This window comes from Aethalodelphis obliquidens, unplaced genomic scaffold (genome assembly GCF_003676395.1).
Source record: "Aethalodelphis obliquidens isolate GAN/ISIS:26980383/991018 unplaced genomic scaffold, ASM367639v1 scaffold14, whole genome shotgun sequence".
Classification (NCBI taxonomy): Eukaryota; Metazoa; Chordata; class Mammalia; order Artiodactyla; family Delphinidae; genus Aethalodelphis; species Aethalodelphis obliquidens.
This window is the reverse complement of record NW_020837958.1, coordinates 5139567-5210990: the sequence shown is the minus strand read 5'-3', so window position 1 is coordinate 5210990 and position 71424 is coordinate 5139567. Positions and strand designations below refer to the sequence as shown.

Genomic DNA, 71424 nt, shown 5'->3' with positions numbered 1-71424 from the left:
GCTGACAGCACGGTCCCTGCTGAGCGCTGCTTGGGACCCCTGGGGCCCATCCAAGGCCTCCGGCATCCTGTGGAAGGAAGTAGAATAATGAACAGCGAGTGGAACAAACAGGAAAGGGGTGGAAGGCTCATCACTCAGCCCCCTCCGCTCCAGTCACACTCCACAGGAATCAGCCATTCCCCTGGCAACCCCCTTTCCAGCCGAAACCAAATAAAATCAAAACACCTCCTGGTCTTGGGGGCTGATGGGCCCAGTGACTTCACCTCTCTTAGTCTCATCTGTGAAATAGGGACGATAATTCCTAACTCCCAGGGTTATAGTGGGAATCAAATGATGTAAGGTACATAATGGGCTACTTCCCATGCCGCCTATTCCTATGACTGTCCTTGGCCTCGGTGGAATTCCTCATCCCCTTGCGGTGGGCCTCCTTGGACCGGAACGGGCAGCTTGGAGCCTCCGGCCCAGGAACTGCTGGTTGGTCCAAGAGGCTGCTGCTGGAAGGAATCTGTGTCCAGGCCCCTGCCTGGTGGGGCGGAGCCTCCCAGCTTCTGGGGAAGGTGCAGGGGGTAGGAGGGGCCGCTAGAGGGCAGCGAGCTATGAGCACCCCCTCACCCCAGCTGCCCCCTCTGAAGTCACTTCCCCAGCACCTGCCTTCTGGGCTGGGGGAATGTCAGGCCCAGAGCCAAGCTCCCTGCTCCCTCACTAACGTTACCTCGGATGCTTCAAGCAGCGCCCTCTGGGAACAGGAGTGGGCTTCCTGCAGGATGCTGGGGGTGTAGGGGCATCGGCAGGAAAAGCTGCAAGTTCAGAGGGGCTGGCGCGAGGGAAGGATGCAAGGTGGGAGCTGGAGAGGCCCCAGCAGCCTCCGGGGGTCGGGGAGAGCGGGGGCGGGAAATTGCTGACGGCAGCTGACAGGAGTGGAGCGGTCTGGCCTCTGCCCTGCATCACACACCTGGGTGAGCCCACTCTGGGGCTTCCAGGGGGACAGTGACCCTCTTGGTGATGGTCCCTGGGGGACTCAGGGTCTTGGGGGGCCCAGAGGTGTCCCTGTCCTGGGGTCTGCTAGGATGAGAGGACAGGGGCAGGCTCACCAGGGAGCCGCAGAGAGGAGGTCAGGAGGGCGAGGGTGAGAAGGATGCTGTGAACAGGACCCTGGCCGGCGGTGGAGCTGGGAGTAAGAGCTGGGCCGACTCTGCAGGGCAAGGCATGACTTGACAGGGGGCAGGCGGGGAGGCAAGGCGTGCGGGCCAGGCGCATCTCCCTGGCACCTGCTTCCTTCCCAGTCATCATCACCATCATCATCACCGTCACAGTAGCCGCCATGTACTTAGTGTCAACCTTTACCCTTCCCACCTCAGCACAGTAGACACACGCTATGGTCGTGGAAACTGAGACGTGGAAAATCTAAGTCGCTTGCTGCAGGCCTGCCCCACTACATGAACCCAGGAGGAGTCCTTCACATTGTAGTCTAAATAAATGGCTCCCCCTGGAGGTGGCAGTGGACAACCAGTACCACGGCACGTGACCACCTCGTGTCCACGGTCACACAGTAAGCAGAGGAGCTGGGATTGGACCCCAGGCCTGTGGCTCTGTGTTCATGGCTCTTTCTACTAGGCCTCAAGGCCAATGGGAATAAAGACCCCTGGTTCAGAAAAGGAGTAGAGGAGGTAAGCCTTCTGTGAGGAGGCTCAATGCAATTAAACCCAACTTTTCATCCATCCATCTGTGCAATAGCTATGGGGCACCCACTCTGTGCCAGGCTCTGTGGAAGGAATCGGGGTTCGCCATCATCCCTGACATGCTGGAGCTTACAGTCTAGGGTGGGGCACAGGCCGTAAATACAAACATAAACTGGAAAATGTGCCCCCTATCGGGGACATATGACCAAGACACTGTCTCTGCCTGCCAGTCAATGCACAGAGGATGGAAGAAGCCTGTCCCCAGACTGCCCATCTGACCCGACGTCCTCATTGCCTGGAGCACTGCAGGGCTGCCACTCTACCAGGAGGCTGGCCGACCCGAGAGGACGCACAGGAACCGATCAAAATGTGAATGCAAATGAGAACCAGGTACCCCTACCCCCAAGGGGAACTGACATGCAACGTGGGCAGAAGGAGCTATCTGTAGCTTACGATGGTCTAAAACACCTTGTCAGAGATAAGTTTAATGAGTTTCTTTAGCAGACAGCTGGGGCTGCCCTGTGGGGAGGGCAGAGGACACATGCATGTCCAGCTGTGCTGTGTATATTTCCTTCCCCTGAGGACTGAGGGGACAGGGACTCCGTAGAGTTTCCATGCAGGAGGCAGGTCATCAGGTTCCCGTGACTCCATGAATGAATGGGATGCACGTGGCTGGCCCTGTGCAGAGCCTGGGCTCCATCTCCTAAGGGTGCAGGCGTTTGAAGGTGGCAACCTGGCTCTGACCGGGGTTGGGGCATGGAGCAGTGGAGCCACCTGAGAAAGCACCAGACTTTGCTGCTGGTGTCGCAGGGCAGAGCAGGCAGCTGAGGTGGGGTCACTGCACTGTGAATCAAGAGACCTGGTTTCTGTCCCAGAGGTCCCCTCATAGGCTGCACTGTGGTCAGTTGTTTCCAGAAATGGTCACACTCTCCCCCTTCCTGTGTCAATGCCCTTTGCACCATGACTGTGCAGCTAGCTGCCCCCTGCCCCGACCCCGAATCTTGACTAGCCTTGAGAATTGCTATGGTGAACGGGATGTTGGGGAAGGGGCAGAAGGTCAGATCTGAGCCCAACCTCAAGAAGTTTTGTGCACTGCCACTCTCTCTCTCTCAAAACCCTGCCACTGCCCAGTGAAGAAGCCCAGGTTGGCCTGCTGGAGGATGAGAAGCATCCTCTCAGTCACCTCATAACCCCAGCTGATAGCCAGCATCCCCTTGGAAGCAGAGATGCCCAGCTCACCTCCGGCAGCCACAGACGCAAGAGGAGAGCCAAAGGGTCACCCAGCTGAGCCCAACTAAACTGTTAACGTGCTAAACGGAATCGTGAGCTAACTAAATGGGGGTCGTTTTAAGCCCCTAAATTTGGGGGTAGTTATTACATGGCAATAGCTAACTGATACCGTGATGAGCTTAGGTAATAATAATGACGGCTATCATTTGTTGAGCCTACTGTACACCAGGCCCAGTACCAAGCTCTCGACATAGATCACCTCATTTAATCCTCCTAGCAGCTCTGAGCATTGGTATTCAGATCTTTGCTTTACAGTCAAGAAAACTGAGACTCGGGGAAGACATGGGCCTCGTCCAAGCCTGCCTGAATGGCTGGTGGCAGAAGCAAGATTGGAATCTAAAGTTTGTTTTCATGGACTCAGTTCTGAATCTCCTTCCTAGACGAACCTCAGTGTCACAGCAAGCCAGCAGCCCTTGAGATCATAATGTATTCTGCACACAGGAGCTGATGTCATTAAGAATGTTCTCAGCCTTCCATTCCCCCAGAATTATGCCGTGTCTCGCCCTGCTCCTCTGTCACCCCAGCCAATACCTCTAATTCCCAAGTGTTTTAGAAAGACAAAGGCACAGATGTTGGGGTCATTTATTTCTTTTTTATTCAACCTCCTATTTAATCAGAAAATATTTGAGGGTCTATCATGTGCCTATTTCCATCGCATTCTTTCTCTCGTGACATTTCCTGAAGCCCTATTGTGTGGCAGACCCTCACTTAGCATATGTAATCCTTACAGCAACACTGGGGTAGTTAAGATCATCCCCACTTTACAGATGGGAAAACTGAGGTTCCAGAGAAGTGAAGTGGCCACCCTGAGGCCGCCTAACTAATAAGTGGCTGGGACATGATTTTATTCCAGATTCGGCTGAGTTCAGGATGGTCCTCTTCTTACTCTATCACCATAGCTATGGCTTTTTTTTAAAAGACTTTTTTTGAAATTTACCCTGGGCTCTGAGTATGGCAGATAGGGGACTGGGAGGCTGAGACGAGAAAGAAAGCATAGTGGGGTGCTGGAAAATGTTCCCTAACTCCAAGAGCTGTCAGGCACCCTGCCACAGTGCTCAGGCCCAGGTAACCCTGTGAGCGGCATCAGGCCGGGAAGGAGGGAGCATGTGCTCATGGGGTGGAGAGACAACCACAGCCTCCGTCTTGCTCCCCTGTGTCCACAGCTGACAAGTCCCAGCCATCCTTCATCCCCCGCCCACCAGCCCCTCCCCTCTGCTTAGCTGCTGGACTGCAGCCATCTTCCAGCGCCAGGCACCGGGCACAGTGCCCTGTTCCTCCTGACTGAACTGTTTACAAACGGGGAATTCAGGGACGGTCCAGGCTGTCTCCTCCTCCCAGGGGGATTACACTCCCAGGCTGGGGGCTTAGCCGTAGGCCTTCAAAGTTTGCCAGAGCCCTGTTCTCACCAAGGCTGTCTCCCGCAGGCTGGCAGCAGGCCTCACCTAGCTGCCCTGGCCGATCAGTCTAGCTGCAAGGAGCCTTCGCGTGCCCAGGAGCAGCAGCAGGTGTGTCTGCAGGGCAGGAAGGGCACAGAGAGACTAGGCTAGGAGGCCTGAGGGTCTTCTTGGCGACAGCAGGGTTTCACACCCCTCAACTGCACGTGGCTCTCTTCCCCTGGCTCAACTTGGGTGCCGGGAAGATCCCTGCACTAGGGGCCCCCACTGGCTGGGAAACCTTCGACAAGTCACTCTGTCTCTCTGGTCCTCCATCTCTTCATCTTTAAACTGGACAGAGAGCACTCAGAGCCACAAACGCACGGAAGCTAAAACCAACGTTTAGCAAGTGCTCAGAACTTCACGCACAGCATCTTAGTTATTTTTCCAAACAACCCTAAGACGGAAAAATTCTTAGCATCCTCCCCATTTACGGGTGAGAAAACTGAGGAGGCTTGGAGAGGTTAGGTAGCTTGCCCAGAGTCACACAGCTGGCAAATGGGTGGCCACAGGGCATTTGAACTGAGCCACCCCAATTTCCAGCTCAGGGGCTCGGCCTCATGGCCGCTGGCCCCCCTTCTGGGGGAGGTACCACTTGCAAATGCGTGGATACCCTGCCAGATTCTTCAGCTGCTGGGCAGGTGGCCCTCCCACACTTACGCACCTGGTGCTCTGGACTGTTGCTGACCCTGTGCTCCCTGAGCACCCTGAATTCCTCTGTTGTGCGAACGCGCTCAGAAACGAGTCCGCTTCGCCTGAAACAATCTCCCTCTGGTCTCCTGTCGAGCCCTGCTCCGCCTTCAGGTCAGCCTTCAGGGAGCTTCCCTGACCACACCCCCTAACGACATTGGTGGCCTTGCTCTGCTCGCCCACGGCCCTCTCCTCCCAAGACAAGATAGCACGGCCTCCTGGCTGCCCGCACATGGGCCACGGGTTCAAATCCAGACCCTGCCCTCCCAAGCTGTGTGACCCTCAGTGAGTGGGTTAACCTTCTGTTTCTTCCTCTGAAAAACGGGCATAATAATAGTCCCACCTCAAAGGGTTGCTGGAAGGACGGAGTGAGTTAGCACATGTGCAGGCATAGAACTGCTGCCCAACCAGCAGCAGACTCTCAGTGCCAGATACGGGCACTGTTTCCCCATTGGAGCTCTGGTGACAGTGAATTGTAATTGCTGGTTAAAGTTTGTACCTTCTGTTGAACTCTAAGTTCTCAGAGGGCAGGGTCTTCTGGCTTGTTCTTTGCCATGCCCCCAGCTTGGAACACAATGCCTGGCACAGACAGACCTTTGATGCATATCTGTTGAATGAATGAATATAATGTCATTTCCATGCCAGAATGAAATAGGGTGATGCAGAAAAGAACTCAGGCAACGATCCTTTGAGCAGTGCCCCATACTTGCCTGATTTAACGATCACCTGAATCTCTTCTTAGCGATGGAAATTTCCAGGCCCCACGGTTGGGGCAGAAGGTACAGAGCTAGGGAGAGGAGAGACAGGAGGGAGGAGAGGTGAGTGAGGACCAAGTGATTGAGGGTTTGGGAGGGTGTCAGAGGAGGGAGCCAGGATCCTATTTGTACCTTGAAGAATAACTCTGGCTGCTGTGTGGAAAGCAGGTTGGAAGGGCTTGAGTAGGGGCAGGGAGACCAGTAGTCCGAATAAGAGGTGTCGGCAGCCTGGACCATTTGGAGCACGGGAGATGGAGGAGGGTGACCAGCCATCCTGGTCTGCCTGGGACTGAGGGATTCTCCGGGATTTGGGATTGTCAATGCTAAAACCTGGAAAGTCCCAGGCAAACGGCATGCGTTGGTCACTCCAGGATGGGTGAGTCCCCAGAACGAGGGGGCCGACTGGGGTTAGAGAGGAAGGGTCAGAGAAGGTTCCCAGGTTCCAGCTTGGGCAACTGAATATGATGAAGGGACATTTACAAGCTTGGGAACCTGGAGGAGGGGCATGACTGGGAACAGATAAGGGGCCATGATGAATAGGAACTTGGGCAGAAAACAGATTTTCGACATGCCATGTTGAGGGTGTAAATGGGTCAGGTGGCTGGAGAGGAGGAGAGAGATTTTGTCAAAAGGACTTCTTTAGAGGGAGATCTGGGGGTGCTTGAATTTCCGGCCCCTGTGAAGGGGGGAGAGGTGGGACTACTCACCCCTCCTTCCAGCTTGGTGAGAGGCTTCCCAGGGGACCATAAGAAGATGGTCACGTGTGTCTCCAGTAGGTTGGCACATAGTGGCCCAGACGTAGTTGGCTCCCACCAGGGAAATCTAAAAGGGCCAGAAGAGGGCTGCTACCTGCTAGGGATGAGCAGAATGGCCCAGGACCCCAGAGCTTGTACAGGACCCATGTGTGTTTTCTGTGGTCCACACATGGGCCTGGTCTGCCGAGGTGTTTTACAAGACACAGAACATCATCACCATCTTCATCATCATCACCATTATGCGGTCTAGTAAATTCGAGAAACAATAAACAGAGAGTCTGTGTGGCCCTGGAGAGCCTGAGGTTGACTGGGGAGCAGCCACATGGAGAAGGCACATGCCCACATCTTGAGAGTTGGAAACAGGTCCTGAGGACCCCCAGAGTCAGTCCTACCCTCTGCAGGGCCCCATGAGCAGAATCCAGCTCAGAAAGGGACCAGAGAAATAACACCTCTCCTTCCCTCGACTTCTGCCTCTTCCTCTCTAGACTCTGGCAGCCTCTGAAACTCAAAAACAAGGTGAGGGAAGAGGGTGGAAGAGCAAGGGCCCATGCAGGGGTGAAGGAGGGTCTAACAACCTTCTCCAGCTCGCAGGCAGTGGGGGACAGCAAGGGCAGGAGTATTCAATCTAAACCAAGTTCAAAGGTGTGACTCTTACCTGGGACCAGATGCTCTGAATGGTTAGCTTGACTTCATGTTTGCAACTTAAAGTGACCTAAGGATTTTTGTCCCCTAAAGGAAGACAGAAAACTAGAGGAACTGCCTGAGTTTTCATCCAGGAATGGGGGAAGAACTTTCTCCCGTGAAGAGATCGTAAACAGACATCAGGAGACAAGGGTAAAACTGCTTTCCATGTCCGCCCCATGAGTCCAGCTTGTCCCAAGTGCTCACTGGTTTCTGTCCTCATGGGTATGAATTTGTCTCCCCTCCCGGAATTGCAAGCTGCGTGTGGGCAGGCCTTTGTCGGATTCACCTCCGTTCCTCTGGCACCTGGCCACCCTTGGATGTTAATTTCCTCCCTGCCTTCCACCTGACCCTGAGTGCCAAGAAAGGATGGCATCTGGCACCTGTGAGAGGCTAGCCCAAGGCTTCAGAAAAGTAGACAGAGATTCAGCCCATCCCTGCCGCCATCTTCAAGTGTCAGTCACGTAACTCAGACAGTCCATCACACAGTGAAGAGAATGGATGGTTAGGCCGTCAGATAGTAGAGCATCGATCAGGGACGTCCGGCTGTCAGCCTTGCCAGACAGACAGACCACCGCTCCACACTCAACCCGATGTGGACACTCCCCTTCCGGAGTTCCCTCCCAGGACTCTGGGAATTCTCCTTTCCCGGAGACCCCCTGCCCAGGAGGCCTGGTCCTGGGTGCTCACGGCAGGGCACCCATTCCTGATCACCAGCTTGGCAGCTTCCCGGCCGCTGGCCCCAGTACTGGCCCTCCTCACCCCTCCCTCCCAAGGTGGGAGCTTCAGGTCTGCCAAAGCATTACTGAGAGGGCGGCGACGTCACCCTCCAGAGTCCCACCCCACCCCGGCCAGCTTACCCTTCACCCTTGGCTGCCCCTGAGAATCTAACACATCCTGGGTGGGGGAGGGAGCTGTCCCCTGGGTCCTCAGCCCTGGGCTCAGCGTGCTCAGGCTGCCTTGCCTCCCCTCCGAGCTGGAGGCTTCTCTGTCTTTTTTTTTTTTTTTTTTTTTTTGCGGTATGCGGGCCTCTCACTGTTGTGGCCTCTCCCGTTGCGGAGCACAGGCTCCGGACGCGCAGGCTCAGCGGCCATGGCTCACGGGCCCAGCTGCTCCGCGGCATGTGGGATCTTCCCGGACCGAGGCACGAACCCGTGTTCCCTGCATCGGCAGGCGGACTCCCAACCACTGCGCCACCAGGGAAGCCCGGCTTCTCTGTCTTGCTGGAGCAGTCACGGTCCTGTAGGCAGAGCCATCAGATACAAATACACACTCAGGCTTCTCCACTCACCAGCTGGGCGGCCCTGGACAAGTAACTTTATCTCCTTAAGCCTCATCTCTAAAACGAGGATAGTAATCAGACTTGCCTCACAGGAAGATTGTGAGGCTTAAATGAGGTCATGTCCATCAGGGTCCCGCCCGGGGGAAGGTGAACTTTGGGCCATCTTGGTTGCCCGTGGGATGTTTATTCCTAAGTCCTCAAGGTCCATTTCAAAGTTAAATGTCTGGTCCTTTGCTGTCATGGCCATCTGGGGGACAAGGACCTCCCACCCATGCTTTCAACACCCACCTCCCCAGTGTGAGGCACGGCCACGTGTGCAAATTCCCGGCACCGGACCCGCTCTGGTTGCAGGAGCTCCAGTTCCTCAATGGGAGCCAAGGCTACAATACCAGCACGGGCCGTTCATCCTTCCCATCAAGGGGATTGTGACTCCCAAGCAAATACCTGGATGGGGGTTTTATTCAGGAATGACGTTGAGACACAGTGAGGCTCTTAATCCCCACCCGCGGCCACCTGGGACCCAGAATTCGAACGCAGAGGGCGGCTGGCTTGGCAGGGAGAGGGGAGAACCTCCCTGTCCCTCCCGCTGGGAGATCGCTCTCCCGCATCGCATCCTCTGGCTGCCCCTGGAGTTCTCCAGGGAAGAGATCCCCCAGGCTGCCCCAGCAGGTGCCACCCAGCCAGCACCTCTCAGCTGTGTCCCCCGGGATGCCAGTCCTGCAAGGTGCTTCATCAGATACACACCCACACACACCACTGCCACCAGTAAATTAATGGTAGTGAGGGTATGTGGTTGAGTAAATGCGGCAAGCAAAGCAAAAAGCCTTCCCCACCTCCCCCCATCTACCCAACCCCACCTTAGCTTTTCATGGTGAACACTTTAAGCTTCTGTTATAAAAATAACACATGGTTACAGTAAAAAGCTCACACGATGGAGACAAATATAAACTGAAGATAAAGTTCCTCCGCTCACTCAGGATTCAGCTCATGTCCCCTCTTTGGACACCTTCCCTGGCCGCCCTAATTAGAGAGTCCCCCAGCCCATGTTATGCTCTGCTGTCCTCACCCAGCTTCGTTTTCCTTCATAGCACAAAACACCACCTGACACTGTGCTGTGGATCGTTTAGCATATAGGTTTGTCACCTGTACTTCACTAGACTGGCAGCTTCATGAGGGCAAGGATTTCTGCCTGCTTTGCTCTTCTTCACTGTGTCCCCAGTGACAAGTACAGAGCCAGGCATAGAGTAGATGCTCAGTTAATATTTTTGAGTGAATAAATGAATGAACAAATGACCTCTGGTATTAAAAAACAGCACAACATTGTAAATCACCTATACTTCAGTAAAAAAAAATGGCTTTACCTTTTTTCCTTCTCCTTTGGTATTTGTCAAACTCCTCTGACATCCGTAACACTAATCTTGTAGAAGGGGTGACTTTCAGAGTATACTTTGGGAACTAGTGCACACTCAAATCACACGTCTAGCTCCCCTTTCCCCATGCTAACATCTGGAGTCTTGGCTTTCCTAGTGGGAAGGTGACACACAGGCACTCGTGATTATGTATGTTACCAGCTGGCATTCTGATTTATACAGCATCCTTTAGGAGGTGGTAGGTGTGAATCAGCGTCCATGAACCTGATCAACTCTGGATCATTGAGAAGTTTGGATTGAGGGTTTAATTGTGGCTATTACTAAAGAACATGTCACCTAATGGCAGCCAGTATAGGTGACCCTCAGGATGACTCAAATAATTTCCATTTGAGCTTTTCCATCTGGAAGCTGCCACTGGTTTCGTCCTCCCTTGCACTTAGAGGCAGCTGGAGCACAGTGGCTGAGTGCATGAATCTGGAGCCAGAGTCCCTGGGCTAAAACCTCCGCTTCCGCACTGCTAGCTGTGCAATGGTCGACACATTAATTAACTTCCCTACACCTCAGTTTTCTTTTCTGTAAAAGGGAATAATAATAGTACCTATATACAGGGTTGTTAAGAATATTAAGTGAGTTTATACATGTAAAATGCTTGGGCTCTTCAAGTCATATGAAGAATGAGCTACTCTGACATTCCCTCCTAAATACACCAACTAAAACAAGCCAGATAAAATATTATAAAACAAAAACTAGCAGAGGCCCAAAATGATTTTCGATTCAGGAAATCTGGGATGTAAATCAATATCAATGCCAGCTTTCACCTGCTGGACACTAGTGAAATAAATCAAGAAGAACAAAGTAAATGGGAAGAGATCTCCTGTTCATGGATTGGGAGATTTAGTATTGAGATGGCAATACACTACAAATTAATTTACAAATTCAAGGCAACCTCTTTCAAAATCCCAGCTGGCTGTTTCCAAAAAAAAAAAAATGATGAGCTGATTCTAAAATTCATATGGAAATTCAAGAGATCAAGAATAGCTAAAACTTGAAAAAGAACAAAGTGGAGGACTCAGATTTCCTGAATTTAAAACCTATTACAAAGCTGTAGTAATCAAGACAGTGTGGTACTGGCATAACGATAGACCTATAGATCAATGGAACAGAACTCAGAATCCAGGAATAAGCTAGTACATTTATGGCAAAGGGTGCCAAGACAATTCAATGGGGAAAGAATAGTCTTTTCAACAAATGGTACAAGGACAACTGGATATCCCCGTACAAAAGAATGAAGTTGGACCCTTCTTTACATCACACATGAAAACTAACTTAGAATAGATCATAGGACTTCCCTGGTGTTGCAGTGGTTGAGAGTCTGCCTGCTGGTGCAGGGGACACAGGTTCATGCCCTGGTCTGGGAAGATCCCACATGCCGCGGAGCGGCTGGGCCTGTGAGCCATGGCCGCTGAGCCTGTGCATCCGGAGCCTGTGCTCCGCAACGGGAGAGGCCGCAACAGTGAGAGGCCCACGTACCGCAAAAAAAAAAAAAGAATAAAAAAGAATAGATCATAAACCAAAATGTAAGAGCTAAAACTATAAAACTCTTAGAAGAAAGCATAGGTGTAAATCTTAGATCCTTCTTGGATACAATACCAAAAGCACAAGCAACAAAAGACAAAATAGATAAATTAGACTTAATCAAAATTTAAAACTTTCATGTTTCAAAGGACACCAACAAGAAAATGAAAAGACAAACAGAGAATGGGAGAATACATTTGCAAATCATCTATCTGGTAAAGAACTAACCAGAATACATAAAGAACTTTTACAACTCAATAGACCGAGGTGAAACATAGGCACAAGACTTAAATAGACATTTCTCCAAAGAGTACATACGAATGGCCAATAAGTGCATGAAAACAGAAGTACATGCTTAATATAACGTCATCACAGAGCTGCAATTCAAAGCTACAATGAGATACTACTTTACACCCAGAAGGAAAGAAAATGTCACGTATTGGTGAGGACTGGGGGAAATTAGAACCCTCATACATTGCTGATGGGAATGTCAAATGGTGCAGTCACTTGGGAAACCAGTTTGGCAATTCCTCAAAATATTAAACATGGAGTTACCGTATGAGCCAGCAATTCCACTCCTAGATATATACCCAAGAGAAATGAAAACATACATCCACACAAAAAAATTATTCACAAATGTTCATAGCAGTATTGTTGGAAACAACTCAATAAAAAAGTGGAAACAACCCATATGTCCTTTGGCTGATGAATAGATAAATAAAATGTGGTATATTCATACAATGGAACATTATTTGGCAATAAAAAGGAATGAAGTACTAATACATGCTACAACGTGATAAATTTGAAAGGATTATGCTAAGTGAAAGAAGCCAATCACAAAAAAAACCATGTACTGTATGATTCCATTTATATGAAATGTCAGAATAGGCAAATCTACAGAAATAGAAAATAGTTTAGTTGTTTCCTAGGGCTGGGAGATTTGGGGGGAAATGTGGAATGACTACAAATGGTTAAGGTTACGGAGTTTCCTACTGGGGTGATGAAAATGCTCAAAAGTTGACTGTGGTGGTGTTTACACAACTCTGTGAATATGTTACAAAATCATTGAATTGTACAATTTAAATGAGTGAATTATATGGTATATGAATTTTAACTCAATAAAGCAGTTTTTTAAAAATGTACTCTAGGCAGAAAAGAAAATATCTCAGAGTTGGAAGGACTGAGATGCAAGAAAGAATGGTGAGCAAAGCTGATTGTAAATGTGTGGTTAAATTCTAAACCAATGACTGTATCATACAAAGCAAATAATGTCTAATTGAAGAGAGTCTAATATAACGAGGTAGAACTTAGCTTTGTTATGCTACGTAAGAATGTGAAAATATTAAAGGTAACAAAGACTTGATAAAGAAAATAAAACTGCTGAACTAGTGGGGAGGGAATGGAACTCAATATGCATGGAAATCTGGACCTCGTATTATTACTGGGCATATAAGCAGATCACAGAGCAGCTGGCTCTACGGTCAGAGTGCCATAGAGAAGATAAAGCTCACCTCAGAATAGATTGATCAGGGCTTCCCTGATGGCGCAGTGGTTAAGAATCTGCCTCCCAGTGCAGGGGACACGGGTTCATGCCCTGGTCTGGGAAGATCCCACATGCCACGGAGCAACTAAGCCCGTGCACCACAACTACTGAGCCTGCGCACCTAGAGCCCCTGCTCCACAACAAGAGAAGCCACTGCAATGAGAAGCCCGCGCACCGCAACAAAGAGTAGCCCCCACTCGCTGCAATCAGAGAAAGCCCGCGCTCAGCAATGAAGACCCAACGCAGCCAAATAAATAAAGAAATAAAATAAAGAAATAGGAAAACAAATTAAACAAAAAAAAAAAAACAAAAATAAAACAGATTGACTTTTCTGGGGGCTGGATCTGGAGGCATTGGTGGATAACATTATTTTTTGTCCCTCCTGTTTGTTTTTCTCCTGTTAATGTGTTCTTCAGTAAGGGCCAAACCCATTTAATTCAAAGTGAAGCATAAAAGAAAAGAAACAGGAAAAGCTGTACAAATAAACGCACAAAATAACATGGTGGGAATAAACCCATTAAACAGTAATCACAATCAATACAAATGGACTAAATGTTCTCATTAAAAGACCAAATTTTAGACTCAATTAAAAGTTAAATTCCAGCTCTAAGTTAGTTATTTTTTAATCTTTGAGCCTATGTTTGCTTGTATGCTTCTGCCTTTCTTCTTTTAAATAGTAGCTTTATTAAGGTATAATTCATATACCACACAATTCACTGATTTAAAGTTTGCAATTCAGTGGTTTTTAGTATGTTCACAGGGTTGTGCAACGATCAATTTTAAAACATTTTCATCACCCCTGAAAGATACCCCCTGCCCATTAGCAGTCACTCCCCATTTCTCTCAAAATCCCCAGCCCTAAGTAGCCACTACGTTCAACTTTCTGTCTCTATAGATTTCCCTGTTCTGGACATTTCACATAAATGGAATCACACACTACGTGCTGCTTTGTGACTGGCTTCTTTCACTTAGCATAATCTTTCTAAGGTTCACCCAGGTTGCAGCATGTCTCAGTACTTCCTTCCTTTTTACTGCCAAATAATATCCCATTGTCTGATAGACATTTTACCCAGCCATTCATCAGCCAAAGGACATTTGGGTTGTTTCTACTTTTCGGCTATTATGAATGAAGATGCTATGAACATTCATGTATAAGTTTTTGTGTAGACATCTGTTTTCTAGGACTGGAATTGCCGGGTCATATGGTAAAACTCTATGTTTGACCTTTTGAGGAACTGACAGATTTTTCCAACATGGCTGCACCACATTAGCAAAGTGTCAGGGTTCCAATTTCTCCACACCCTCTCCAACACTTATTATTATCTGACATTTTTATTGATTTATTTATTTTTATTTATTTTTGGCTGTGTTGGGTCTTCGTTTCTGTGCAAGGACTTTCTCTAGTTGTGGCAAGCGGGGGCCACTCTTTGTCGCGGTGCGCGGGCCTCTCACTATCGCGGCCTCTCTTGTTGCGGAGCACAGGCTCCAGACGCGCAGGCTCAGTAGTTGTGGCTCACGGGCCTCGTTGCTCCGCGGCACGTGGGATCCTCCCAGACCAGGGCTCGAAGCCGTGTCCCCTGTATTGGCAGGCAGATTCTCAACCACTGCGCCACCAGGGAAGCCCATTATCTGACTTTTTAATGGTAGCCATTAAATTGGTAAAGCATCACAACCAAGAGTGGTTTTATTACAAAAATGTAAGGTTGGCTTAACATTCAAAAGTCATAAATATAAATCATCCTATTAAGGGACCAAAAAAAAAGAAAAGCCATTTGATCATCCGAATGGAAGAAATAAGAGCATTTGTCAAATCCAATATCCATTCCTTATAAAAACTCTCAGCAATAGAATAAAATAGAAGGGAACCTCCTCAACATAAAAAAGGGCAACTAAAAAAAAAAAAAAAACAGGGCAACTATAAAACCCTACAACTAACATCATACTTAATGACGAAAGACTGAGTGTTTTTCCCCCAAGATCAGGAAGAAGGCAAGAATGTCCCCTGTCACCACTTCAATTCAACATTGTACGGCAGGTTCTGGCCAGTGCATGTGGCAAGAAAAAGAAATAAAAGAGATTCTGATTTGAAAGGAAGAAGTAAAACTGCCTTTATTTTCAAGTGACATGATGATCTATGCGACTAATCCCCTGGAATAGCAAAAATACTTCAATAACTAATAAGTGAATTGATAAACGTGATGGGATATAAGGTCAATATACAAAAATTAATTGTATTTCAATATACTGGTCACAATAGGAAAATGAAGCAAAAAATATCACTTATAATCTATCAAAAATATGAAAAACTTAAGGATAAATCTGAGAAAAGATGTGAAAAACCTGTATGCTGAAAACTACCAAACATTGCTGAGAGAGGTTAAAGAAGGCTAAAATAAATGGAGAGACATACTGTGTTCATGGATTGGAAGGCTCAGTGTTGTTAATATGTCAATTCTCCTCAGATCAATCTACAGATTCAGACACTGACAAACTCATTCTAAAATTCATTTGGCCATGTGAAGGACCTAGAATCAGCTAAAACAATTTTGAAAAAGAAGAACAGCGTTGGAAGACTTATACTACCTCATTTCAGGACTTAGTATAAAGCTACAGTAATCAAAACAGTGTGGTACTAGCATCAAAAATAGACAAACAGTTTGATGGAACTAATAGTCTGTAACTAGACTCGTGTATACGATTAAATGATTTTGGAGGTACAAAGGCAATTCAGTGGAGAAAGGATAGTTTTTGAGAGTTTAGCTAGACTACTCCATGTATTGCAGCCATGACATCTGTTTTGTCTGGCCAAGTGGCCTGCAGCACCCTTAAAATAATACCAGCCTCCTCAAGCAAGCGCATGACCAAGATAGAAGCTTGAAGAGTCAGAAGCAAGTATAAGTTCTGATATGACCAAAAGTCCTTGTTGATCAAGTCAACCCCACCTCCCAGGGCCTTCCCCTTTTACACCCCTTAGATGAGACCCCATAGAGTTTACCAAAAACTTGCTCTTTTGGTTTGAATTCACCAATCTGGCTTTAGGATTGGGATTGGCTTGGGAACCCCAAAGCACACCACCCATGGATCCTAATAAAGGGTTGTTGCCCTAGGTCCTATTGCTCTCACTGTCTGCACTCGGCCTTGACCTCCCCTGTGGCCCCTTGAGGTGTGCCATGTGCTTCCTCTGGACCTGTGAGTAATAAATTTCTCTATTTTGATGTCTTTTGTGGTCTCGTGTTGAACTGAGACTCACCATCCCACGCCCTGTGCTCTACTTAACAAGTGTTAATTTAACAAAGTCATAACAGTAGTCTTGTCAAGACATGGTGCTGAACAATTGGACATCTGTACTTTAAAAATTAACTTTGATCCATACCTCACACAATATATAAAAATGAACTCAAGATGAATAATAGGCCTAAATGTAAAATCTAAAGTTATAAAACTTCTGAAAGAAGATGTAAGAGAAGATCTTTGTGACCTTGAGCCATTAAAGAAAAAGTGGAGAAACTAGACTTCCTCAAAAATAAGAACTTTCGCTCTTCAAATGACTTTGTTAACAGAATGAAAAAACAAGTCCAGGATACATCATGAACTTTTAAAAGTCAACAAATAAAAACCAGAAATGGGCAAAAAATTTGAACAGATACTTTGCCAAGGAAGATATACAATACAAATGTCAAACAAGCACATGAAAATGTGCCCCACGTCATTAGCCAAACAGGGAAATGCAAATTAAAACCACAATGAGATATCAATATACACTATTATAATGTCTAACATGAAAAAGACTGACCATACCAAGTGTCAGTGTGGATAGGTTAAGAACTCACACACTGCTGATGGGACTGTAAAACGGTGCAACCACTTTGGAAACCAGTTTGGCAGTTTGTTGAAAAGTTAAACATATACCAACCATACAGCCCAGCCATTCCAGCTCCATCACGTGTTTCATTCAGAGATTTGTACACTAATGTTCATGGCAGCTTTATTTCTAGTCACCAAAATTAGAAACAGCCCACATGTCCATTGAAAGGGAAAAGGATAAACAAATTGTGGTATATCCATACAGTGGAATATTCCTGAGTAATAAAAATGAACTATTGATATACATAGCAATTTAGGGAGACCTCAGAATAATTCTACTGAGTGAAGAAGCCAAACAAAATAGAGTATGATTCTATTTTATAAAATTCTAGGAAATGAAAACAAATGTATAGTGACATAAAGCAGACCAGTAGTTACCTGGACGGAAGGTCGGGGAGGCGGCAGGAAGGAGTTACCAAGGGGCATGAGGAAATTTGGGGGCGATAAGAGCTGTGTTCCCTATCTTGAAAGTAGTGATGGTTTCACAAGCGTATACCTCTGTCAAAACTCATCAGATTTTATGCTTTGTATATGTAAAGTTAATTCATGTGAGTTATAGCTCAATTTAACTGCCAAAATTATCAGAAGATATGATGAACTTTCTTCAAATACATTTTTAAAATTATGTGACACGAATGAATTCTTAGAAAAATAAAACTTTAAAAATTGGGACCAGAAGAAATACAAGGTACGAGAGTGTCTCTAAAATTGTGCATATGCCACTCCCGCGCCCGCCATCTAAACAGCTCTAGGACCACAGAAGAAATGGAATCTGAAGCTCCAGACTTTCCAAATGGAAAACACCAGGCTCACGCAGCTTTATGGGCAAGTTCTACCGAACAGTCAAGTTTCAGATAATTCTAATCTTACACAAAATATTCCAGAGGTCATAAAAATGACGGTAATCCCCAGCTCATTTTTATAAGACAAGTTAAACCTTGATACCAGAGCCAGACACAACACGATGGAAAAGGAAACTACTTCACTTGTGAACATAGAGATAAAGCTCTGGACGAAATGTTAGCAAACTGAATATTCTAATGAATAGAAATGACAACACATCCTGACATGCTCAATTTACCCCAGGAATGCAAAGTTGGTTTGACTTTGGAAAATAGATTAATGTAATTTACCACATCAGACAAGTCAAAGGACAGATGCTTTATAATAATCTCAACAGATGCAGAAAAAGTTCAATAAATTTCAATATCTCCTCATGACAAAAACTCTTAGAAACCTAGAAAGAGAAGAAATGTTTCTTTAGCCCAATAAGTAGTATCTACAGAAACCCTAGTGCAAACATCATAAAGTGTGAGGAGCGATTGAAAACATTCCCTTTAAAATCAGACGTAAGACAAAGTTGCCTACGAATGCTACTTCTGGTCAGTATTGTATTGGAAGTTCCGGGCAGCATGGTAAGACAGATAATCAGATAAAGTTAAGTGTTTTAAGATGAAAGGATATAAATATTGGAAAGAAAAAATAATAATAACTACTTGCAAATGATGTGATTGTTTTCATGGACAACCCAAAAGAATTCATGGATATAGTATTAGGCTCAACAAGAGACCTTAGCAAGGCTGCCAGATACAAAATCAGCACAGAGAAGAATCCATCCTGCTTGTATGTCCCAATACTACTGGGAAATGTAAGTAATACAAAGCAGTAGTGTTTGTGAGAGTTGCCACATCTGTAAATGTGGACGGTAGTGCCTGCCTCGCCATGTTTGTGTGGGGATTACCGAGATAAGCAAGAAGTACTAGCAAGGGCAAAGTTACTAGCTTAGTAAATGTCAGTTCCTCTTGCTCGCGTCCAAGGCACTGGATTAAGCACCCTTTGGGCGCCACATGGCAGGACTCAGCTCACGCTTGGCCTCAAGAGCTGCAGGAAGGCAGACGTGACCTTTACCCAAATATCTATCACATACGGCAGAAAATGACCAGTGTCATGAAAGGTAAGGCACCGTGAGGTCAGAGGGTGGAGAGAGATGCTTTCTACCTGGAAGCACTTTATCAGGGGCCTTGAAAGTAGACAGAATTTAGATACTCAGAGAAGAGACAGAAGGAGAGGACAGTGCGGCCAATGGCTAGAGGTGGGAACACGGGGAGAGAGACACACAGGGGTTGGTGTTGGCTGTAGCAAAGGGTGGCTGGAGAGGAATTCCATGCACTGGAATGGATACGTTGCTAATGGTGGGACCTGTGTGTCACGTGGCTGTCACACGGGTGAAGGGGCACAAGGCAAGGAGACTTGGGTGCAGGCAAACCAGGGAGTGGTCACTCACATCCTCCCCCGCTCTTTCCTGTGCCCACCGCTGAGCTCAGCAGGGTCCTTTGTTCTATTCTCTGGGGCGGCCGCCCAGCCCTGGTGGATCCCCCAGAGCTCACGGCCTTCTGGCCTCCGAGGTTTAGAGAGAAGCCTCATATCTGTGGGAGGAAATCTCTGCAAGGTGTTTACTGCAGGGACCCAGGGTGGCCGTGAGCCAGGTCTGAGTGCTGACCGAGGACTCTGGAAGGAAGAGGGAAGGGGGCCTGGATGTTTGAACAGCTGGGGTGGATCAGGCTGCCACTCCCTGACCCCCCTCCCCTCCCTGGCTTTCCGGGCTCAGGCCCCTTCCTACCTGGGGTCTGACTGCAACTGTCCGCTAATGGAGCTCTGTAGCTAGAGGGTGCTCTCTGCCCCCAAAGAGACAGACTTGGCAGAAAGGGTTTTGTATTTTCCCCAGATTGGGTCTGTAGGTAGGGGGCTCACAAAAATACAGGTAGAATTGTTCGTGAGGTTCCACGGTGGACTGGGCTGGAGGCCCAACCAAAAGCAAACACACAGATATGTAAATTCATCAGGAGTTCCAGCTAACTTGGGTTAGTGTGAAGGATACCTTCTCAGCGAGGATATGGGCGATATCAAGCCTCCTATCTCCCCAGTTCCTCAGAGAGACAGGTCTGAAAGGGTTGTGATGGGGCCTGCAGCTGGTAAGGAGCCTCCAGGGAGAACTTCCCCGGCCCCGAACTCCTATCACACCTCCCCAAAACCCAGCATGAATCCCTCGCATGGCTACAAAGACAGCCGTTTACCAGCCAGGTCTCCTGAGTCTGACATCCACTTCCCGGCACTTCTCATCTTGCACATCCTTCACGGAGTGTATCGCCAGGACTGACGATACGCTCATGGACGGTCACTTTGCAGCCACCTGTCAGCGACCATGGGCCCTGAGTTCTCTCCCATGTGACAAAGCCTGGGAGGGGCTGACCCGTGAAGTTCTGTTCAGCCCATGGGCATTGAATCCCCTGCGGTGAACAGTCACTTTGGGTGAGAGCTCTCACAAGACCTGAGATGGGACTCTTTCCTGGACTCTCCAGGAAATCTCAGAGGTGGTCCAGCAGATCCACTCAGGCCTCCTGGGCAAAGAGCGGTCCTCCTAGGTGGCCCAGAACAAGCAGCAGGGTCCCTTAGAAAGCAGTGACACAGAGCACCTTGCACCCACCCCCAGCTGGGTTGGCAGACTTGGAAGGAATACAAGCTTAAGCTCAGATCCCAAGCATAGTGTTCCTCAGCTGCAATCTCTTGGAGTCTTAGTGTTTCCATCTGTAAAATGGGGGTAGTGACTCCCACCACGACGTTCTGCTGAGTGATCAGTTCCCTTCTGCCCCCGCCCTAGCCCCTACCCACCCAAGCGCAGCCTCGGGGAAGAAGCAGTTTTGAGATTGCCCGTGCTTGGCCCTAGCCTGGGAGCTGGCTTTTACTGCCTCCCAGCGAATGGCATCCCTGCCACTATTTTTCCGGTGCTTTCCAGCTTGGTAACAGTGGGGAGCAGAGGGGGTGGCTGGGCCCCAGGTGGGTGAGTGGGGTGGATTCTGCTGACTTAGCCTTTCTCCTCCCTCCTGGATCAAAGAGGGAGGAGGCTCCAGAGGTAGGAAAACGGCCTCATTTCCAGCCAGCCTTGCTTCCTCTCTCCTCACTGACAAGATCCCAGGGACAGAAAACGGCCCGGAGGCTGTGAAATCGGAGAGTGGGAGCGTGGGGCGGCACCCCGACCCTCAGATCAAGTTTCTGGGCCCCCAAGAAGAAACTTAAAAGCTGGGCTCTTAATTCTTTTCCTCTGTGGCTGCCTCCCGCCCCCTCACCCTGTCCCCCTTCCCTCCTCTCTCCCCATTCAGTCCTCAGACAGGCAGGGGGTGGGGGCGGGGGCGAGGGCAGGGCGGGGGCGGCACGCTCTCTGGTGCCCACTCTGCACAGGCCCAGGCTCCCGGGCACACGGAGTTGGTTAAGTTGGGTGTTCCTGACTCCCTCCTGCCCTCCCACGGAAGGCGGCACTGAAGCGGGTGTCACTCTGATCAGGTAACTTGGGACCCAAAGCCTGGGAGGGACTCCTCCTTGGGGGCCTGTATGAGGAGTTCCCAGGGCAGGGGCTCCCGTGAAGCTGGGGTCTTTCTGGGGGACCTTTAAGGCCTGGGAGTTGGTCACCTTCCTCTCTCCGGAAGTCCTCCATTTCTCCTCCTTCCATGCTGACCCAGCACTGCCCTCCTGGCCAGTGCCCTGCTGCCCAGACTTTGTCCCGTGACTGCGGAGCTGTGTCTGCGGGTGCCAAGCGCTGTCACCCATGCATCAACATGAGAGTGACAGCGAGGGGAACCGCACCTCGGGCTAGGCCTCAGCTTGGCCACTGGCCGGGTGTACAATTTGGGACAAAGTAGTTAGCCTCTCTGGACCTCAGTTGTCTTCTCTGTGAAATGGCCCTGAAAATACTCAGCTTGTGAAATGAGAGCTAAGGTATGCAGTGAGCCTCACAGAATCGCACAGAGGCCGTGGCCTTATTGTCGCTGTCTCGGCCCTCATCCTGGGTGTGACGGTCCCGGTTGCGGGGGGCGGGGGTGTGCGTGGGAGGGGGCTGAGGGGTGCCGCATCGCCATCCCCAAGGGCAAGCACCCTAGGCTGGCTGCGGTGTGGTCCAGGCTGCCACTTACTTGGCCCAACTTCTGGCCGAGGGACCTCGCAGTGTGCTTGGCCAAGACTCCTGCCCTGACAGGCCATGTGAGCTAAAGAGGAGACCTCAGCTGTGGCAGAAGCCCACCCATCCTCCCACCCCCTCCATGCCCAGCCTGGTGCCCATGTACAGGGCAGGAGCCAGAGGAACGAGGGGACTAGTGTGATTGCCTGCTACAGACCAGGCAAGTGCCATGTCACGTCCTGCCAATAAGCCTGTGATGTAAATATTATCTATTTTATAGATAAAAACCAAGAGTTCAATGATGCCTCCTTGGTGTCGCAGACTGCCTCGCCACACTGGTGGCAAAGCTGGGCTCACAGCGGAGCTGGCACAGGACGCCCTGCCAGCACACAGGGGCCTCTCTTCCAAATGGTTCTTGCAGGCCCAGCTCCCGCAAGTGAGACATTGGGGAGAATGGCGCAGGCCTGGTGCCCCAGCTCCAAAGTTCCTCTTGTCCAAAAGGGCCCCACCTGTCACCTACACCCAGGCTCCTTCTTGGTCCACTCCAAAGCCAGGGAGGGGGAGTGGGCCATCTTGATGGCCGTGAGTCCTGGGGGTCCCACTGCTTGAATTCCTCCCCTGGCCATATGAGCTGGGAAGTCTTGGGGGAAATCATCTCATCTTCTCGAGCCTCACTTTCCCATCTGAAAAATGGGGATAAGCATGGTGCGCCCCACCCCGAGACGGTGGTTTGGATTAAATGAGATGGTGCATGTCAAGTTTCAGCCCCCAGAGCATGTTACATGTTCGCTCTGATTATCTGATTCCCAGATTCTCCTCCTCCCTTCCCAGGTGCTCCTGTGGCCTGGGCAGGGCTGATCTAGGGCAGAGAAGACCAGAGAAGGAGGCACAGGTGCAGCCTCATTGGACCTGGTCTCCCCAAGTTCACAGCCAGGGCGCCGCTCCCCGAGCCTCCCCAGAGGCTGACCGCCTCTCAGCCTCTTTCGCGTTCTGAAGTAGAGATCAGGTCAGGAGGGGCTGAGCAAAAGCTTGAAGCTCTTTGGAAATGACAGACAGAGCTGATGCCCTGTTGGTTCTTACCTTTCTGACTGGACGCTGTCCACGCTCTGCTGGCTGGCAAGTATTTTTCATATCACCCCTGGTTGTAAATGTGGTTCAGCCACATGCATTGCTTTCCCACTGTGCGTGTTCTGGTTCCAGGTTATGTTGGGAGTGGGTGCGGGGGGAACGACCGAGGTGACTCAGATAGCAGACCCCTCACCCCACTTAAGGAGCTCAGATGAAGAAGACAGACATACCACGCCCTCCCTCAACACATCTTCAGACAAGGCAGAGCATGTGATATTTGTAAAGGGGGAGTAAATACAGTTTTGTGGGAACTAAAGAAATGATTCACTCTTGCTGAAACTGGTGGAGGTGGGAGCAATCTTGGAAGACCTCCTGAGGAAGCATCCTTGGAGGTGAGTATTGGGGAGTAGGTAGGATTTCTTCTGGTGGAGAAGAAGACTGAACTATTCCAGGCTGGGGGAAGAAACAGGAGCAAACAAATCAGCCTCAGATTTCCCTGGTGGCTCAGTGGTTAAGAATCCACCTGCCAATGCAGGGGACACGGGTTCAAGTCCTGCTCAGGGAAGATCCCACATGCTGTGGAGCAACTAAGCCCGTGCGCCACAACTACTGAGCCTGCGCTCTAGAGCCCACGAGCTGTGACTACTGAGTCTGCGCGTGCCACAACTACTGAAGCCTGCGCGCTAGAGCCCATGCTCCGCAGCAAGAGAAGCCACCGCAATGAGAAGCCCACGCACTGCAACGAAGAGTAGCCCCCACTCGTGGGAACTAGAGAAAGCCCGCGTGCAGCAACGAAGACCCAAAGCAGCTGAAAATAAATAAATAAATTTGTTTAAAAAAAAAAAGAAATCAGCCTTGAAGTGGGGGCTGTGTTTGGTGGAATGTAGGATTTGCTGGAGGAGGGATTTCCAATTAAACCCGAAAAGGCACCGCATGTTTGATCCCCAAAGTGGAGCTAGTGGTAGGGCAGAGATGCACTCAGATTTCCTTCCCATGCTGGGGCCTCTGGACCCAGTTCCTCAGTCGTAAAATGGGGGAAAAAACACATCTTCCTCATAGGACTGCTAGGAACTAAAAAGAGACAGGGTGTGTAAGGCTCCTGGCCCACTGTAGGTACTCATGAAAGCTGAGTCCTTCCAGTATTTCTCTTCCGCCCACCTGCTTTGCAAGCACAGACTCAGTCCCCATCGCAGACTTAGCAGAATCAGAGTTAGTTGTGGACTTGATTCTCAGGGTAGCATAAGCTCCGGAAGGCAGGGGTGCCATTAGATCCAGTCAACAAACATTTACTGAGAGATTGCTGAATCCTAACCACGAGACCACCAGGGAACAAACATTTCTTGAAATATTATGGTGTGCAGCATGCCGGCCCCCTGAGGGAATACAGTGGTAGTGCCTGGTCCATGGAGACCTCTCAGTAAGTGGAGAGAGATGAAGAGATAGACAGATGGAAGGAGAGGTGGAGGGGGGATGGAGAGGAAGGAGAGGAGTGGAGAGAGGGCTGTTGGCTAGATAAAGGATAAAAGGGTGGAGGGATGGGTGGAGGGAGGAGGGAGAACTAGAAGGAGGGAAGGATAAAGGGATGAGTGGAGGACTGGAGAGATGAATGGTTGAAGGGATGGAAGGGTGGAAAGTGGATGGAAGAGTGGAGGGATGGAGAGGTGGATGGATGGATGGACGACTAGATGGATGACTGGATGGGTGGGTAGGTGGATGCATGGATGGTTGGATGGGTGATGGGATGGAGGGAGAGAGGGAAAGATGACTAATTGGCTGGAAGAAGGGATAAGGGGGAGAGTTTGAGTGTAGGAATGAGGGAGGGATAAAGAGAAGGATGGAGAAAGAGAGAAATTGATAGATGAAGAGATGGAAAGGTAGAGGGGGCTGAGGAAGGGATAGAGAGGTAGAGAGAGAGACGAAAGGAGGAAAGACAGAAGAAGGGAGGGAGGGATGAATGGAGAGATGGATGGATGGATGGATGACAGGGTGGAGAATGGATGGAGAAATGGAGGGATAGCATCCTCTAAGGAGCTCACCTTTACCTGTCCCTGCAGATCCTGGCACTGCGTAGGCACCTGTTTGATTTCAGGGTATGTATATTTGTTTAGTTGAAACCAACGTGGGTGGCCATGCTTTGGAAAGACTGCAGGCCCTGCAAATGCTGAAACATCCCATTTTGTCTCCTCCTTGGTCGGAAGTGGGAGGTCCTTTGAGGAAGACAGACAAAGAGAAGAGAGGCAGGGAAGTCTGCTAGGGGAAGGAGGAAGAGAGGGCAGCTCAGCTGTTCAGTTCCCACCCTGGTGGCATATGGGGAACATGTGGCCCCCTCCCTCCTGGCACTGGAGACGCGTCACGCCAGGAGAGCTGGCGGCCAAGGGCACGGAGCGTTCCCAGAGGGAACTGCAGGCAGTTAAGCCTTGAAGCTACAGCCTGGAGTGGGCTCTGGAGCGGGCCCCGGGGACCGTGGGAGGCTGGGAGAGGTGGGCTCTGTGCTGCCTGTCCCCCGGGGCTCTGGGAACAGTCGCCCCACCGGGCCTCCAGCAGGGAGAAGACTCCCCACCCATGCAGGACCTTGGAGCCCAAGTCACTCCCAGGAACCAGTGCTGTGGAAAGAGCCCTGGACTCGGGGGCCACTCTGCCCCTCACTCACCACGGGATCCAGACATGTCACTTCTTTCTGGGCCTCAGTTTCCCCATTGTTCCAAACACTGGCCTGCTCACAGCCGCTAGTCAATAAGGAGGTTTTTATCACCAAGGAAGAAAAGAAAAATCACTGTATATTGAGATTTCCGAAAAGCCCAGTGCTTTCTGTGTAAAGAACTGTCCATTATCTTGAAATCATACCCACCTTCCTCTTACATTTTTGGCATTAAAGAATACCATTTCTTTTATAAAATAAGGGTTGGTAATGGTAATTTTGTCAGACAACCGTCCTTTATTTTTGTAATTCTTCACAGGGAACACAAAATCGCAAATCGTGAAGCATAGACAAGATAATTCCTAAAGGGCCTTCCAGAATGGGGTAGAATTCTGTCTTAGCTGTACCCCCTCCATCCTCCTCCCCGCTCTCCTGCTACCCATCAGGGAGCATCAGGGCCTGGGTTTGGAACCTCGATGTCTACAGCTTCCTTCTTGAAACTTCCACCTGCTCCTGGGGGCAGCAGTGCCCTTGGGGCTCTGGTGCAGGCAAGGGATGCTCTTTGGGGCCAGAACTGGGCCTTGCCTTCAACAAGCCAGCTCAGCCACATTTGATGCTCAGTTCACTCTCCACCCCCTACCATGTACCAGACACCCAGATCAGCTGGAACCAGTTCACTCCTCCAGGGATCCTGAGACCAGACTCCCTAGAGGTGCCCCAGGGCAACTCCAGACAGGACACATGTGGGCTGACCATGGCTCCCTGTGAACTGCACTCCATCTGGAGAGAGTCAAGTTCAAGTTCAGTGGGGGAGCAGCCGGTTAGGTTGGGTGGATCAGACCACAGAAGACATGATTGAAGGCTTGTGCGCCTCAGCACATGTGGACTGGTTACTCTGGACCCTCCGTGCTCGCACCCCCTGCCAGACGTGGGGATGGGCAGTCCATTAGAGGCAGTGGGAGAGCGGCAGTCAGAGGCGTTCCCAGGCAGGGCCAGAGCCTTGCTTCCGGAAGCCCCTCCTGGGACACAGCTCTCCTTTCATTTTCTCTTCTCCCCTGGGTAACCCCGACCGGTGCCAGCTCTCCTGGTCTCAAAAATTACAAAAGAAACGTTAAGACCGGCCCCAGTGAGACAGACCAGCTCAGCGGTTTCTCCCGCTGAGCAGACTGCAGGCAGCTTGGAAGGCCGGAGAAACTGCAGACAGGCTGGGCCCAGCCCGGCTCTCTGGTTTCCTGGACCTGAGAGTTTGCGCTCATTTATTATTTAGCAAATATGTCTTAATCACTGACTAAGGGATGGGTAAAGCACCCCTGAGGGCGTTGGGAGCATGTGTGTCTGTCTGCGCGTATCTGTGTTTGCGTGTATCTGTGTGTGTCTGCGTGTATCTGTGTGTGTCTGTGTGTCTGTCTGTGTGTCTGTGTGTCTGTCTGTGTGTATGAGGGGGTGGGGGCGGGGAAGGGGTTTCTGAGATCAATCAAGTAGGGCCTCTGTGCACCAGGGGCCTGAATCCAGCAGGTGTGCACATGGGGGAGGCCGGCGCACCCCTGTTCTCAGGAGCGAGTGCAGAGGGTGTCAGTAGGAGCTCCTGCTATGATGCGCCAGGCCCTGAGATGTCATCACCAGCAAGGCAGCCCCAGGGATAAGTCTTTGCTAAATGGACTGTGGTTCCCGGAAGACGAGGGAACGTAGGAAGGCTTACATTTAAAGTTCGGGGTTTTTTGTTTGTTTTTTAATTGGTAATACGCATACCATGTCACAAATGGAGGTAATTTGAAAGGATAGGAAGCCAGCTTCCCACCCTCCCCACTTGCCAGAGTCACGAGCTCCCCCTGAATCTGCATTCACAGGAGAGGCTGTCTCATCCTGTCCAAGGGTGTGGTCAAGGTGAGAGCATCCCATCCGGGTGAGGAAACTGAGCTCTAGACCCCGCAGGGCCTCAGGGATTATCTCAGCCAGTCTCCTTCCTTCCATAGACTAGCAGAGAGACAGAGAGAGCGGGAAAGGGACCTTGAAGTGACAAGGCAGGTGAGGCTGGGGGTGGGGTGGGGGGTGGGCAGGGCTGGAACCCACGCCTCCTGACTCCCATCCATCACCCTCTCTCCTGACCCCACTGCTTCCCTGGCTACTGACCAAAGGCAGGTGGGAGCCCCAAGAGGACCGACGATGTGGTCAGTGGGGGTGAGGGGTGTCCCCGGACGAGAGCCACACGCTTAACAAGGACTCTGATCACTGAAGCCTCCTGGGTCCGAGCCAAAGCAGGAGCTCGTGGCTGGGGCCCCCAAGCAGCCCTCGAGGGTGGGGACTGAGGCACGGCCCTGCTCGGACTAGCTTGTCACTGTTGGCACATAAGGCGCTCTCTCAGGGGGCCTCCACAGGGTCACTCCCAAAGTCGGGACAATCCCAGAACTGACTCACGGGCCAGAGGTGAGGATGGAATGGGACGATCTGGAGATCTCAGCTCCGAGCCGGGCCCAGATGCTCCTCTCGGCGTTAGAACGAGGAGCAGTGTGGCTACTGCAGCAGTTATGCCACCCCCACCCTGGCCTTGTTTCCTCCACGGCACCGTCCGGATCTGACATTCTAGGTAGTTTACTCACTTCTTTCTCGTCTCTATCCACAAGATGTTCCATGAGGACAAGGATCTTTAACTGTTTTTGTTCACTGCAAATTCCAGCACCCAGAGCAGTGCCTGGCACGGAGGAGATGCCCCGTGTGGATTTGTGGAGTGAATGAATGAATGAATGAATGAATGAAGCATTTCGTCTTGGAATCTGAACACCCCATCTTGTCTCAGGGAAGAGTTGTGAACTGAATGAGGGAGTAGGAGGGATGGAAGTGAACCCTGCCCAGAAGAATGTTAGGGGCTGACCAGTCATCAGGAAGGTCTCCAGCTCCATCAGATGACAGGGACCCCATGAGCAGAGGAGCTGGGGGAGGGGCTCCCCATATCCAGCTAGGTTTCCAGGTACCTAGAAAGTGGTTCTCCACCAGGTCATTGCCTGGAGGTGAGAACAAGCCTCAGAGCACACTTTTTGCAAGACCCTGGGTCCCGAACGTGGGACAAGCCTGGGAAGTCTATGTTCCCTGTGCCCCGTGGGCCTCCCCACGCTCTCAGATACCCTGTGCCTAGGGCTGCCCCACCAACATTACCGCAGACCACCTAGCTCTGCGTCTCCCCTGTTACTTGGGGCAGGGAGCAGGGCTGATGGGCCATTATTTAGCCAACCCCTAGCATGGAGTCAGGGTGTCATCAGGACCCAAGGGATGTTGGAGGTGAAGGAAGGAAGGAATAAGTCCCGCCTCGTCCCCACATCTCCGTCCCCCATCCCCACCCCCCACCCAGATGGCCGCCTCAGCAGCAGCGCCTCTGGCCTTGCGTCTGCTTGTATCTTGGTCACTTACCCAGTGGGCAGCCTTCGGGAAGCTCCCAGAGGCCGTCTGTGAGCACAGACCCTGCATCTTTTCCCCTCCCTTCCTCCTCCCGCCCCCAGGATTCGCCTCAGCCCCTCTCCCTTCAGCTCCCATTAAAATAAACATCCATTTGACGGGATTTCCTTAGGGCACCTCCTCCTCCCAGGGCAGCCCGAGCCTGGCTCTGAAAACTGCCTTCCCACCTCTGGGTTTCCTTTCAATTGTCCTTTTCCTTTTACTTGCTGGGGAGCGGAGGGGAGATACAGCTGGGCCCCTTGCCGCCCCCACTCCCAGCCTCCCCTGCCGCAGGGGCAGCCACCCCTGGCCCCTGGGCTGGGCGGCTCCCTGCAGCCAGCCAGTGAAGGGAGGAAGACGTGAGAAGAGGGGGGTGTCTGTCCCGGTCCAGCGAGGTGCTGAAACATTGCAGAACAGGGATTTAGGGGCTTCCTTCCAGCTGTTTCCCACCACCACCACCTCGCCCTTGATCTTATTTCTGCTGCAGTTTCAGTCACCGGGCCTGCTCTGCTGTGTGACCTGGGCAGGCCTCTGACCTCTCTGGCTTCCCATTTACCTTCTGGAAAGTGGGGCAGAAAGAACGAGCCTGAGAGGGTGTGGGACTTCGTCCACTGTCAGAGTCCCTCTGGACTCTCCATCCATCAGTCCTGCCTTCAAGGACGGGTTCATTTAGCAAACAGTGTCTGGGCCTCGGAATGTGCCAGACCAGGTGCTGGGATGCAGGGGTGAACAAAGCGCAGAGCCAGCCCTCAGGGAGGCAGAGGGGGAAGAAACAAAGAGAGTTCAGCGTGAGCAGGGCTCTTGACAAAGAGGAGACAGAACCCAGCGGGGCGCAGAGAAGGGCGTCTGTTCCTGGTGATGAAGGAAGGGAAGGCTGACATTTGAGAGACAGTCAGCAGTACCAGTAAGAGAAAGTCCTCATCAGACCTAAAACTGCCCTACCCTACGGCCAGGGCTGCTCTGCAGCTCTCAGTAGAGACCCAGGCTTCCTGGTCTCATCTTCCCTGATAATGGTTGTACTCTAGTTACAACCATCTGTCAGCTTCATTGGGGTCTTGAATGCCCTGACTCCTAGTATTAGTCAGGGTTCTCTGGATAGAACTAATAGGAGATAGATAGATAGATAGATAGATAGATAGATAGATAGATAGATGATAGATATATTATAAGAAATTGACTCGTGTGATTATGGGGCCGAGAAGGCCCATGATACGTCATCTGCGAGCTGGAAACCCAAGAAAGTCAATGGTAATTCAGTCCGAGTTTGAAGGCCTGAGAACCAGGGATTCTGGTTCTCTTCCCTGCTGAGGGCAGGAGAAGATCGGGGTCCCAGCTGAGCAATCAGACAGGAAAGGCTGAATTAGTCCTTCTGACCTTGGGTGGCCTTGGCCTGCAGCGGCTTGAAGCAGGATTTCGGTGCCCCGGCCAGAGACTGAAGCCAGGCCACAGCAGTGAGAGCACTGAATCCTAGTCACTAGACCACCTGGGAGCAGTGGCCAGTGACGAGGCCCTGGCCCGTACGACTGCAGAAATGAATTCCCACAAAGACGGAAAGTAGTGAAACAAGTAAAGTGTTTATTAGGAGGAAAAAGAGTACGTGTGGATAGACATACAGGTGGGCTCAGAGGGAGAGTCACACTTCATGGTGGTTTGAATCACTTATATGGGGCATTTCTTCCAGGTTTCCTTTGGCCAATCATCTTACTTTGCTTGGTTCTGTGTCCCTATTTGGTTTATCTCAGGGTCCTCCCATGTGTGCGCACGTATCTCTTAGCCAAGATGGATTCTAGCGAATAGGCCTATGGGTAGGTTGACATCACCTACTATAGGGTGACGCCCCCTCCCTTTGACCTCTGAGGAGCCTTTCTGCACCTGTGCAGTCGGAAAGGTCTTCCTGACCTGGAGAATGAGAAACATGTGGTCTCTTATCTGGGTGGGGCTTAGCTCCTCCCCCTCTTCATCTTAGAGTATCTGTCCGCAGGGGACAACTCCAGCTGTTCAGCCTGGGGCCCATCTATGTCCTGCCTCACTTCCTTTGCCTTTTTGTTCTATTCAGGCTCTCAACGGATTGGATGCTGCCCACCACACTGGGGAGGGCAAACTGCTTTACTGAATTCCCTGATTCAAATGCTAATTCCATCCAGAAACGCCCTCACAGACACACGCAGAAATAATGTTTAGTCAGATATCTGGGCACCCCATGATCCAGGCAAGTTGGCACACTAAATGAACCATTATACCCTTTTACTGACTTCCTTTCTGGCAACCGCCTCCACCTCCGCTCTCTTCTGCATCCGGCTTAGAATCCACGGTGGTCCACCATTTCAGTGACCCTCTGAATCACCCAGTTCCTGAATCACACGTTTCCACCTGTCCTTTGCACCCACCTGCAAAATTGCGACCCTAGATGAGCTGATTCTCAGCTTTCTCTTTACCCGCACCAGGACAGAAGGAGGAAATCACCCCCCACGGCAGGTTGTTCCCACTGAAAATACAGGAGCCTCCTAACACCCACAATGCCCTAATGTATCTCTGGACCACTCACCTCCCAAGCCCTGAAATATCTAGTCCAGTTCCTACTGCTGCATACCAAACACCCCAAAACTCACTGGCTTAAAACAACATTTGTTTAACTCGCAAATCTGTGATTTGGGGCAAGGCTCGGCTCTGCTCCATTCAGCATCAGGTGGGGCAGCTCATGGGAGTTTGGAGAATCCACTTCCAAGGAACTCATTCACGTGGCTGGTAAGAGTGGTGGTCCGAACGCGGGTTGGAAAAGAATTTCCAGACATAAGGCAGAATGTAAAGAAGAATGAATTTATTAGAGGGAAGGGTCGCTGCCAGAACAGCGGGCCAACTTCCTAGTGGTCTAGGAGAGTGGAGCCCGAACATGTGCTACTGATCAGTTTTTATAGCCAGAAAACAAAGGAATGGTCCGAGGTGAAAATTTCATTTACTGATTGGTCGAGGCGCATATACCTTCCTTCTATAGGGTGGAAGTGGGAAAGGGCGTATGCCTTTCCTTATTTGGGACACGTCCCGTTGCCCAGGTGGGCGTTGCCCAGGTGGGCTCAGGAATTTCGTAATCATCGCAACAGGGTGGAGAGGGCGATTAAGAGTCCGGTAGGGGGTGTAACTCTGAAACTTTTTCAGGCAGGTTCGTCCTTTGTCGTTGAAGCACCATTGTCCTTAGAGCACCACAGTAAGTTGGTACTGTTTTCAGCTGAGAGCTTGGAAAAAATTGTGTGTGTGCTGGGGTCAGGGCATGGGGGGCCTGGGAGGGAGGGGTGATAAAACAATGGCGTTAAGTGCTTACAATAAGTGGATTCGAGTGAAGGGAATATACATGTTCATTGTACTATTTTTATTTTTACAACTTTTTTTGTAAATTTGACATTATTTCTAAATAAACGGTTAAGAAAATAGAAGTGTACTACATAACTTCTGAACATTTGAAAATGTTGCGTTTATCATCATAATTGATTTCACAGTGGTCAAAGACCTGCTTGTACTCTGTATTATTTCAATCTTTGGAAACTTTTTGAAACTTCTTTGATGGCCCAGTAGAATCTTTTGGCAAATTCCACGTGCCTTTGAAAATAATTCTGTCATTATTTGATGTATTTCTCTGTATACATCAGGCATTGCTTGTTAATTAGGTCATTCATATCATCTACACACTTACTGAATTTTTTTTTACCACCTTGCTCTAAAGTTACTGAAGGGCTTCCCTGGTGGTGCAGTGGTTGAGAGTCCGCCTGCCGATGCAGGGGACACGGGTTCGTGCCCCGGTCCGGGAGGATCCCACATGCCGCGGAGCGGCTGGGCCCGTGAGCCATGGCCGCTGAGCCTGCGCGTCCGGAGCCTGTGCTCCACGACGGGAGAGGCCGCAGCAGTGAGAGGCCCGCATACCGCAAAAAAAATAAATAATAAAGTTACTGAAGAAGGTGTGTTAAAATCTCCCACTAAGAAGCAGCACAGGGAGATCAACTCGGTGCTTTGCAATGACCTAGAGGGAAGGGATAGGGAGGGTGGCGGGGAGGCTTAAGAGGGAGGGGATATGGGGACACATGTATGCATATGGCTGATTCACTTTGTTGTACAGCAGATGCTAGCGCAGCATTGTGAAGCAATTACACTCCAATAAAGAAGTATTAAAAAAACTCTCACTAAGATTATTGATTTCTCTATTTCTTTTTGTAATTTTTCTCTATTTTTCTATTTTTCTTTATGTGAATTTTCTCTATTTTTTTTGTTTATATATGACTAGGAGCACATAAAAAGCAAATAGATATCAAAAACACATAAAAAGCAAACAGATATCAACAACAAAAGTGATCCAGACAAAGCATCTTCCCTCCCGTGTCCTCGCCTGCCTCCCTCACAGCCAATCAATCTTCTCAAAAGACTTGCCTAACTCAGCGCAGCTCAGTTTAGTGTGAGGACCAGCAGAGTCAGCATCACCTGGGAGTTTGGTGGAAAAGCAAGTTCTCTGCTCCACCCAAGACCTGCTGACTTAAAGCCCTGGCGGTGGGACCCAGGAATATGTGTGGACAAGCTCCGGGTGGTTCCCAGGCATGCTACACAACAGAAAGCACTCAACTTCATTGCTTGCCTTGTCCACGCCTCCCGTTTATTCCTCTACCTATCCAGTCTGGCTGCCGTCCCTCACTCTTCCAAAGTGATGGCTCCCATCAGGCCCCCAAATGATCTCTTAGCTACTACATCCATTAGGGATTTTACCCCCAGCAGTGTTCCACCTGTTTACCATTTCTTCCTTGATTTCAGAGAACAATTCCTTGTTTTCTGTAAAAAATAATATGTATGCTTATTATAAAAATGAGTTACAAAATATGGACCTGAATAACGTTAAAAATTATCTCAAATCCCATCACTCAGAAGCAACTGTTATTAACACTTGGTTAATACAATTCCAGGCATTGCTTTATGCATAGTAATGGAGGGAAGGATGGACAGAGAGATAATAAAAAAATAAAGAGAAGTACTATAATAATATGGGATAACAAAAATCCTATTTTAAAATATAAAGTATTGCATTTCATTTTCCTTGACTCTAATAGTATAAAAACAAGTTTAGTGGGGGAAAAGGAACTGACCTAAGTAACTCTGAAAACAGTTTTTTGAGTCAATACTGTAAACCTAAGGAGGAAGCACAGTACACAGACACTATACTCTCACCCTCCAGGTTATCCATTCTCTGTACTAGGGCTGTATATACATACATACATACATATATACGTATATATATATATATATTCTAGATAATGAGAGCCAGCTTTTTCACTGTTAAAGAAAGACATTACAAATAAGTAAGGGGGAAGCCTAGAACAAATGCTATAATGGTGGATTACAGTCAAGATGTCAGTATGAACTCATGTTTATTATAATATATATACAAGTAATATGCAGAAATAAATATAGTTATGTGTGTATACATACATTTCCTAGCTGTGTCTCCTGAGAGGACCTGGAAGCAGTGACACTCCGGTAACAATAATCACACCTAGCACTCAGATCTTGATTTCTAAATACCATTCTCTAGTTTCTTACGGAACCGGAAGTGGGGAGCTCGGAGTGAAGGTCGAGCTGTCGGGGATTTCTTGGAGGCCTGCCTGCTTTCTCCTCTTTATCTTTTGTACTGGAAAAGCTCTTTGAGGAAGAGGAGGAAGGGGAAAGCAGAGGAGTCAGGAATGACTCTTTCTCAGGCACGGTTGACCTTCAAGGATGTGGTCATCGAATTCTCTCCAGAAGAGTGGGAATGCCTGGATCCTGCTCAGAGGGCCTTGTACAGGGACGTGATGGTGGAGACCTACAGGAATCTGATCTCTGTAGGTCTTAGTTGCTGGTCGCCGGCTCCTTAGTTGTGGCAGGCAGGCTCCTTAGTTGCGGCATGCATGTGGGATCTAGTTCCCTGACGAGGAATCGAACCTGGGCCACCTGCATTGGGAGCGTGGAGTCTTAACCACTGCGCCACCAGATCTCTCTCATATACACGTGATCAAGAAATTACAACTAAAATCAAACACTGACATAGGAGAAATATTCCCAACAGTGATGTTGGGAAGCCATGGAAGCTGTGAAATCAAACATTTTTACCTACAGGAAATACAGGAGAATATGCATGACCTTGGTTGTCAGTGGAGAGATGATGAAAGAAATTACAAATATATTCCTACATCCCCTAATGAAGATGTCACTTATAGAAGAGTTCGACATGGTAGAAGGGATTCAGGAAAGAAGCCGATTTCAAATAGGCTGGCATTAAGCTTTTCGGATGAACTGCGTATGTTTAAAAGTAAACAGAAAATCTATGAATTTCATCAAGCTGTTAAGAGCATCAACAATAGTACCTCATTTTCACCATCTCAAGAAATTTCTCCTCCTGGCCAATCGACAATTTCTAATATACATGGGAGTGATTTTATGCATCTTTCAATACTGACAGAAGACCAGAAAGCACACAGGGCAAGTGCTTACAAATGTAATAAGTATGGCAAAACCTCTCCTAAAGGCTCAAACCTCAGTAGATATCAGAGAATCCACACAGGAGAGAAATTGCGTAAATGTGATGTGTGTGACAAGGTCTTTAGTCGAAATTCACACCTTGTAAGTCATAAGAGGGTTCATACTGGAGAGAAACCTTATAAATGTAAGGAGTGTGGCAAGAGGTTTAGTCAAAATTCACATCTTACAAGTCATCAGAGAATTCATACTGGAGAGATGCCTTATAAATGTCATGTGTGTGGGAAGACCATTTATTCTGCCTCAGACCTCAGGAGACATATGATAATCCACAGAGAAGCTAAACAATATAAATGTGATGTATGTGGCAAAGTCTTTAATCAGAATGCAGTCCTTGCAGTTCATCAGAGAATTCATACTGGAGAGAAACCTTACAAATGTGGTGAATGTGGCAGTGTCTTTAGTCAAAAAACACACCTTACAAGTCATCTGGTAACTCATACTGGAGAGAAACCTCACAAATGTAATGAGTGTGGCAAGTTTTTTCGGGATAAGAGAACCTTTACAAGGCATCAACAAATTCATACTGCAGTGAAACCTTACAGATGTAATGAGTGTGGGAAGTTCTTTCGTGAGAAGCCAACCCTTACAAGGCATCAGCAAGTTCACACTGGAGAAAAACCTTACAAATGTAATGAGTGTGGCAGAGTCTTTAGTCAAAATTCAAACCTTGCACGTCATCAGGGAATTCACAATGGTGAGAAACCTTACAGATGTAATCAGTGTGGCAAGCTCTTTAATCGAAAAGGAAACCTTGCAGTTCATCAGAGAATTCATACTGGAGAGAAACCTTACAAATGTAGTGAGTGTGGCAAAGTGTTTAGTAAAAATTCAAACCTTGTGTGTCATCAGAGAATTCATACTGGGGAGAAACCTTACAAATGTAATGAGTGTGGCAAAGTCTTTCGTTACAAACAACGTCTTCGAATTCATCACAGACTACATAATGGATAGAAACCTTGCAAATGTATTGAGTGTGGAAAAGCCTTTACTCAGGTCTCAACCTTTGCTACACATCAGAAAATCCATACTTAAGAAAAACCATATAAATGTATGTGGAAAGGTCTTCAAAATTCAAACTTGAAAAAAAAATTAAAATGTGAAAATTCACACCTTACATTTCTTTGGCAAAATCACAGTGGGGAGAAACTGTACAAGTATCATGAGTGTTGTAAAGTTTTTGTGTGTGCAGCCTCTCTTACCGCCAGGTAATCTATAATGGAAAGAAACCTTGCAAGTATAATGACTGTCTACATGTGTTTAGTCAAAATTCATACCTTATAACCTGCCCAAGAATTCATACTGGAGAGAAACCTTGCCAATGTAATGAGTGTGGCAAATTCTTCAGTGTGCTTTTAAGCCTAACTGAACATCAGGTAATCCATGATCTTGAGAGAGTTTAAGAGTGTAGTGAAGTGTCAAGGCATTTAGTAGGTGTCCACGTTTTCGGCTTTATTAGAATACTTATTCTGGAAAGAAACCAGATAAATGTAATTATTGTGGCCAGGTCTTTAGAAAAGGAATTTATTCACCAAGTAATTCATTCTGGAGATTACCTCACAGATGTTATGAATGGGAAAACCTTTCCTTGGGGCTAACAGCTCACCAGGCATCAGATAATTTGTGCTGGATTGTTATGAAATTATTCCTCCTACGTTTGCATCTTTGCCACTGTACTATTGTCTGTCCCAGAGAAATCCCTGTTTGAGGTGGGAGCACTTTCCACACTTCTCATAGACTCTGCCTCTTAGTCTCAAACAGCAAAACACTCCTCTGATTGCTTCCTGGTGCCAGGACTACCTGCTTAGCATTTTGTAACATTGTTTGGGGGAGAAGGTGACAGCCAGTCTCTGTGATGTGTTTGTGATTCGGACGTAACCATTTTCTAGAACTGCAACATAACTTCAGCGGAAGTGCAAGGGTAGTGCACACTTTGTGTGGTGAGAATGTTTCTGCAAAACTTTGTTTCCAGTTGCCAATTCCCTCAAACAACTACAAGTTACTAATGAACATCACTGCAGTGTAGCAGAGACTCTTCCTTTTCCTTGACCCCTTATTTTCTTAGTTTACACATTTTTCTTTTACTTTCTTGAGCTTTCACCAATATGATATTACATTTTAAATTTCAGTTTCATTTGTAAGTTTCTAGTATATAGAATTGTGATCGATTTTTGCATGTTCTACTTGTGTCCTGATACCTTGTAAATTATTCTTTTTCCAGAAATGTTTATAGGTTCTTTTGTTTTTCTACATACACCATGTAATTAAATTTCCTATTTATGCTGTACGAAATTACCACAGAGTGCCTTAAGTAAACAGATTTATTCTCTTCAAAAAAAAAAAATAAATAAATAAATAAATAAATACCATTATCTAATAAAAAGAACCACGACTCCCTGGAGAAATGGCTGATTCTGGGACTGAATTCTAGAAAAAATATAAGATGAGCCTGGAGCATCTTGTACTGCCAGAAAGAAGTAAGAAAGTGCTTACTTAAAAAAAAAAAAAAAGTGGAGGCATGTCAAATGACACAGGAGGCTATACAACATCATAAGTCATTAGGGAACTGCAAATTAAAGCAACACTGAGGGCTTCCCTGGTGGCGCAGTGGTTGAGAGTCCGCCTACCAATGCAGGGGACACGGGTTCGTGCCCCGGTCCGGGAAGATCCCACATGCCATGGAGCGGCTGGGCCCGTGAGCCATGGCCGCTGAGCCTGCGCGTCCGGAGCCTGTGCTCTGCAACGGGAGAGGCTACAACAGTGAAAAGCTGACCATGTGTCAGGTGTTATGTTAATTGCTTTGCTTGAATTATCTCATTTAATTTATGTCTATCCAGTGGGTCCCATACTACGTTGAGGAAACTGAGATAATCACCTAAGTACTCCCTGAGGATGCAAATATGAAGAAAATAACAAATCTCTAACTTCCAGTGCTCACCATGGAGTGAAGGAGGCTGATCTGTGAAACCACAGGGTCTCCATAAAGTCTAGAGGATAATATAGATAATCATTATATGTTTACATAGATAATATATATATTTACATACATATATTTGTTTTACAGATTGAAGATGTCCTTGACAACATTATATATAGTTATATATATTATATATGTATATTATATATAATATATTATATTATACTTTATATATAGTTACAGACACTGTACACTAGAAATGCATCCTTTGATAATTTTCAAGAGATGAAAATGTTTGCATGCTTTCGTTTTGATGATAAAATCTAAGAAATTATTTCCTACACATAAAATATTAAGAATTATGTCTGGCACGTGGTAAATTCTCCTTACGCGGGAATTATTTTTAAGGAAAAAAATGCTATTGCCTTTTGTCAAGGCAATACCTCCCTTTTATAGTGATAATTGACAACAAAAGACATTTTCCTAGACTGAGACTTTGGTTCTTGGGTCAGTATTTCTCAAATCGGGGCCTGTGGACCTTAGGGTCCCCAAGACATGTTTTCTCCCGTCAAAGGGCCTACATACTAGTCAAGTTTGAATGAGAAACAAAGGTTCGGGGGTCCTGGAGAGCAGGGAACCTGGGCTCCGGATACCTCTTATCTCTGCTCTCACTGCTTCCCCGCAGCCAGGATGACTTGCTTTTTCCTGAGGTTGGTGGAGACCTCGGAAACATACGTACCTTTCCCAGGAAAATGAGTTCCCGGGGAGGTCTCCCGGGCCATGGGCGCACTCCAGCACCTGTGTTCTGTAATGTAGCCCTAATTGAAATCACATTAACATTATGATTCCATTATGGGGAACAAGAGTCTGGCTGCAGGAATGTGCCCCATGGGGCCTAATCAGCTGGACTGGATCATTTATAAAGAGCTGTACATCTGCTGGAGCTCAGTGTTAAGTAAGGCAGACGGGGGCCTATACATTATTAAGAAGGTTGTGTGCGTTCAGCCAGGCAGGACTACAAAGCCGGCCGAAAGGCGAGTCTGATGGAGGAGAAGCACTGAGGCACTGACTGCCTACGCTCCATCTGCCTTGCCCATTGGTGGAGCCCAAGATGCCTTCACTCAGATGGAGGTGACTCCTATCCCCAAAGCCTTGCCCGTGACAACCCCTCCTGCCGATGGGAGAGATTAAGTAAATTGCCCGAGCTCCCAGAGCTACTATGTGTAGAGTCGGAATCTGAACGCAGGCAAGCTGGGTCCAGAGCCCACAAGCTTAGCCAGCTTGCCGTACACAGTCCAGCCCTGGCAGCTCATGCCTATCCTGGGTTGTGGCGTTGTACCACCCGGTGTTCCCGCAACTCCAGGTCTTTGAGGTTTTGATGTAAAGGAAGGAGCCCTGGAAATCAACAAAGGAAATCAGCAAATGAGGCTGGAGGTTCAGCTCTTCTACTTAGTTTATTCATTGCTCTAAGTCCCAGTGCTATGACAGGCACTGTGCTCGGTGCAACAATTGAAAAGGTGAACGGGGACTTCCCGGGCGGTCCAGTGGTTAAGACTCCGCATGCTTCCACTGCAGGGGGCACGGGTTCGATCCCTGGTTGGGGAACTAAGATCCTACATGCTAAGAGGCGCGGCCAAAGGAAAAAAAAAGAAAGAAAAAGAAGAAAAGAAAAGGTGAGTGACACCCAGTCTCGCTCCAGAGGAGCTCAGAACAAATTATAATATAATGTGTAGAAACCATAACCAGAGAAACTAATGAACTATAAGTATTCCACTATAAGATATGTGTATAAAATTAAATACTAAATTAAATATGATTAGAGGTGATATTATGTGATGGTTAGCAGTCCAGTCTCTGGAATCTGACAAACCTCAATTCCAAGCCCAGATTTGTGGCTTAACCTTTGTGTTGACCCTGATCATGTTACTTCAGCTCTCTGGGTTCACCCCTGACTGTTCCCTCTGTCTTGCCTCGTCCTGAGTGTGGGGGATGAGGTGGAAGGACAGGCAATATTGCCACCTTGTAGGAAGGGGTTTGCATAGCGTTTACAACTTTGGAGCTGGGGAAGGATATTTTGGTCAGTAGAGTGTGGTGGTTGAGGGTATGAGCTCTGAAGGATCTGGAAGGCTATGAAGAATGGATCTGTTTCCAAATCACGGCTCTGGTCTGACGGATGTGTGACTCTGGGCAAGTCCTGCATTAGGAATCTCAATTTCTACACCTGTAAAATGGGGACAATAGCAGCGCTTACCTTACCAAGCTGTTATGAGGATCGAATGAGGTGACGGATGTAAAGCACACAGCACATGATCTGAGATACAGTAAGGATTCAAAAGAAAACAAAACACTTCAGGTATCACTTTAGAGGACTATCTAAGGTGTGAAGGGAACATCTTTAGATCTCCACCGGCTGTGTGGTCTTAGGCAAGTCTCCCGGTCCACTTGAGCTGGTAGCCCGGGGTGAATATGTTTTGTAAAGGGTAACACCATGCACAAATGTGTAACTCTCCTTACTGAGCACCAATTGTACACCAGTCCAGAGCTCAGATATGGGAGATGGGGGAAGGGAAACATAGCCTTCTGCTCTCCAGGGGTACGCAGGTGGCAGTGGGAGGCATCACGGCAACTCACGCCACCCCATGAGTGTGGTATCAACTGAAAATGCAGGCCCTTGGCGGGGAGACAGTGAGCTTATTCCTCCCCACCCATGGCATTTTGTGGGACGGTCTGTTCACTAGATATGAGCATGACCTCTCTTGTGTTTTTTTTTTTTTTTTTTTTTGCAGTATGCGGGCCTCTCACTGTTGTGGCCTCTCCCGTTGCGGAGCACAGGCTCCAGACGCGCAGGCTCAGTGGTCATGGCTCACGGGCCCAGCCGCTCCGCGGCATGTGGGATCTTCCCGGACCGGGGCACGAACCCGTGTCCCCTGCATCGGCAGGCAGACTCTCAACCACTGCGCCACCAGGGAAGCCCTTGTGTCTTTTTTTTAACCCCACAGTTCACCTTTTTTTTTTTTTTTTGGTGAGAACATTTAAGTTCTACTGTCTCAGCAAATTTCAGTTATACAACACGGTGTTATCAACTATGGTCAGCGTGCTGTACATTAGATCCTCTGACCGTATTCATCTTGTAGCCGAAAGTTTGTGCCCTTTTGCCAGCGTCTCCCTATTTTCCCGAGCCACACCCCCACCAGACCCAGGCAACCACTTTTCTATTCTCTGTTTCTATGAATTGAACTTTTCTTTTTTACATTCCATCTGTAAGTGATACCACGTGGTATTTGTCTTTCTCTGTCTGGCTTATTTCACATAGCCTAATGCCCTCCAGGTTTATCCATGTTGCTGCAAATAACATGATTTCTTTCTTTTTAAAGGCTGAATAATATTCTATTGTGTGCATGTATAAATATTTACATGTCATGTTTTCTTGATCCATTCATCCATGACAGACACTCAGGTTGTTTCCACACCTTGGCTATTGTGATTAACGCTGCAGTGAACATGGGAGTACAGATATATTTTGAGATAATGGTTTCATTTCCTTTGGATAAACACCCAAAAGTAGAATTGCTGGATCATATGGTAGTTCTATGTTTAATGTCTTGAGGAACCTCCATACTGCTTCCCATCGTGGCTGTACCAGTTTACATTCCCACCAACAGTGGGAATGTAAGTGTTCCCTGTTCCCTGTTCTCTGAATCCTCGCCAACATCTGTTTTCTTTTTGTCATAACTATCCTAACAGGTATGAAGCGATAACCCATTGGGGTCTTGGCTTGCATTTCCCTGATCATTAGCGATGTTGATGGTGCATTCCCCTCCGCGTTCCAGTGGACAGTGAGCTTTCCTTCCTTCCTGGGTGCTGAGGAGGCTAATCCTGTCCAAGGAATCATTTTTTAAAAGAATCAACCTTGACTATGAGCTGGGCCCTAAGTCCTTTACATTCAACCATAACAGAGGTGCTGGGAGGAGTCTTACAGACGAAGAAACTGAGGTTCAGAGAGGGGAAATGACTTGTTCCAGGTTCCACAGCCCATAGGTGCAGCCTGTATGATGCTGAACTCACGAGTGCCCCCTCTCTACCCCGAGGATGCATTTTGTGACCATGAGGGGCATCTTCCCATGTCATTTCTTACTCTGATAATGAGAGAGGAAAGACCAGCACCGGAGGAGATCCAGACCCACAACAGCCCCGTCCCCACATATATAGTCTAGACCACACCCTATAGCAGTGACTTTGGGTTACTTGTTCTTTCATCCCAATCTTCTCATGAAATAACAACAACGACAGCTATAATCACAACAGCTGCCATCCAGCTAGTGCTACTATTTCCTCTGGCGCAGTCTCTCTCCCAATCATCATGTTAACCGTAGGAGGTGGTTGCGTCTCTTACAGATGAGGAAGCGGAAGCTTAGAGAGGCTAAGTGGGCCTGGATGTGAACCCAGACAGCTTTTCCCAGGAGTTCAGCTCCGTTGCCTTTAATGCTCACTGAGTACTTCTCCTGCAGGTGCCACGTGTGCTAAGCTCTGCACGCACACAGTCGCACTGAATCCTCAAAATGTCCCTGCCAGGTGGTACTATTGTTACCCCATTTCACAGACGAGGCAATTGAGGTTCTACAAGATTAAATTAAATACACAACTTAAGTAGCAGAGCTGCAGCTCAAACCCACTACTTTCTGAGGTCCAAACCCGTGGTCTCCACCTCCCCTGTCTACTTGGGAAACCTTCCGGTGACCTTTCTCATGCTGAGGCTGGAGCGGAGGAGTGCCTGGGGACAGAGCAAAAGCAGCCCCACAGGGAACACTGAGGCACAGCCTCCTTTCAAAGCCACCCAAAGCAACCAGTTGTCTCCACCCAACTGGCCCTGATTAAAAACAGAGCCTGCCAGCCTGGCTGCCCAGCAGCTGAGCCGACATCAGAAAACATTGCCAGCAAACCTGGGTCTTTTAAGTTATTTATCTGCCTGCATTTTTCATCCTTTGCCATTGACTTGCAAGGGCCCTTCTCGAGAGCCCCTCTGGTGCCCGCCTGGCAGGGCAGCTGGCTCTTTGCCTCCCTCATCCTGGGGGTTCTCCCTCTTTCCTATGAAAAGGCCCAGCACCAGCTGCCTGCTCAGGGACCTCTGAACCTGGGTCCTCCATAACCAGAACTGCCCAGCCTAGGGGTCTTCGTCACCCCCTTCTCCCCACCTGCATCTCCCAACAACACAAGGCTGGGAAGTTCTGGAGCAAGCAGATCTGAACCCAAAGATCCCCCTGCCCTCCTCTCTCATACCTGTCCCCCGCTTCCCCAACCCCGATCCAGGCTCTACCCCTCCCTCCCTGCCCCAGGAGGTCGACCTCTAAGGATTGCATCCCCCAGGCTCCCTTACCCTCTCCATCGCGGTTGGTGTGAGGTACTGGGAGCTACTGGCGCGAGATCAGAGAGTGGGAGGAGAGAGGGGTATTTCCACCGAGGTCTTGGCTGCAGGCGCCCCTCCTGCACTGCAGCCCCTGCCTGGTGCTCAAGCGTGTCTCAACGCTCCCTTAGCTCTGTGCACACCTCTGTAAAGTCCCTTCATTAAATCCTCCTCAAAGTCCTCTCTCATGTGATTTCTGCTTCCTTCCAAGATCCTGAGTGATCTGCAGAACTCCTGGCTCCATGAAATGGAAATTGTGGACAGAAATAAAAGCTCTCAGGGTAAAGCTGCCAGGGACCCAGGAGAGAAGCACGTTTATGACCGGTTAGAGGATGCAAGTCATACTCTCCCCACCACACAACTTAGGTGGAATGTCTTCACCCTCCTCTCTCTTTCTTCTTGATGGATAAACAGAGAGGCTCTGTTTTGTCAATGCTCTTTCGATAGCTGCTTTGTCCAGAAAGGTCTGAGGCTGGATTTGCACCTCCTGGATGGAAAGGGCAGAACCTCCTGATGGGGGAGTGGGTTTGGGTCACAAATCTCCCCACTGTGTTCTGGCCTTCCACTGTCCCTGGCCAGGGCATGATTTTAGGCCACTCTACCACAGACCACCTAGAGTACCTCAGTTGGCATGTTTTGCCTGCCAGTGATAGAAAAACCAATGAAAATAGCTTGAATAAGAAATGTATTGTCTCACCTAACAAGGTATCTGGAATCAGTGGTTGCAGAGTTGGCAAGTTCAGCAGCTCAATGGAAGTAGACTTGGCTTCCCAGTTATCCCCTGGGTTTTCCCCTCATGTTCACAAGATGGCTGCCACAGCTCCAGACAGCACAGCAGGATCTAAAGCAAGAAGTTCCTGTATTGGGTAGATCAGCTGCTGTAACATGACCCCAAATAGCAGTGGATTAAACAACACAGAAATCTATTTTCCTGTCCCTTTACGGTCCAACATCAGTTCAGGGTTAACATGGCAGCCAGTGGGATTGAGGGCTAGACTTCTCTAAGTTGCTGTCCTTATCTACAAGGATGAAGATGGCTCATCATTACGTAAGTATTCTAGTCGTCAGGAAGAAAGAGGGGAGGGAGGACAGGTCGTGTACCTCCTCTTAACAGGCACAGCCACAGAAGTCACACACAACACGGGCACTTATACCATTGGTTAGAACTTGGCTACATGGCCACATCTAGCTGCAAGGGAGGCTGGGAAATGCAGTCTTTGGCTGGACAACCGTGTGTCCAGCTAAAAACTCATCCTACCTGGAAAAAGGGTATAACAGCTGCAGAGAGCAAACTATCTCTTCACAGGCCCTGTCCCATGTCACTTTTGAATAATAAGAAAAACCCTCCCAAGTACCCCCTACCACCACCATCAGACTCTCCCTACATCTCATTGGCCAAGGTTCACACTGGACCAATTTCCTATCCTTTTTTTTTTTTTTTTTTTTTTTTTTTGCGGTACGCGGGCCTCTCACTGCTGTGGCCTCTCCCGTTGCGGAGCACAGGCTCCAGACGCGCAGGCTCAGCAGCCATGGCTCACGGGCCCAGCCGCTCTGCGGCATGCGGGATCTTCCCAGACCGGGGCACGAACCCGTGTCCCCTGCATCGGCAGGCGGACTCTCAACCACTGCACCACCAAGGAAGCCCCCAATTTCCTATCTTTAAAGAAGCCTGGCCGAGATGCAAATTCTGTCAGGAAAAAAGAAGGGCAAGAATGGCTATTGAGTGGTCAACTCAAATTGTCTTCCAAATGGCAGAGCTGCAACCTGCAAAGCAGCTTCATTCTTGTATTCTTTTCTCCCCCGCCATGCAGCTCCTTCTCCTCCTTCGTTTTCTTTTCCATCTTCATGGCCAGCAGCAGAAACTGGCTCTGCTTAGCCAGGCCAACATAAGAAGGAACGAATAAGCAAACAGTGACTGAAATGTCACTGGATCTCAGGGACCAGAAACAGAAAATCAAATGCCACAGGGCTCTCTTTTCTCTCTCTGCAGGCTGTGCTCTTTCCCTCTCCTTGCAGACTGAGTCCTCCACGTGTGGGCGACATGGCCAACAACATCTCTGGAACCACATCTGGAGGTCCCCTCACAGGCAGGAACACTTCCTCCATTCCAGGGTGGAGGCACTCTGATTGGCCCAACTGAGATCAAATCCCCACCAATCAGCTGCAATCTAGGGGTGAGGTCCTATAAGCACAGGGCAACCCGTTCTCAAAGTACAAGATGGAGTTGGGAGAGGGTAGCAATGCCAGAAAGAAGGGTCAGGGTGGAGCCTGGGCAAACAAAACAATAGGTGAGCACTTGCATTCTTTAGTAAGACTGAAAAGTGGCCGTGGTGAGGTGGGGATGATGGGATTCTAGAAAGCAGTTGAAGTCCCAAGAGGTACTGTCCCTGTGTAAACTTTGTGTGGGTCATTGTTTTGATGTGTTTTCTGGTTCAGGTACAAATATCGTGCTGAGGAGTGCCTGTACACTGGTTCTCAAACTGTGCTTTGAGGAACCCCTGGAGGCTGAAGGTGTGGGATGGCTCTACTGGAGCCAGAAAGGCAGTGCCGTTTTTACCTGATTTATCTATGCTCTGGTTTCTGCATCTTTAAATTGGCAATAATAATAGTAGATATCCATCAGGTTATTTTTAGGATTAAATGAGATAATCCATGGGTAGTGCTTAACACAGGGCCTGGCACATAGGAAGTACTCAAACCTCGTTGGTTAGTGTCATTATGATTTTCTATTTTACATAAGATGTATTTTGAAATAAGGGTTCCGTTGATAAAGGAATTCGAAATGACTGGTCTATTGGAACAGAGAGGGTCCAGGGATACAAAGACCTGTAACCTGGCAACCGTGGGATGCAGGGCGAATCTAGGCTTCCTCCTGCTGACTGGACCTGCCCACCCAGTGCCCTTCTGCCAACTAGAAAACAGTCCCCTCCCACCCAGCTCTGGGACACAGCCCCATGCCAGGGCATGGGACAAGTCAGCCTGGGTTTCAGCCCCTTCGTCCTGCCCCTTGAGGTGGGTGCCCTTAGGCAGTGCACGCCCTGCCCGTCCTTCCAGGCCTCAGTCTCCCGTTTGGTTAGGTGGGGGTCACACTGCACCCTGCTTGTCTATCAGGGCAGTTGTGACTGTCAATGTGGTGATGACTGTGCCCGGGTTTTGAACCTGCTGTCTCCTTGTGAAGAGGGGGTGGAATTACAGCTATGGTGAGGTGACCAGCTGAGAGTCACAGGCAATGGGAGAGCAGGCGCTAGGGGTGGGTGGAGCGGCCGGGCAGGAGCCTTGGGAAGATCAGCCGGGAAGAGCTCTTGCCTGACCCCTGGGAGAGGCCTAGGGGTGTCCATCTGCCACCCTCCGTCAGTCCTTACCCCAGGGCCAGCGGAACCCATTCATCGACTGGGCCCCAAGCCCCACCTGCCAGAGCCTTTTAGATGAGGCCTTTGACCTCGTGTTCTGTCCAGGCTGCCAGACCAGAAGGACGTGGGGAAGGGAAGCGGGGACAGAATGGCCCCCTACCTCCATCAGCCCCAGGGCAGCCTCCCATCCATCCCCTCTGCGAGAACGTCCATCACAGGGAGACCTCCTTCCCTCCTTCACGAGCTGCCTCTTTAGAAACCGGTCGTTGCTGTCTGGGTACTTTCTAGCTTTCTCTGAGAAAGTCACTCGACAGCCTAGTGCAGGATTTTGTAGACAAGAATCTCCTGGGACACTTGTCAAAATTACAGCTTCCAGAGCCTCACTCACCTGGCATTCTGACTTAATGAGTCAAGGCAGGGCCCAGGAATCTGAATTTTACCAGCAGTAAGGTTGGAGAGTCACATAGCCATTGAGATTAAAGGGATGGGCGATGGATCCCTTCTGACCTGGGTTAGATGCTGTGTGATCTTGGGCAAATGACTTAACCTCTCTGGTTCCATCTGAGACAAAATGGGAACAACAGAGCCCCTACCTCAGAGGGTCATTGTGAAGCCTGAGACCAAGCAGAGAAATCTCTTAGAATCTGTTTGGTAAGCATCAACCAATGATAGTGACCTTTTTGTTATTATTATTATTATTATTATTCTTTTTGTTATTATTATTCATTTTTTAGCCAACTCCTGCCTGCACTAGGTCATTGTGTTGCTCAGGTGAAGGGGATGTGGGACCACAGGGTACCTGTACCAGCCCTCTCGCGGCCCCAGGATGAGCCTCAGCCCTGTCTGCCCTTAGGATCTGCTAATACCATCACCTCTCTGGCCACACCCCTCCTGCAGCACTCAACACCTCCCCTGCCAGCAGCCCCATCAGGCAGCCTGCCTGCTTCTCCCATCCAGGCTGCTTCCACTCAGGCTGTGCCCTTTGGGGTGGAGGCTAGTCAGTGCCACTTCAGGTGCTGGGTGGAGAGCTGCTGCAGACCCTGGCTGGGGCCTGGCGAGGGGACACGGGTTGGGCAGGGAGTAGGTGGGTGGGTGACGGCTCCGCCTGGATGGCCACCAGTTCAGGGTCTGCCCTTGGTGCTTAGTCAGCTGCTGAGTCCCAAACTCACCTGGGTGGTGCGGAGGTGGGGACGAGGTTGCCCGAGTGGAGGGGAGCAAGGTGGAGGAATATATGAAGAGTCCCCTACGAGCCTGAGCCCCTCCTTCCCTTGGTCTGAGGGTGTGGGATCCCAAGATCCAGAAACCAGATGTCTTTGCGGGCTCCACAGTTCACTCTGGGTCTGCAGAGGAAGCGCCCCGGCCACCTCTCATCTCAAGATTTCGTGGGAAGGCTGGCTGTGAGGCGGAGGTCTGGTCAGTCCTGGCAATCACTTTTTCCCACAGCCTCCAGCCCCTTGCCCCTACCTCAGCCTATGGAATGGGGCAAGCCCCTGGGGGGGGGCCTTGTGGAGGGGAGGGCCGAAGGCCGGGTGGACAGGGTCCGGTGTTCCAGTTCTGATTCCTCCTCCACCTCTTCGTATGCTCAGGGCGTTCCCCACATCATCTCATTTAATCCTTGCATGGACTTTGTGCAGGAGGCTGGCTACTACCTTCTCTTACAGCCGAGACAACCAGAGGCTCAGGGAAGGGAAGGGACCTGCCCAAGGTCACAGAGCTAAGTGAAGTCACGCAGAGCTACAGGGGTCTAGAGCCGGGTCCACTTAGGGTCACTTTGACCGACATGTTGACCTTATGTTGGGGAATTCGAAGGCCAAGGAGGTTGGATTCCCTGCCCCAGGTCACAGCCCAGGGCTCTCTCTCTCCACAATGCCACCAACAGCCTGCCCTGAACACTCAGGCAGGCCCAAGCCCTTCCTCTTCTGATTTCTTTACCTCTGTCCCTCCATGTCGTCATCCCACATGTAGACGGACACAGGGCCCACTTAGGAGCGGGTGATGAGGCGAACTCGGGCTCTCACCTGCAGATGCTGAGCACGGTGGCAGGTACATCGTAAATTTGGTAAATGCTCAGCAAATGAAGATTTTTTTTTTTTAAAGATTATAATCTAGGAGGCTTCCCTGGTGGCACAGTGGATAAGACTCCGCACTCCCAATGCAGGGGGCCCGGGTTCTATCCCTGGTCAAGGAACTAGATCCCACATGCATGCTGCAACTAAGTAGCCCGAGAGCCGCAACTAAGGAGCCCTGGAGCCGCAACTAAGGAGTCTGCCTGCCACAACAAAGACCTGGTGCAACCAAATAATAAATAAATAAATATTTTTTAAAAAAGAAAGAAAAAGACTATAATCTAGGGCTGTGTTTCTCCATCTGTGGGGGTATATCCATGCTTTGGAAATCCTAAGATTTAAACAGTCACGGAGAGGGGCTCAGCTCAAACCAGTGCAGTGGTTAAGAACACAGACCCTGGGACCAGCTGGTATTCCATTCCTCACTCTGTAACACAGAAGCATCTTGGGTGAATTCCTCAACTTTTCTGTGTCTCAGTTTCCTCATCTGTAAAATGGGGGTAATAATAGTTGCCACCTCCTAGGGCTGTTGTGAGGATTTAACAAGTTCACCTCTATGTGAAGGGCTTTGCATGATATCAGGATATGGTTAAGGACTTTATGAGTGTGAGCTGTTACTAAAAGTCTGGTTATTAGCCTTTGATCTTTCCAATCAATTATAGTTACAGTATTAAAATGGAATGTGAATGCTATTAACCTCGCCAATATAAAAATCAAATCACACAGCCAACACACATTAAGGATTGGTCACTAATTTCCTCACCTTTCTTGGAAGGTCATCAGTAGATATTCCTTAAAACAGACACATGAAGAAACAGGAATGTACTTTTAAAAGTTTAGTTCAGAAAAACTAAAAGCAAACTTGGAGTGTTTGGGAAGATAGAGAAATTTATTTTTTATTATTTTTAACCATATGCATGTATTCCTTCCATGAGAAAAAAAAAGTTTAACAAAATTTTAAGGCCAAATAAATGAAATACATCCACAAAATGACAAGCAGTTGCTCTCTATGTGCTGCCTTGGAAAGATTCCTCCACTCAATATTTAGTGTAAAAACAAACTGCAGAAGATTAGATTCAATATGATCTGGGTTTTGTAAAGGAAAAACAAAATTTAAGTGAGTGGATTGGGTGTTCCGCAAAAAGGTGGAGAAAGGCACCTGCTCACTTATTAAGGATGCCAGCCTGTCTCTGGTTAGTAAGAGAGAGTAGAAGCCAGAGAGAATCCTACACTCCTGCACCGCTGAAGTGCTTTGACAGCAAGCATGAATTACCTGTAAAGAGAAAATGTGTAAATAAAGAAAGAAACTGGAAGCAAATGTGATGATTTTTATTCCTGGCAGGAAGGAGGGCGCCACCCAGAACCACGTCCTCCCCCTGTTTCCCCTCACCTCTGACCAGATCCAGGCAGGAGCCCCGACTCGCATCCCGGGACATTGCAAAGGTCTGGAAGGTGGACATTGCTCCTGGTCCTTTTCCGGCTGGGCCTTCCAATCCAGACGGCCTCTGCTCAGGGACCCTGTAGGCAGAACTAAGGTTATCCCGAGCAACTTCCTGACCCAGTGCGGTGCCGGCCACCTGGACCAAGGATGCCAGTGCTTAGCTGGCCCCACAGAAGTTTCTGGAACCGGCAGCAGACAGACCCAGGCAGCCCAAACAGGTGGTAATATGAGGGGCACCAGAGAGCCTCCTTCAACACGTCTCCGGTCATCCATTCATTCCCCCATTAAACGTGTGCTGAACCCTGACAATAACATCTGAGTTCTGACAACTTCATAAGTCTCTGCATCACCAGGTCTCAACCTTCTCACAACCGACACCTTCTATTTATGTTAAAATATGTAATATGCTCTTTAATACTCTGAAATGAACCTCATGGATACTGTAACCTACCTACATATTCCTTTTTAAAAATATCCATATATAAAGTCCTAACTGTAATGTAAAGCAGAAATATAGAGAATGTCACGTAAAATAAAATCTGCAGCTGCTCTAGGAGGCATGATGAAGTTGCCAGGAGCTTGCGGTCCCTGCAGAACCTCCGAGAAGGTGGTCGCTCCGGATGTGGGGTTCAGAGCGGAGACTCCAACGCTCCAAAAGGGTCACCGTCCAAAATTGCGAGCAACTCCTGGCCTGTTCTGAATAAAACGAAATAGAGACTTCTCTTGTTATTGCCTTTAGTCAGCTGACCCGTGGAAAAATCAGTGCGTATTCACACTGTGCAAAACGCTTTATATTTATACGTAAAGCAGAGTTAAAGTCTAGATTCATATAATTATATACACCTTTCCTCCCTAGATGAATGTCCAGCAGGACACGTGAAAGTCATGTGCATCATGGGACCGTTCTCACTGGGCATGGCTGTCCCACGTTTTGCTCAACACCTGCCTTCTCCACCTACTAACTAGAATGGTGTTCCCCCCCATCCCCAGCTTTGTGACCAGCCAAAACGCCGCCATCCAGTTCCAAAACATCTCCTGGGGCAGTGGCCCCCAATTAAACGTGTCACTTAATCATCTCAACAAGCTGATGTAAAAGGCACTAATATTATCCCCATTTTACAGATGAGAAAACTGAGAGCGCCCAGGTGGGAGGGGTTGAGCCAGGACCCTCACCTGAGCTTGTCCTGAGTCCACCCAGTGGGCTACACTGCCTCCCCTCCTATCAGGTCTGGGCTGGCACTGGGGGACCAAATATGAGAAAGGCATTCCTCCTGGGGAACAGAGACAGCTAGATGCCTAGGTGAAGGGCAGGCAGGGGACGCGCAGCGGAGGAGTGACCATGGAGGTGGAGGAGCACTGGGGGGAGGGCGTTCCCAGCAGGGGGAACTGCACGCGTAAAGGCATGAAGGACAGGACGTTATGGGAGGCTCCTAGGGACAAAAGGGGGTGCAGAGGCATGGGCCTAGCAGGTGTGATGTGAAGCACCCAAGGGGTCTGGTTTGGGTCGGGTAGGCAATAGGGAGTCATGGGCAGTTTTAGAGCAGGGCAGCTACTTGAGGGCTTTGGTTTAGAACAATCCCTGGGAGCAGGGAGGAGGCTGGACTGCAGGGTGGGGAGACGAGCTATGGGACCAGTGACGGAGTGTCTCAACAGTCCAGGCTGGGGATGGGAGCATGATGGCAGAACCAGATCAGAGGAAGAATTCTCAGCCTCGTGACAGACGGGCTGTGGGGCCTGGTGAGGAGGATCCTCACACGACTCGGGAAAGCAGGAATAGCTGGAGGAGAAACACATTCGAGCCGAGCTGCAGTCTGGGTTGGGACGTTTTGATGTGGAACTTTCTCCCACAGGTCTCTCTACCTGCTGCTCCTTCTACCTGGAACTGGTTCTCCCAGTTTTCACCGTGGCCAGGGCTGTTAAAGTTCCCCTCTTGAGAAAGGCTGACCCTACCACCCTGTTTAGACAAGCCGTCCCTCCACTATTTCCTGTCCTAGCATTCTGCTTGGTCTCGTTATAATACTCACTCCAATCAGTAATTATTACTTTTTTTTTTTTTTTTTTTTTTTTTACGGTACGCGGGCCTCTCACTGTTGAGGCCTCTCCCGTTGCGGAGCACAGGCTCTAGACGCACAGGCTCAGTGGCCATGGCTCACGGGCCCAGTCGCTCCGCGGCATGTGGGATCTTCCCGCACCGGGGCACGAACCCACGTCCCCTGCATCAGCAGGCGGACTCTCAACCACTGCGCCACCAGGGAGGCCCTATTCTTGATCTGCTTGTTTTCTGTTCCATATAAGAGAGCCAGGCTCGTCCCTATTTTAGGTCACTTCTGTCTCCCCAGGGCCTAACACTGTGCCTGGCACACAGTAGGTGCTTGAAAATGTTTGTTGAGTGAACAAATGAGATACCAGAATGTCATCAGGAGAGAAATGACCAGAATCACTCAGAAATGCCCCTGCAGGGAATTCCCTGGTGGTCCAGTGGTTAGGATTCCGGGCTTTCACTGCTGGGAGCAGCCTGAAAGTCACAATTTGGGCTCTTTCGATGTCAGCCCTGACCTCTCCTCACTTCGAGGCCCTTTAAAGTTGCAGAGGGGAGTGTCAGCTCTTCTCTCTGAGCCCCTCCCCTAGGAGGGGGTGTATCAGGCTCGTAGTGGAAGCCTGGGTGGGGCGGGGTCTCTGTGGACCTTTCTCCCATGGGTTGCAAGAGGACAGTGGGAGCAAGTTCCCTCCATTCCTGCTCTGTGTGTGGGTGTTGGGGGTGGGTAGGAGGGGTGGGAGGATGGAGGGAGCCCGAAGCCCATATCCCCAGTCTCTCCTGGAAGCCAGAGGCAGGATGCCCGAGGCAGGGGTTCCTAAGCAATTCCCAGGCTTCCAAGATGCCCTGCATCCCACCCCCTGCCCCTGACCTACCTGAGGTCCTGCACCCCCTTTTCCCTCCCCATAGAGCTCCTCAAAATATTCTCTGCCCTCATCACAGAAGTTAAACGTCCTCAGTCGTGCTGTGATGTCCGCTGTCTCCCTTAAGTCCCACACCGGCCCTGGAGATGGACTGTCACCAGCCCTATCTCACAGACGGGGAACCCGAGGCTGAGGGAGGCAGTGACTCACCGAGGACAGAGCCAGGCAGAGGCAAAATCATGTGCTCTTAGCTGCCCGCAACATACACCGTCGTCACTGTCCCAGCCCCACGTGCAGTGTAGGCGCTTCCCACACTGGCAGAGGGAGCTGGACAGGGGAACCCTCAGGCCCTGAGCAGTCCACCCCACCCTGGAGCCTCTGAGAGCCTCGCTCCCACTATCGCAAAGCTCACCGGTTGGCCTTTCTCTCCCTATCTCCTGGGGCAGGAAACGTGCCAGGAGAGATAAGGAGGAAAGAAAGGAGGGGGGAGGTCTCTGAGGTGCAGGGTGGGGCTGCTACCTCCCATGATCAGGGCAGGAGAATTGAAGGAAATGGCCAGAGAGAGGCAAGAGGGGCAGGGGGCAGGGAGGTTATCAGCTATAAATACCCTATCTCCAGGATCCCCAGGAGAGGAGGAAAGGGGTTGAGGTCAGAGGGTCTGGTCTCTGTGGCTGGGGGTGGAGGCAGTGGTCATTAGTGTCTGCCTGGGATTCAGATCAAAGAGCCAGACGGCAGATAACAGGCTTGACCCAGGACCCTCCCCCTTGCCTCCTGCTAGAGGTAGGTGCTCTGACACTATAGCAGGCCAAGCAGGTCTTACGTTCTCGCATCTTCCGTGCATTCCTGGATCCATCCATCCACCCACCCATTCAATCAGCCACCAGTTCACCCCACCCACTCATCTATCTGTCTACCCATCCTGCCTCCCCCTCCCTGCCTCTGAGCCTTCCCATTTGCTGTTCCTTCTGTCCACAACACTCTTCTGTTCCTCTTCACTTCGCTAACTTGTCCTTTAGGTCCCAGCGGAGAAACAAAGTCCTTCAGGAAGCCTTCTCAGACCCCACCCCCAGCCAAGTCCAGGGTAAGGAGCGTAGCGCATCAGCTCCCATGCCCCTGGTCTTCTGTTTCTATGGCATTTATCACAATTATCATTTCATACTTGCTTCCATTTCCCCAGCTCCCTGAGGTGGCTTGCAATTCTGTAGCAGCTAGGACAGCAGAGGATGAGGAGGTAATGAGGGTGGGCTTCAAGGAGGAGGTGGCCCTTGAGCCAGGACTTGACTGTGTGCACATGGCAGTGGGACAAGGGGTGGGCTCCGCTGGCTCAGGAGACACACAGGCAGGAAAGTGCAAGGTGGCCTCAGGGAGTGGGAGGTGTCTGGAGGGGGCCTCCCTGAAGCAAGGTGGGCAGAGGGAAAGTGATGAAAGCAATATGGTGGCAGAGTGGGGAGAGGGAGAGAGAGGGAGAGAGAGAGAGAGGGAAAGAGGACAGACAACATTACTGAGAGAGAGAGACAAAACGAGAGGGGTCCCAAGACCTCCTTACATGCCAGGATATGTGGTGAGGGAGACCAGAGGATGGACCAGGTGCCTGGATATGGTGTGTCCTGCTTCTGCTTCTGAGACAGTGGAAAAACAGCTGGCTCCTGATCTCTTCAAGAGAAATGGTCATGGTCGTAAGGCCTTGCTGGAGCCGATGACTCATGGCTGGAGGTTGCTGGAGCTAGCCCCCAAAAGAGAGGCCAGGCTGAGCCCACTTCTGAGCCTCTGGCTGGGCTGTGCTCTCCTCCCACACCCCAACCCCTTCCTCTCTGGGATTAGGGAGGGAGGTCTTTTCCCCAAGAAGGGTGGGCTTCTGGAAGTGGGAAGGCGGGGGCAGGAGCATAAATCCTGGAGTCACTGTGGGTGCAAACCAGTCCAGGACCCAGTGTGGGATCTGCCAGGTCATGGACGTCAGCATGACTGGGAGGCCCCAGAGTGGGGAAATCGGCCAGGGATGCTCCTGTCCTCGGAGCAGGAGGGCCAAGCCTGGCCTTTCTAGACCTAGATCTTAGCAAACCCGTGTGTTGTTCATGCTTGAAGTCCAGGGAGTACAGGTTTCTCCTTTGCCCTCTGGGAGGACTTAATCATTAAAGTGAAAACAGCTACTGCTATTTATCGAGAACTCACTTTGTGCCAGGCTCGAGGCTACATACCTTATACGAAACATTGTGCTTGATCCTCCAAAACACCTATCAGTGGTACCCACAAGTATTATCCCCTGTTTCAATGATCTATTGCTGGGTAATATAAATTACCCCAAATCTCAGCAGCTTAAGGTAAGACACATTTACTGTCTCACAGTTTCTGTGGGTCAGGAAGCTGGGCAGGACTTAGCTGGACCCTCTGCTTCAGGGTCTCTCCCAGGCTGCAGTAGAGCCCTCTGCCATGGTCTCAGTCTCATCTGAATGCTTGACCGTGAAAGGGTCCACTTCCCAGCTCACTCAGTGGTTGTTAGCAAAATTCAGCTCTCTGTGGGCTGTGGCCAGAGGCTGCCCTTAGCTCCTTACACATGGGCCTCTCTCTTCATCAAAGTCTGCAAGCCCAGAAAGCAGTAGAGAGTCTCCTAGTAAGATGGAACTCATGGTCTTTTCTCACTGAATCAGGGTTGTAGCATCCCTCAACACTGCTGTAGTCTATTGGTTAGAAGCAATTTACTCCGTGGAGAGGATTACACAAGGCCATGAACACCAGGCGGCAGGATTACAGATGCCGACTCTGAGCCCATCTGCCATGCTTCCATTTTATAGAGGCAGAAATGGAACCACAGGAATCTAGTCATCCAGAGCCACAGCTAATAAGCGTCAGGACCAAGGCTGGGATGCGGGTCTGTGGATCTCCAATCCACAGGGATGCTGAGCCCAGGCTCTGGTAAGAGCCCGGCTCCACCACTTGCTAGTGGTTGAACTCGGGCAAGTGAGTTACCACCCAAAGCCTCAGTTTCTTCTTCTGTAAAATGGGATAGCAGCAATCCTAATTTAAAAATCTCATACAACACTTCTATGAAGTGTATAAAGACTTCTGGAGAAGTAAGGCACCTTATCCTTGCTAGCACTGTGTGGTATGAGCCCTCCTGTTCTGCCCACAGCAAATCACACCATGTCTTCCCATTACTCACACTTGTCAGTGGTTTCCCTTCCTAATCGAAGTGAAAGTCAAAGTCTCTCCACGGCCTCTGAGGGCCTGCAGGATCCTCGCTCACCCCCTCTGGCACACTGGCTTCCGGCTGCTTCTCAAACACGCCAAGCGCATTCTTCTCCTGGGTCTCCTACAGGCACAGTTGTCTCAGTCTGGAGTCCCGTTCCCGTGGATACAGCTCTCTCCCCGCTGCGTGCAGGTATCCACCCAAGTGTCATCTCTCAGAAGGCCCTCCTGGACCCATTTTAAACACCACACGCTCTCATTTTCCACCCCTTTACCCTTCTTTTTTCATCATGGTACCTGACAGGACGTTCTATAAATACTGGCTGGTTTATTCATTGTGTGTCTCCCTCCCTAGATTGTAAGTTCCATGCAGCCAGGAACTTGTTTTGTTCACTACCATATCCCTGGAACCCAGAACAGCGCCTGCCCAGCCTAAAGGCACTTGATACATATTTGCTGAATGGATGAGTGGATGATGGATGATCGAATGAAAACATTCGGCCTTGAGGGACACAGCCACGAAAGCACCTCTGACCCTCTGTTCATCCTGGCTGTACCTCCTCCTCCCCTCTTTACCTTCTCCCTCCCGGAAACCAATCAGAGTGAGAAGGAATCCTCTGGGAATAGCTGAAAAGAAGCTCAGAGTAGGGACATAGTCTGCCCCCAGAAGGTCAAATCTGCTCTGGTGTGTTCCACCCATCAGCCGTCAGCTGCCATGCCTGATGCCCTGCCCCAAAAGTGGTCCATCCCACCAGCCTCTCCCACACCCCTCCCCAGGAACTGCTGACTTCCCTGCTGCCAAGTGACCCCATTCAGCTGTGACCACTCCAGGCAAGACAGAAGGCCAGGGACAACAGGACACCACCATCAGGCAGGCCTCCAGGCTTTACCTAGCAAATCAGGCAGGAGCCAGGGGCGAAGAGCACATTCCCTGTTCTCTGGAGGATACTATCCCTGAATCGTACTAGCAGTAACTCCTTCCTGGGTTAGGATTTTTGTTTGCAAAGTAATATTTCTTATATGATCTTTTAATCTGGTTTAAACAATTCAGTCAGAGCAGCCTTCACTTTCTATTACAGAGACAGAGAATACAATAATAATAAAAAAAAACCCACACAAGTGTGAATACAAATGCAAATATAAATACCAATAACTCATGTTATTGAGCTACTACCAGGTGTTCTGAGCTGTAGTGTGTCCTTTCAAAATTCATATTGGAGCCCTAACCTAACCAGTGCCTCAGAATGTGACTGTGTTTAGTCTTTAAAGAGGTAATTAAGGTAAAATTAGGTCACTAGGCTGGGTCCTAATCCAATATGACTTGTGTCCTTATAAGAAGAGGAGATTAGGACACAGACACGCACAGAGGGAAGACCATGTAAGGACACAGGGAGAAGACGGGCATCTACAAGCCTAGGAGAGAGGCCTCAGAAGAAACCGTGCCAGCACTTTGATCTTGGACTTACAGCCTCCAGAATTGTGAGAAAACATATTTCTGTTAAGTCACCCAGTTTGTGGTACTTTATTATGGCAGCCCTAGCAAACTAAGACACCAGGCATGAAGCAAGGACATATGTGCAATTCTGGCCAATGGGATGCAATAGGAAGTCAGGTCAGGTGCTTCTGGAAGGTTTTTCTCCCTCTCTCAAAAAGGAACAGCAGGAGGAAGGGGCCCACTCTCTTCAGATCTGTAGACATTGTCATTTGAGCATGTTGGACCTGGAGCTGCTGCAGCCATTTTGCACCATGAGGTAATCAAGGATGGCTGAGCAGAAAAATGGAGGAAACCTGGGTCTTTGATGTCATCACTGAGCGTAAATTATGTATTCTAGTTCTAGACTTCTATTTATATGAGAAAATGGAATGTCCTTACTCTTTCGGCTACTTTGAGTTGGGCTTTATATTATTTGTGTGCTACACTAGGATGTAGCAGCCTAGTGATGGAAGAGAACCCTGGTCACATCTGAGACACATTGAATTTGTCTCAGGTAGCAAAGCAGCTCTGTGATGTTGTATACTGAAACCCAGGAGCCCCACAGATATAAATGGGATTCAGGAAAAGTTCTGAGGGGAGGGATGGCTGGTGTTGAGTTAATATCATAGCAACGTCAGAGCTGCTAGCATCTCTCTCTCTTGACCTTCCCCCTATGGTGTTAAGCTGGGGGCTGGGCGTGATTTGGGGGAGTTAACCAGCAGTGTCCGCCACAAGACACTTAGTAGCTAGAAAGAGATTAGGAAATTTTGGAATGTCTTCTATCTGTACCTCCATCCGCCTTTTTTGATCATCTAAGAGCCACATACTCTTGTGCATTTTAACTCCATCATATCCTCTCAATTTGTCCCCTGCTTGTCATCCCTTCTGTGTGGACTTTGTTTGGGCTACAAAAGCCTGGGAACCACAACAGCTCCTAAGTGGTCTCTCACGTTCCTGCCCGTCCACCTTCATCCAACAAAGCTCACTGAGTTCCCGCAATGTGTCAGGCACTGGTCTAGGCATTTGGGTTATTTCAGTGAACAAAACAAACAAGTCCTGCCCTCGTGGAGCTTATATTCTTGCAGGGGGAGAAGCAATGATCCTAACAAACAAGTAAGTTAACCAGCAGGTGGGACAGTGACCTCCGGATGAGGGAGATCAGAGGCAGGGCTGCAATTTTAAATTTGGTGAAGTCAGGCTGGGTAGAGTGGGCTCCTACTAGGTCCTTATAAAAAGAGGGAATTTGGACACAGACCTGCATATAAGGAGAACACCATGTGAAGATGGAGGCAGAGATCTACAAGCCCAGGAATATCAAAGATTGCCAGCAAACAACCCCAACTAGATGAGAGCATGGAACGGATTCTCCTTCATGGCCCTCGCAAACAACCAACCATGCCAACCCCTTGATTTTAGACTTCTAGCCTTCAGGACTGTGAGGCAATACATTTCTGTGATTTAAGCCACCCAGTTTGTATCACTTTGTTACTCAGCTCCCTAGGAAACTAACACCGTGATCAAATAGGCCTCATTGAGAAGATGACTTTTGAACGAACACGTGAAGGACGTGGGTGTGAAGACAGTGAGGGTGTCTGGGGGAACAGCACACAGGCAGAGGGAACAGCCAGTGCAAAGGCCCTGAGGCAAGCACTTGCTTGAAGTGTTTGAAGAAAAGTAAGGCGGCCAGAAAGTAGTGAGTGAGGCATGCAGTGTTGCAGAAGAGGAGATGGGATGAAGGATGGATCTTGTAGGGCCCGTAGGCCATTGCACAGACTTTGGTTTTTATTCAGCATTGAGTGGAGCCGTAACAGAGTTCTGAGCTGAAGAGTGACATAATCATACTTACATTTTAATAGAATCACTCTGGCTGCTGTGCAAGAAGAGACTTGAGGGGGTGCAGGGAGAAGAGGGGAGGGGGAAACAGAAAGTTAGTGGGTATTGCAACAACCCAGGCAAGAGACGATGGTGTCTTGGATGAGCATGGTGGCGGTGGAGGTGGGGAGAAGTGGATGGAGTCCAGCCACTTTTTGAAAGTGCAGCTGACAGGATTTCCTGACAGACCAGATGTGGGGGGGAGAGAAGGAGCTGAGTCAAGGATGACGCCAGGGATTTTGGCCTGAGCAGCTGGAAGGATGGTGTCGCCATCAACGGGGTAGAGAAAACCATGGCGCTTCCTGCTTCCTGCAGGTCTGGGAGGAAGGGGGGCGGGGTCGGTGGGAAAGATCGAGAGTTCGGTTCCGAGCAGGTCGAATTTACAAGTCTCACCTTCCATTAATCTTCAAAACAGCTGCCAGAGTGATGGTTCTTTAAAAAGCAAATGAACAAATGAATGAACAAACAAACAAGGACTCTAGGTGGCTAAGGCATGAAATCCCCACTCTAGCATGGATGGACGGGGCGTCGATGAATCCTGCTGAGCATATATTTCCAGCTGCTCCCCCTCGACCTCCTCCATGCTCCTTATGTGTTCAGACTCTACTGAGTCTCTGGCAGCTCATTCATTCATTTACTCACTAAGCATTTGTTTAGCATCTACTATGCCAGGCACTGAATTAGGCATTAAGGCTGCAGCCCTCATGGAGCTTACTGTCCCACGATCACATTCTACACACCCCAGTGCCTTTGCACAGGCTGTGTCATTTGTCTCAAATCCCACTCACCCTCTTTCTCCTACCCTTATTCACCTTCTAAGGTCCAGCCATTACAGTTTCCTCTGGGGACCTTTTTGATGAGCTAGACTCAAGGAGGTTGGTGTTTCCAGGGCCCTATGTCCCTATTATCTGCAGGGTTTTCTCAAAGGCAGGGACCTGTCTTTATCCATCCCTCTATCTCCAAATGTTTGAATAATTGAATGGCTGGATGAGTGAGTGTTAGTAAGGATTCCCCAGCTTTGATCTTGGTCTGACCCACATTTGGCTAATGGTATCCTGGTCATGAGCTCAGCTGAGATGAGCTAGCCATGGGCCTAATGTCTCCTTTCAAACAAACTGTCAGCAGTGTCCTTTTGAGACAAGTATGGCCTCCTAGAGAATTATGGGAGGTTCCCCAGGCTGGAATCCCTTGGACAGGAGGAGAAAGGCCTGTTGTGGAGGAGGCACGGGAGCCAGGGGGGTGTTTCTGGTCCAAGTCACCAGCACCAGCATCCCCTGTGGCCTCTGAGGAAAGCCGGGGTAACCATGGCAACCAGGCACCAGAGCCAGGAGTGGAATGGAGCCAGGCCCATGGAGAGGCCTGCGGGGCAGGCTGGACTCCAGGGTCACTGTGTGTGTGTCAGGTACAGGAGGAAATGAAGGGGTATCCCAAAGACCAGGGGGTGAAATGGCTGTGGGAAAGAGGGGGATCCGTAAGGCACAGATTCAGGGCTCTGAGCTGATTAACCGTCCTTATGCTTCATACGGTGCAGGGTTCTCTGGGTCCCAGCCCCCTTCCCTGAGAACAAGAAAGAAAGAGTGAGGGGTAAGGAGACAGAGATTGATTGACACTGGGAAAGGAGAGGCAGAGAGGCAGAGAGCCCACCACCGAGAGAAGGAGGGAGGGAGGAAGAGAGAGATTATTAGGTGCAGAAAACACAGAGAGAAAGGGAGAGAAAGGAGCGAGGCAGATTCCTACATAGAGAAAAAAAGTACCGACGGAAGACAGAAAGAAACACAAGGACATGGAGACTGAGAGACACACAGAGATGGATGGAGAGACAAAGGGGAAAAGCTAATAAGAGACAGAGAATGAAAGAAAGAAGAGAAGGTGAGACAGAGCCAGAGGAAGAACTAGATACAGAGGAAAGGAAGACAGAGGAAACATGGGGCAGAGAATCAGAATCAACAAGGTAACAGAGAAGGTAGGCGCGAGAGACTAGCAGAGGAAAGAAAAAGACACAGAAAAAAATGAGAATGACCCAAAATGAGAAAGAGTCAGAAATAAGAGAGATGAGCAGGAAAGGGAGTGGGACGATAGAGGCTGAAAAATGATCAGATTGGCAGAGGGCGCCCAGCCCCACCCAACACAGGATCGGAGGCCCTACCATGAGGGACCGGGAGAAGCCCAGTCTGCTCCAGGAAAGGTCATCAGGACTGTGGGCCTTGCCTCCCCAAAAGAACAGCCAGTGTCCCATCAGTGTCCCCAGGGCCAGATGCGACGGGCCAGGCTGTTCAGTGGGGACCACAGGGAATAGCGGCGGCGGCGGTGCAGCAGGTTTGCTGCTGAAGTATTTCCTGGGGGCGGCTGCACTCGCCGGGTCCTCCATATGTCCCGTGCATATGTTTAGCAACCTGCCTCCAAACTGGGAGCTGTGTTTACACTCAGGGAGGGTTACAGTCTATTGTCAGAGAAAGGAAGCAGGAAGTGTTTTACATTTCGAGGTGTTGCCATCTTCGCAGGTTGGGATTCCCAGGCAACCTGCAGCTAGCTTCTGCTTAGTGGAAAAAGAAGAGCTACTGTTTTGCCGCCAAGAGAGAAATTCCTCCCAGATGATGGTGCCAGGAAAGAGATTTTTCTCTTTCAAAGAACTTAATGTGCCTTTTTTTCCTCCGAAGATAAATGAGAGCTATAGAATCCAGTATCTCCTTCTGGCCTTGGCTACCCGGGAAGCTCAGATCTAAACGGCCTTTGACGTCTTTGGATCACCAAGGCTTTCTAAGGCCCCTGAAATTGTATGCAAAATTATTTCATCTGCTCCATAACAAAGCACCATAGGTTGGGTGGCTTGAACAACAAACATTTATTTTTCACAGTTCTGGAGGCTGGGAAGTTTAAGATCAAGGTGCCAGCAGATTCAGTGTCTGGTGACGACCCTCCTTCTGGATTGTAGACGGCTACTTGTTTGCTGTATCCTCATATGGCGGAGAAAGGAAGCTCTGGTGTCTCTTCCCTTTCTTGTAAGGGCACTGATCCCATCATGGGGTTCTACCTAATAAGCCTAATAACCTCCCAAAGACCCTACTTCCAAATACCATCCCATTGGGACGTAGGACTTCAACATATAAATTTGGGGGTACACGTTCAGTCCATAACAATTCCGTGTATGTATATTTTTCTGGGGAGGGGTCTTCAGCATTCTCAACGTTCTCAAAGATGTTCATGACCTTTAAAAGGTCACAGAAAGAGGGCAGTCAGGGTTAGGCTCACACCATCCCTTGGATAACTGACCCTCTCTTCGAAGCCACAGCCTCTGTGAGGTGGGGGTATCATGGTAGGAATAGCTGATAATTGCTGCCATGAGGATTAAGCCACCTGACACACACACAGCTTGGAGTAGAGCTGATAGCAGGTCTCGATCATTGTTGGCTGTCCCGATTGTTTTACCAAGTTGCCCTCTGGTGTGACTTCTAGCATGGCGCCTTGTATGCAGTAGGCACTGAATGAACATGTGCCTGCCTGCCTAACTTACTATCCATGCTTTTCAGTGTCCCCAGTGCCTCTCCTGGGCCTGGGTAAATACGGGCTGAACTAGAGAAATCTGAGAAGAAAAGACAGGTGTAAGAAGACAAAATAAATCCCGTTTCTGGGACTTCCCCGGTGGTCCAGTGGTTAGGACTCCAAGCTTCTACCGCAGGGGCCGCGGGTTCGATCCCTGGTCAGTGAACTAGGATCCCACGTGCCATGTGAATAAAATAATAAAAGAAAATAATAAAAGAAAATAAAATAAGATAAAATATAAAAGCAAGTCCCGTTTCTGTCTAGGCCCCTCTCACAAATGGACTCTCCGCCCACTTCCTCCCCAGCAGACCAAGCAAGCTCACCTGTCCCGTCTTTTCTGTCCTTTCATTCACTGTACTGGGGACTTGAGCCCAGGTGGGGGAAAGAGGCCCCCGGAGGGTTGCCTCCCTCTGCCAGGAGCACCAGAGCCAATGATGAAGCTGAGAGGGACAGAGGCATTTGTGCTTAGTGGTGCCCCCTTTCCAGGCAGAGGGCACAGCCAGTGCAAAGGCCCTGAGGTGGGAATATGGCTGGCGTGCTGCTGTTGGAGCCCGTAGGGCTGGGGCGGGATAGACCAAGTAGAAGGTGGAAGGAGACAATACAAAGCAGTGAGTGGGCCAGGTCAGGCTGGGTTTGGCATGTCATTATCAGAACTTCAACTTTTACTCTGAGAAGCAGCAAGGACAGGCAGGGCTGCCCTTTGATCAGTCTTCTACTCTGGTTCTCAGAGGTCTGCGTTGGGGTGGGGGTGTTCTGTGGGAAAACACCCGGTAGGAGTGAACCCCCCTGTGGATGACAGAGAGGAAGGGCCTGGATCTCAGTCTCTGGCAAGCCACAGGATGGCCAGGCGTGCAGAGGCCGGGGGATACCTAAACCCCGAGCTCAGGTGCTCCCTGTGCCCCTGGACCACCAGCACTGGCATCTTTGCCCTTTGACTTCTGAGCGCAGCAGTGAAGGCTGGGGTTCCCTCCCAGACCTGGGGTTGGCTGAGTCTTTTGGGTTCAACATGGCCAGTGGTTCCCTAGGAAACTTGTTTTTGAGAGTGACAGCACGCTAGGAGAATGACACAGGACAATCCAGGCATAAGCAGGATCCTGAGTAGGGGGACGAGAGGTAGAGGGGGGGAGAGGGCAGAGAAATAGAGGTATTTGTACATATGCAGAAGGTCTGAGCTGGAAGGGACGCACGGCTCATCTCATCCAACCTGGACAACTCAGAAAGAGCAGGGCCTTGTCCAGGCCACCAGCATGTTACCGGCAAAGCTCCAGCCGGAATCTTGATCTACTGATGTCCAGTGTGATCAAACCCCACGCCCGCACCTCCTGCTGCCTCCAGGTGTTGTGCGTGTTCAGGGCTCCGTGGAGCCCTGTTGGGTTTAATTGCTCCCTTTGGTTCTTGTTAGTTTGTTTTAGGTGGTAGCAGTTCCAGGCTCTAGAAAGTGGAGTAAGAATTGTTCAGTGGGTTTTTCTCTCTAGTAATAAAGTGCTGACACTTAGCTTAGCCTCGTAGCAGAGGCAGAGGGGTTCACCCACTATTCCCATAACTGGGGGGTTGGGGTCTTTCCCTGCCGTGGAACATGAGGTGGGACTGGGACTGCTTCTGCGTTCGTCAGGCAGCCTCGTGTTCAGTCAATCCCAAAGTAGACAGCTTTCCCCACGACCTGTGAGCATCACAGAAGCAGGGGCCACGTCTGTCGGATCCACCATTATATGCCCAGCATTTACCTGGCATAGTCGGCCCATGCGCAGGACTCTAAAACATTGACTGGATGAAGGAAACCTCTTAGTTAAAGGATCCTGCCTCAGAATGCAGCATGGTGTCTCTGAATCCAGGAGACTCAGAGGCACAGATAATCAGAAGAACAAAATCTTTTTGGCCAGAAAGAATATGTATTTGGTTTTATTTTCCCTTTAGAGGAATTAATCTTCTAATTCTGTTTTGCTAAAACTAATGTTTATTGATTATTTGATTCATGCCTTCCTTCACTAGATATTTATCGAACCCTTACAAGGTGCCAGGTGCTGTGAACTAGACAGCGGACAAGCGGCTGGTTCCGTACACTCAGTGGTGAGCCGTTGCGGTCCACCACAGTGCGATGGTCTGAGTGGACCCAGGGTCTTGTCGCAAAGCTCAGCCTCTTAAAAAATGCAGCCACTATGCAAACATTCTGGGGGAGCTTTATGGAGTTCAGCTGTTCACGCTGCGGAAGCCTTTTTACAAATCGCACATGGGGCCTTTTATCCACCTTATAATTGGCTCGGGCTCCTCTGTAACTGGTGATAAATCAGGCATAAGCCTGTCTCTAGGTTTATTGAGGTTTACATATTTGGAATAAAAAGTAAGGGATCTGGCAGGCAGTAGCAGAGAAAGAGAAAATCCTGGGAAGAAGAAAAACCAGAAGGAGAGAAGCTGGACCAGTGGGGCTTGACCCCAGTTATGCTGAAAATCAGTGGATGAACTTGGCTGCCTTCGACCCCCTGAGATCTGTGAGGTTCCTCATCTGCGCAGAAAGTCAGTTGAGTAAAATCACTTTTGATAAACCGTGAAATACTCCCCTCTTCCTCTCTTCTGGGCGTTTTTATTCCCTGTCTTCCTTTGCAAGCTCTCACACTTCCTCTTTTGTCAGAATGCTAGACGGAGGCAGGCAGACACCACTGTGAAAAACAAGAAAAAGTCAGAAAAAAGCTGACCATTGCCCAATACTTGTTAACTCAGGAATGAGATCCACTTCGTATTTTGTTGGTGGAGGGGTCTTGAGGGTCAGTTCATTTATTGGCACATGAACAAGCTGTTCCCATTAAATGAGTCAGTCACCGTGTGAACATTAATTTGGTTAAGTGAATCAGCCTCACTCTGAAAAACAAAAAAGATGCCATGAAGCCGTGTGGACGTGTGCCAACACACACATATTTACACAAGCACAGGCATGTACCATCACACACACACACAGACATTACATTTACACATGTACACACATAGTAAGCACAGACGTGTCACAAACACACTCAAGCAGAGGGCTAGCCAACCATCCTGGTTCCTTCCATCTCTGAGGTCCCGTAAGCTCACAAATCCTGTCACTGTGACAGCCAGGTGCAGATCTGTCCTTGAACTTCAGGGTGGCCCGGCAGGGAGCCAGGTTTCTCAGCCCAGCTCTCTGTAGCTGACTGGCGCCCCAGGGCACGGAATGGACATCAGAATCGATGACCACGAGGTGGCCTCGCCTTCTTGTCACTATGCCTAGCACACACCCCAGTGGCCTGAGAGCCCCATATGACTCCTGTGAGGTCACTTAGCTTCAAAGGAGGCAGCTCTTCCAGGCTAGAGGGAACTCATAGGCCAGTCGCCTGCCCTGCGTCACAAAAGTCAAGGCCATCGCAGTCAGAACATCTAGGGTTCTTTCTAGTTCTGCTGCTGCCTTGCTTGGTGAGTTACTCCACCTCCCTGAACCTCATTTTGCTCATCTGTAAAATGGGGACAACACTAATAACCACAGCGTTATTGGGAAAAACAGAGAGACCGTGGGTATGAAGCAGTGAGTCAGGATATAGAAATTGGGCTCTGGAATATGACTGACTGCCTGGGTTCAAATTCCAGCTGTGCCACTGACAAGCTAGGGCATCGAGGACAGGCAACATAACCTCTCTGAGCCTCAGTTTTTGAAGCCTCTGTAAAAGGGGGACAATCATAGACTCTTCCTCATAGGATTTTTGAGAGGAATAAATGGAGGTACAGTGTTTAGTGAGGTGCCTGGGGTTTAGTAAGAGCTCGATAACGTTCTCGGCTGTGGCCTTTGCAGCTTAGCCTCCCTCTAAGCACACAGTAGGCTCGCAATGCTTCGTGCATCAGTGAGACTTGGTCTGCAAGGAAAATAGGTAGAACAGTCCTGAATACTTAGCCTGTGCCTGCTGGAAGCACTTTACGTGTGCTATTTCAATGAACCTTCCGAAACCCCAAGAGGTACTTACTATCTTCATTTTGCAGAGGAGGAAACTGATCTTCAGGGAAGTTAAGTCACAGCCCAGGTCTACCCTGGCCTGGAGTCCAAGAGCTGCAACATGCTGACACTGCAAGAAAACTGATCGTAACCCCCATGACTTCCCTGCTGGCTTAAATGTCCCAGATGAGGTGTCCACTGCCCATGCGCGGAAGAGCCCTTGGCCAAAGACCCAGGTCTAGGGCAATTCCTGGATGTTGCCTGAGGCCCCCGATTGACCAGTCAAGTGCATTGTCAAGTCCTTCCTCGGGAGTTGCTTGCATCAGAGTAGAAAGGGTGGACATAGGCTCTTAGTTTAGGGAGCAAAGGTGTGGGGACTAATAGTTCATAGAAGGGAGACAGTATCCACTCCGTCTGAGAGCAGAAAATGAGGCAGGTGGTTTGTTCAAAAGAACACCCAGGGCTTCCCTGGTGGCGCAGTGGTTGAGGGTCCGCCTGCCGATGCAGGGGACGCGGGTTCGTGCCCCAGTCCGGGAAGATCCCACATGCTGTGGAGCGGCTGGGCCCGTGAGCCACGGCCGCTAAGCCTGCGCATCTGGAGCCTGTGCTCCGCAACGGGAGGGGCCACAACAGTGAGAGGCCCGCGTAATGCAAAAAAAAAAAGAATACCCATTTGGAAGCAGGACCCAAATTCCCCTAAACCCTGAAGTCAACTTGCTGGCAGATCTTAGGTAAGTGGCCCCTGCCCACCCTGGACTTAACGTCAGTGTTTTCATCTGTAAACTAAGAGGGCTATTGCACAAGATGAGTCTTAAATTTAAAAATTTTCTGATTCTGTTGATTGTTCAGTCATCAAGGGAAGGCAGGGACCGCACACATTCTCTGTTACTACTCAGGTTTGGATGTCCAGGTATGGAGCCGGTTCCCGATCCACAGTTGCACCTTCACGAATATTTATTGGATGACTGAATTGTACCAGGGGGGACCCTGAGTTCTAAATATGGATGATAAAGATGATTTGAAAACCCAGAACTTAGATTTGTTACTTGCTTTCTGGTTTTCAAAGCCCCTTTGCAGATATCACCTCCTTCAATGTTTACAACTGCCCTGTGGGGTAGATGCTATCATCTCCCTTTACAAAAGAAGAGGGAGGTTGAGAGAAGTTAGGCCACTTGGCCAAGGTCACACAGCCAGAAGGTTCAATGCCAGGATGGTCTCAGGTCTTCTCCTGACCTCTTTCCTGCCTAGCACTCTCTCCCTGTCTTATGAGCATAGGGTTCCAAAGGTAATGAAAAGGGAAAGGTTTGAATCCCTGTTCTTTTTTTGCTGGACAACTTACAGGAGGTCTCTGAGTTTCCCTCTCTGTAAAACAGGCTTCCTAGCCATCTCTACCTAATGGAGTTGTTTGGAGGCTTAGAGAGCTGGTGCTTTAACAGCATTATCACAATGCCTGGCATATAGTACACGTTCCTCCTGTTAAAGATTAGGAGTCTAAAGCACAGAGAGGGAAAGTAACTTGCCCAAAGCCACACAGCTGGTAAACAAAAGAGCCAGGCTTTGAACCTGGGTTTATCCAACCTTATAGCCTGAGCTTCTACCCAAGTGAGCACTCCATGAATGGTAGTTACTAGTATTGCATTACTTACTATCAGTTAATAAAGAAAATGAAGGTGATGATGAAGGTTCAGAAGTATCCTTATCTGGCAGGATCTATTCCAGGGAGCTGCTTTCTGGAAAGCTGGGCTACAAAGCACCCAGAGGAAGCTTGACCCTGGGCCCCTTCCAGTGCAACCATCCAGAATCCACCTCTTTTCCTGCAGAGGGCTGGGGGGAGGGAGCACATGGGCCTTCCCTTTCTTCCAGCTCCCAGCCAGCAGCATTCCTGGGGATGGAGGAGGACCTTGGCAGACAGGCCCTCGGGTCTGGTGCTGAAAACCTCAGAGGGGCTGGCCAGTGTCTGTAGGTAGCTTGCTGGAGGGAGAAAAAGAGAGAAAGAGGGGTTCTCTGTAACTGGTCCAGGTCTGGGAGGGTCAAAACTATATTCATCAAAGCTCCAAAGGATGTTCCTGGGATTTGCAAATTTATTGCTATGACAATCATGGCAAAGATAAACAAATTCAATCACACTCAGTTGTACGTTTAATGAACTGTCATTTTGGGAGAAATGATTGCAAATTACATATAAAAAGAGACAATTCATAAAAAAATCAGGGAGGCAGTGATTAAATATTTAAAACGCAGGCTGCCTTGCAAAAGCTAGGTTGGAAGGTCAAGATGCCTCCTGGGGAAAGGATCCCGCCCGGCCAGCATTCATCCAGCCATCCGTTCACACATTAGGCTCACCTTGACTGAACATATATTATATGCCAGGGGCTTTCCATGAGACTCTCACAGCCACCCCATGCCAGAGGTGCGTTTACAATTCCCATCTAGAAATGCATCAATTCACTGAGGCTCAGAGAGTTTTTAAGTGGACAGTTCAAGGTGGCACAGTTAGGAAGTGGCACCCAACATCCCCCGAGCGCTGGCTCTGCCAGGTGCAAAGGCCCTGGAGATGGACAAGGCAGGGCCCCAGTACTTGAGAGGCTTACAGTCTGATTAGCCATAAATTTATAAATGTTAGAAATGTTATAAATGTTAGAAATCTAGTGATTTCGAATTCTTTTTAAGCGAAGGACACTTTCCCCTTGAAATCTCATGTGAGACACCGGCGTACAAAACAGATGAAAAGGGAACCTGCTTCTGGCTAAAGCTGGGAGGGAAGTTTCCCTCCCTCTTCCACGATCGTTAGGTACCTAGGAGTGGGAACTGCCAGCCTGACCTGAAACCCACTGATCCCGCCCAAACATCTCACTCATTTTACCGATGGGAACACTGAGGCCTGGAGAGGGAAGAGAATTGTCAAGATGGCCAGGACTGGAACTTCGGTCTGTGGACTCGTGGTTTGGAGCTCTTTGCTCTGCATTAGTGCCCCCAAGGTACCAATGTTGGCCGCTCACCCCAGGTGTCCTGAGCCAGTGGCTGGAGCACAATACCTGGGTTGCCCACCTGGCCACACTCAGGTGAGTTTGGGGCTTTCACGCCAATTCAACATTTTTTTTTTCCCCAGATGATGGAGAAAAATGAAGTCTAAGAGCCCCCTTGGAGAAGAGGTGTATATTTTCAGAAGAACTATTTCTACTAGACCCCCAAACACCAGGGGAGTAGAAAGGGCCCTGGCCTCGGAGTCAGGAGGCCTGGTTCAATGCAGCTCTCTGACCATGAGGAGGAGACGATAGTCTGTGGTTCTTCCTCAATTTCCCCATCTGTAAGATGAAGTTGGATTACAGTGAATTCTCCACAAGATTCCTTCCAGGGTGGGCAAATGGGGAATCTAGAACCTTCTGGGCCAGGCCACTTCTGGGTTCATGACCACCTAGACTCCAATTGGTCAGCAGTGGTCTTAACACCACCTTCACTCCCTCCTGGGGACTGCTGACCCTCAGCCCTGCCCACTCCCAACATTTTCTCCCTTTTCTGGCCTCTCTTCTCAGGAAAGCCTTCTCCCTCTCTGTTTCCCAACAAGCCACAAATTTAGTTCCTTTCTTGCTTTTATCAAAGGATACCAAAAAGGATTCTAGAAGCCATTTGCCCTGGGCCCTTGTGGTGCAGGTGGCCACACTGAGGCCAGACAAGGCAGGACTTCCCCAAGGCCATCCTGTGAGCAGGAGGAAGGCCGGCTCTCTGTAACCCAAATCACGTTCTCTCATGCAGGACTAAACTCTTAGGGTTCCTGACTTTGGCCAGAAAGTACTTCTTAGCTAATATA

General features: G+C 49.3%; 1 protein-coding gene across 1 annotated transcript; it reads left to right on the top strand.

Moving 5' to 3' along the window:
* Positions 1–34603: 34603 nt before the first annotated feature.
* LOC113624793 (zinc finger protein 347-like) lies at positions 34604–37866 on the top strand. The gene is made up of 2 exons (XM_027114932.1): positions 34604–34850; positions 34996–37866. The coding sequence occupies exons 1-2, from the start codon at positions 34709–34711 to the stop codon at positions 36492–36494; spliced, it is 1641 nt and encodes a 546-aa protein (XP_026970733.1). The 5' UTR covers positions 34604–34708; the 3' UTR covers positions 36495–37866.
* The last annotated feature ends 33558 nt before the right edge of the window (positions 37867–71424 follow it).

Bases quoted from the DNA above. Each gene is read 5' to 3' on its own strand.
- LOC113624793 (XM_027114932.1), top strand. From the start codon at position 34,709: ATGACTCTTTCTCAGGCACGGTTGACCTTCAAGGATGTGGTCATCGAA. The intron at 34,851-34,995 runs GTCTTAGTTGCT...CTGCGCCACCAG, and splicing joins CAGGAATCTGATCTCTGTAG to ATCTCTCTCATATACACGTG.